Consider the following 60,948-nt stretch of genomic DNA (forward strand, 5'->3'; position numbering starts at 1 on the left):
CAAATAGGAAAAGGAGTACATCAAGGCTGTATATTGTCACCCTGCTTATTTAACTTATACGCAGAGTAAATCATGAGAAATGCTGGGCTGGAAGAAGCACAAGCTGGAATCAAATTGCCGGGAGAAATATCAATTACCTCAGATATGCAATTGACACCACCCTTATGACAGAAAGGGAAGAAGAACTGAAGAGCTTCTTGATGAAAGTGAAAGAGGAGAGGGAAAAAGTTGGCTTAAAGCTCAACATTCAGAAAACAAAGATCATGGCATCTGGTCCCATCACTTCATGGCAAATAGATGGGGAAACAGTGGAAACAGTGGCAGACTTTATTTGGGGGGCTCCCAAATCACTGCAGATGGTGACCGCGGCCATGAAATGAAAAGATGCTTACTCCTTGGAAGGAGAGTTATGACCAAACTAAACAGCATATTGAAAAGCAGAGACATTACTTTGTCAACAAAGGTCCAACTAGTCAAAGCTATGGTTTTTCCAGTAGTCATGTGTGGATGTGAGAGTTGGACTATAAAGAAAGCTGAGCACCAAAGAATTGATGCTTTTGAAGTGTGGTGTTGGAGAAGACTCTTGAGAGTCCCTTGGACTGCAAGGAGATCCAACCAATCCATCCTAAAGGAAATCAGTCCTGGGTGTTCATTGGAAGGACTGATGTTGAAGCTGAAACTCCTATACTTTGGCCTTCTGATACAAAGAGCTGACTCATTTAAAAAGACCCTGAAGCTTGGAAAGATTGAAAGCTTGAGGAGAAAGGGATGACAGAGGATGAGATGGTTGGATAGTATCACTGACTAAATGGATATGAGTTTGAGTAAACTCCGGGAGTTGGTGATGGACAGGGAAGCCTGTGTGCTGTAGTCCATGGGGTCGCAAAGAGTCGGACACGATTGCGTGACTGAACTGAGCTGAACTGAGACGAGAGGTGACTAGAGGAAATGCATGGGAGAAAAAATTTTTACTTCGAAAAATTTTATATTTCAGGAGACATTATCAAGAGCTCCGTGAATAGTTTATAACAATTTACACAGTTGAAGGCAAGCTTTTATTTTATCTAAACTGTCCTATACTTGGGAGGAAATTTTTTTAAATGACTTTAAGCTAGGAGGCAAAATCAGAAGTATCAGAAGTTGTAACATACATAATCCTCCTCTTTGAAACTCTCCATGCTCCCTCCAAGAGATACCCATGTGTCCAGCAAAGACAACTTTGCCCAATGGCAAAGCAGTGCTCCAATGAATTTCTAGATAAACAGTAGATGGACAGGGGAGAATGCTGAAATTCAGGCTTAAAGCAATGAGGGAGACCTTGGAGATAAACCAAGAACCATAACCATCTACTTTATACAAATATACGTGTGTACAAAAATATACAAATAAGAAATTTCACTAAAACAGTTTGCAACATCCCCAAAAGATTGCCTACATGCTTTTCACTATTGGCCCAGTTAAATATATTCTTGGTAATGCTCTGCAGCCATCAAAAGGATAGTAGTGTCATGGAAAGATGTCTTGATATAATTAAGAAAAGCAAGTGACAAGACAATTTGAAGAGTAAATTTGTTTCTAAATGTGACTGTGCAAGTGTATTCGTGTGTGCCCGTACATGGCTAGAAAGGAAAAGGTCTAGAGCGACACACACTTAATTATGATCAGTGGCAACCACTTAAAGAGGGTGGCAGGAATGGGATAGGAATGCAGCATGGAAGGGCTTTTGCATTTTCATTCTATATGCTTAGGAAACCTTTCTATATAATTACTTGTGTAAATATTTTAAGACGAGTGTGTACTACCACTGTAATTTTTCCATAAAGCGCCATTAGACGAATTGCTAAGCTGCTTCCTTTTCATGAAAAAAGAAGTTCTGGGTACCAAGGAGGCTCTCTCTTTCCCCAGGAACGTGAGCCAATGGTTTCCACAAGTGCCGTCAGGTCAGCACCACAGTGCTCAGTGATTAAAACGTGCCTCTGAGCTGCCATTGACCATATAATCTAGCTCTCAATGGGATTCAAATATATCACAGCTTGATTCAATTCCATTTTATAGGATATAATTTCACCCCAAGCCAGGAATCCAGGCCCCCTAGATAACAGATCTTTATTGGGCATCTGCCTCTGACAGCCTGTGCCATGAGGCAGATAGAATTAGTGCCTAAAATAAGTGAGGATGAGGAAGTATTTTTTTTAAGCATATATTGATTTTAAACGGTAAAACACCTTCTCCCTAGAAAGCAATCTAAACTGTAGCACTGTATATGGTGGAAATGATCTCTCTTTAAAATGTTCATTTAGAAAACTCCTTCAAGCTGAAAGCCTCACTAAGACTCGCCAAAGTCGATGCTTCACTGTGTCTACTGGAATGCGACAGCCACTCATAGCAATTGAAAATGCAGAGGCAGCAGTGATCAACTGAGACCAAGGAACTCGGCAACTGAGACTAAGGATCTCGGCAGCCCACAAGGAGCAGCTTGTAGTGTGCTCCTAAGAAAGGCAGTATGAATCCACTAGCCCTTACTCTCAGTTCAGGATCCAAAAATGCTCTAAATGGAAAGGTTTTACAACTCATTTGCCCCCAGAACTGAACTCAAATGGTAGAAAATCTGAACTGATTGACACTTCTTATGGGCTTTATTATTTCACATATTGTAAATATTCAGTATGTTTCAAAATATGAATATGTCCATATTAGGAAATACTAGTCATCTTGACTCTGGAAAAATTAGATTCATTCAGAATATTCATTGTAGTGTCTCTCTAAAGTTTAAAAACCTACACATTTGAAACCATTTTTGACTTTGAGTGTTTCAAATAAGGAATGAGGACCTGTATATGCTATGATCAATGAAGATTTGAAAGAAATGAGGTGTAAGTTCCCCCAATAATCAAGAGCAATGTAACCCTTGATTGTGCACATGTACACACAAACACACACACACACAAGTTCAAATAACTTTTCAATGTCTAATACATTACAGAACGTCTCATTATTAGAGAAATAAAATGAGTTACTAGGAATAAAGAGATGGAGGAAGGCATGGCAGCCCACCCCAGTATTCTTGCCTGGAGAATCCCATGGACAGAGGACCCTGGCGGGCTTCAGTGCATGGGGTCGCAAAGAGTCGGACACAATTGAGCAACTAAGCACAGCACAGGAATAAAGAGAAGCAAGTGAAACTAAGTCCATGTCAAAACCATTAGTAATAGGAAATGACTCTTTCCTGCTTTGGTTTTGAAAGATATTGGCCTATACTTGCTAAATGAAATAACACACCAAGAACATTTTAGTTATGGTATAGGAAATAAATATGACCTCCTCAAAGTAAAACCTTTCCAGATCCCTTTAAATGAGCATGATCTCATTTTCTCCTTGGGAAAAGATTTTGAGGGATCAGTAATAAGGAACACTTAGCTGCTTCTGTGGGTACACAATATAACCAACCTTTGAAAGCAGTCCTGAAAATGTAGGAAAGATCCCTATATAGACTTAACTCCATCGGCCCATTGATTTCACCCTAGGAAGGGCTTATAGAACATTAGCTTCACCTTATCTTTTAAATAACTTATAAAATCACCTTGTTTTTTTTTAACCAAACTTCTAGAAAAAAACAGAAGATAAAATCTATGTGAGTGGAAGTTAAGCAAAGATATCTTAGATATGACACCCAAAGCATAATCCATAATAGAAAAAGTTGACTAATTCAGACTTCATCAACATTAAATATTTTTGTTCTTCGAAAGTCACATCTAGAAAAAAAGTTACAACTAAAAACCATGAAAAGATAAGTCATAGTTGGGAGAAAATATTTGTAAATCATATTATATATAAATATATATATGGTTTATAGTCAGAATCTATAAAAGATTACAGTAATAAAAAGCAAACGGCCTGGCTTTTTAAAAAATGGACAAAAGATTTAATTAAACATTTTACCATGGAACATATAAGAATGGCTTTACTGTGCCCAACATCATTAGTTGTGCCCAGCATCATTAATTATTAGGAAAATGCAAGTTAAAATGACACTGTGCTACCATTGCACAACCATTAGATGAGCTATAATAAAGAAGATTGACAATACCAAGTGTTAATGAGGAAGTGGAGAAACAGGAACCCTCATATATTGCTGGTAGAAATGTAAAATGAAATAAGCACTTTGAGGAATAATTTGGCAGTTTTTTTTTTTAAGTTAAACATATACCTATCATAAGACCCTATGATTCCACTCATAGGTATTCACCCAAGAGAAATAAAAATGTATGTCCCTACAAAAACTTATATGCAAATATTCATAGTATCATTTTTTCGTGACAGGCAAATACTGAAAATAGCCTCCAGCTGAAACAGTTCAAATGAACAAACGAAATGAGTCCACCTATGGGTAATGGAACACTACGCAGTGTTAACTGATAGGTCCATCAGCACGCGCGAACCTCAGAAAAATAGTTTGCTACGTGAAAGACTCCGGATACAAAAGGCGACATACTGTGATTTTATTCATATGAAATTTCCAGATAAAGGCAAAATTTTAGAGCTAGAAATCAGATCAGTTCTAGAGCTGGAGCAGATGTGTATCTCAGGGACGTACAAAAGGAAACTTTGGGGGTAACATGAATGCTGTAAATCTTGGTTGTGGTGATAACTGCACAAGTGTATAAATTTATTTAGAAATCACCAAACCACCAGAAAAGATCACTTGCTTCATTAACATTTGACGCTATCTCTTTTGGGGCACATATAGATCAAGAAGAATATGTTTTAGGAAGTATGGGTTAAAACAATCTGAGACAATAAAAAATTACTGGGTGGCCACAACTGAATTGGTCCATAAACTTGTCATCTTGTACTCACTGCCCCATTGTTGGCCATAGAAAAACTAAAAATAACCGAATGTTCATCAACAAGGTAATGGTTAAACAAACAAACAAACAAAAAACTCATCTACATTATGAAAGGCCATGGATATGCAGCTGTAAAAAAGAATTAAAAGATCTCCAAAATATGCTAAGTGACACACACACAAAAAAGACATAGAACAATAATGACTAGTGTAATTTAAACCTAATGCACCCACACACAAAGTTACATCAGGCTGAACCCCAGGGAAGACTGAGACAATGAGGGTAGAAGGGGACTTTTATATTTAATAAGTTCTCTTCTGTGATATTGTAACTTTTTCATTTTTAATTTCAAAGTATGTACCACTGTTACAGTTTAAAAACACTAAATGTTTTTTACTGGCCCTTGACTAAATATCACTTCTCTTTTGGCAAGCAGGTGGATGTCCTGGTAGCTTACTAGAAATGATAACAATGACAGCAAGATTCTCTGTGCACAAGGTTTCTACTATGACACCACGACCATGCAATGCTACCATCCCTATCTTGAGGGGACTGTGAAGCTCAAGGAGTCAAGTCATCTGCCCAAGCCCACCCAGGTAGGCAGAGTGGGCGTGAGGCCTCTTAACTTTAAAACTGGCCTTTTAATTCAGCTGCCTGCCTCATCAAGGATGATGATCAGCATAATGGTGACCCTCAGGCACTACAGTATCCTAAACGCCTTCTGAATCATCAAAGAAAGGTTTAATTATATTTAGTGCAGTTGGGGTTTTACCCATATGTTATTGTGTTTTAATCTCTGGAAAAGTCTTCAGCCGCTACAACACATACCGTCACCCTTAGTTTGAAGACTGTGGCTGACAGGGCCCCTCTGGCCAGGCTGAAAAACAGAGAACTTACTGGGATTCTTTTTTAATTAATTAATTTATTTTAATTGGAGGATAATTACAATATTGTGATGGTTTTTGCCATACATCAGTTTGAATCAGCCATAGGTATACATGTGTCCCCTCCATCCTGAATCCCCTCCTCCCTCTCTCCCCACCCTATCCCTCCTAACACTGAAACATATACATTGCTGCTGCTGCTGCTGCTAAGTCGCTTCAGTTGTGTCCGACTCTGTGCGACACCATAGATGGCAGTCCATCAGGCTCCACCATCCCTGGGATTCTCCAGGCAAGAACTTGGAGTGGGTTGCCATTTCCTTCTCCAATGCATGAAAGTGAAAAGTGAAAGTGAAGTCGCTCAGTCGTGTCCGACTCTCAGCGACCCCATGGACTGCAGCCTACCAGGCTCCTCCATTGATGGGATTTTCCAGGCAAGAGTACTGGAGTTGGGTGCCATTGCCTTCTCCGACATATACATTACCATATGTGAAATAGAGAACTTACTCTCAGGTTGATCCCATTCATGATCTGAGACTATTTTACTTTCCTCTAAAAGAGAAGATATTTCTTCCCCCTCAAGTCTCTCTTCTCTCAAAGACCGGGTCAGTTCAGTCTTCCTACAGTCAGAGAACAGAAGGGGTCAGGAGGGGGTGGCCTGAGTCACCACCAGCAGAGGCCTCAGGGTGCTACAGCCTTAAGAAGCCTTAAGACTTCTCTCCCAGCTCCCTCCCTCCAGCTGGGGCACTGGTGACTATCTCCTGGTCACCACACCCTCACTCTGGCTGGTCACTGCCACCATCTGTGAATGGGAGCTCTCACAATGAAAGGGAACTGCGTGAGTAAAGGAAAGCAAGTCTGAGCTCAGGCTGAAGGCCTGAGGCCACACTGCTTTGAAGAATAGCAAACATGGGCCTTTAAACTACAGAGTGAGCTTCTTTGTGACCATACAGGCTACCGCAGCAAGGACAATGTCCTTTTGGGGGTTGATCTGCTCCACACAGGTTAAAACAGACCTTGCGTTTTCTATGTGGAGACAAGAGGTAAAGATCTAAGACTGGGAATCCGGTAGCTCATCCTACAAATAAAGAGACAGAACTGTGCCTAGTAAGAGCCCATTTTAGAACCAGACAAACTTGAGTTCAAAACCAGCCATGGCCTCTAACTGGATAATTTGGAGTAATCTATATGCCTCAGCTACTTTGTCTATAAATCAAGGTAGGGATAATGCTTACTTTGATGCTGTGATTAAAGAGTAATCTATGTAAAGTACTTAGTATCATTCCTGGTACATGATTACTAAAGCGTAGACATTATTACTATCAAACTCTCATCCTGGTTCTGCCACAAAAATGAAAAAAAAAAAAAAAACCCAAATAGCTGATTCCTCAAGATCCTCCTAGGTCTGAAACTTTATGATCCTGTTACTGAAATGAGCAAGAGGGCTAACTAACTTGATTACCATGACAAGCCCCTGGACTCCATAAGTTAGGGATTCATTTCCAGGTCTCCAAGATATCCTGATTTCTGCTGCCCCAGGAGCACTAGAGCAGGCTCCAGACTCCACACTGATAAATCACAACCCAGGTGCAAGACTAGATGTCCACTGTAGGATTCATTAACCACAAGGTGAAATGAAAGAAGCACAATTCCTACCTCTACATTATTTCTTCTTAAAGGCTTTTTCTTTAACCCTCTATTGATAAAAATTACCACGCTCTTTGTGGGTTGGCAAATGTTAAAAAACAAAGAAGAAAACTATCAACTATAATTTCACATGCAGCTGTGAATACTTCATTTTATTTCAGATCTTTTACCTACACATATTCCTCCTTTTGTAAGTGAACTCACTGCATGTTCAACTGCCTGTTTCACTTAATATTTTAACAACCAATTCCCCAGTCAATGGTTCTCTACAGAGCTTGTAGCTTGTGGCTGTAGTCTCTATGTCCTGGCAGACACAACCGCACATACTACTCAGTCCATCTCCTAAAAGTCCTGAAGGAAAAAGAGTGCCAGAGAAATCAGCAGTCACCCTCCTTAAAGTCCCTGATCCCCATGATTTTCATAAAGTCTGACGTTATTCCTAGGACACAGTTCTCCACTGGCTTTTTTGATGGTCTCCCTAAAGAAGAAGGACATTGGGGAGAAAAGGGTTTAATTCTTCTCTGACCCCTGAGGTTCCACATTTGACCATCAGACAATGGATGTAGAAGTCTGAAGGGCGGTAAAGTTGGGGGGGGAAGTGAAAAGTTAGGTCACAGAGCAACTAGAGTAAAAAAAGCAAAGATCCTTCTAACACCTACAGTTCATTTGATTGGTTTTGTTTAGTCACTAAATCATGTCCGATGCTTCTGTGACCCTATGGACTATAGCCTGCCAGGCTCCACTGTCCATGGGATTTCCCAGGCAAGAATACTATAGTAAGCTGTCATTTCCTACTCCAGGGGATCTTCCTGACCCAGGAATTGAACTCATGTCTCCTGCAAGTCTCCTGCAGACACAGATTCTTTATCACTGAGCCAGGGCCAGGAAATCCAGCTGACAGACCACACCTACCTCTAAAAGTCTTGATGTCATAGAGATGTACTCCCCTCTGGCTCGGTGATCACAGGAAAATGCCCAGGAGAATGCAGTTATGATGTTCCTGTGGACTGTTTAAAAAACAAAAGTAAAAATTAAAAAAAGAAAGGAAGAGGAAAGGAAGGAAAGAAGAATATGAAATAAGTGAACATAACTTGAATATTGGCAGTGTCATTGGTGTTAATAAAGTAACAGTATCAGCTTGGGACTGATCATTAATAGGGAATGGTAGAGTTGGAATGATAGTAGTGGTATTGTAAATAACAACACCAAAGAATTATTTTCTTTTCAAAAATGACATTTGAACCAAACATGAAGCCAAAATTCAAAACTATCCACCAGCAGCATCTCTGGTGTTTAGCTGCTAAAACTCCAGATTTAGAAGCATAGCCAAGAGGGGCGCACTGTTATGTCAGAGCTTGCAGTAGGGAGCAGGCTTCTGTCCATCTGCTCCTTCAAGGGAACCGAAAGATTGGCAAAGAACAGTGAGTTCATGTGGCACTGACAGCCACTGGGGATAATTCAGGAGACAGGACAACACGGCTACCCAGATGAGCTGAATGCGAACAGAGCATCTGTCAAGTGACGTACCTGGCCCCTCCTTCTTACCCAACTTCACTGGGTGCCAAAGGGAAATGATGGCATTGGGGGAAAGTTATTTTCATTGCATAGTAAACACTTCTCCTGGGTTGAATAGAACAGAGTTAGCCTGCCTACAGTATCCATTCTCCAGTGCACCCTGTATTGATCTTAATTGTCTAGTGGGGCTAGTGTTGGGGTGAGCACCTATCTGAAAATTCTCTTAACTTTATAATTATTTTGTATATTCCATTTTACAGGATTCTGTACCTATACTAAGAACCAAACATGAACCAAGTAAAGGTATTCATCTCAGATAGTAAAGTGCACTCTTGTGAATTATGAGTCTCTCCAGTTAGTCAGGACCCATAGTAATAACATTTAGAAAGATGGAGAAGACACTGAAAAATCCAAAGTAAGTAAATCCACTCTTATGGCAGAAAGCAAAGAACTAAAGAGCCTCTTGATGAAAGTGAAAGGGGAGAGTGAAAAAATTGTCTTAAAACTCAACATTCAGAAAACTAAGATCATAGCATCTGGCTCCATCACTTCATGGCAAATAGATGGGGAAACAATGGAAACAGTGACAGACTTTATTTTGTGGGGGGGGGGGCCTCCAAAATCACTGCAGATGGTGACTGTAGCCATGAAATTAAAAGATGCTTGCTTCTTGGAAGAAAAGCTATGACGAACCTAGACAGCATATTAGAAAGCAGAGACATTATTTTATCAACAAAGGTCCATCTACTCAAAACTATGGTTTTTCCAGTAGTCATCTATGAATGTGGGAGTTGGAGTATAAAGAAAGTTGAGAAGAATTGATGTTTTTGAACTGTGGTATTGGAGAAGACTCTTGAGAGTCCCTTGGACTGCAAGGAGATCCAACCAGTCCATCCTAAAGGAAATCAGTCCTGAATATTCATTGGAAGGATTGATGCTGAAACTCCAATACTTTGGCCACCTGATGCAAAGAGCCACTCACTGGAAAAGACCTTGATGCTGGGAAAGATTGAAGGTGGGAGGAGAAGGGGATGACAGAGAACAAGATTGTTGGATGGCATCACCAACGTGATGGACATTGAGCAAGCTCCGGGAGTTGGTGATGGACAGGGAAGCCTGCCATGCTGCAGTCCATGGGGTTGCAAAGAGTCAGACATGATGAACGACTGAACTGAAAGCACAATGTATAGTTATAATAGGTGGGAAACCAAAGTTATTCAAAGATGCTTAGACTCAATGTACATCTCAGCTCTTAGGAAGGTTTCTTGCTCCCAGTTATTTCTTCCTCCAACTTACCTAAGTGTTGTCTCTCTTTTGAAGCTTTTCTATTAAGGCTCCTCTAATCACCTTCCCAGAAATCCCTCCTTCCTCTGAACTCCTAGTGCTCTTATTGTTGCTACACTTTCAAAATGTCAACTGTATTGTTGGTATGTCCCATCTTTCATGTGGGTTATTCTCTCTTTAAAATTAAAAAGCTTCTTTTGATTCTGAAAAATCCCCACAACTCTCAGAGCAGGGTCTGCCAATGTGATGCTCAGAACCAACTCAGAGCCCCATGGGGGAGCACTGACCCACCTGTGACCTCTAATGACCCTGCTGGGTCAGTTCTCACCCCTGCCTCTACTTCATCACCTGCCTCTTAATCTCCAGCCCTAACACCTCTCTCTACGCAAACATTTCCTTTACTAGTTCCCAACTCCCTCAGGCAGCTGGAACCCCAAATGATATTTGATTTGTCATGTTTTTCAGTTTTATTTCATAATCCTCTCATTCACAAGGCACAGAACCCTCTTAGGGGATAGGGACCAGGTGGGTTCAAAGGCCTGTCCTTGGAAACACCATCTTTCTAGTGACAATTCTTGAAGTTCAGTCCAATCTATCATGCAAAGCTCCTTACTTTGGGTGATTTTTCTCTCAGGAGTGTGATATTCCTGAACAGTGCCCCAGTAATCCATCAGTTACAACCGTCAAGGTCTCAATTTCAACTGCCAAGAGCATTCAAATTCTCTCCCATGGTGCACCTGGGCACCAGGCCAATCAGATGGTGACAGGGTCATTGTGTAACCCTGAGTATTCCATGGCAATTAGGAAGAGGGCTTTTCCACCTACAGCACAGGGAGGTCCCTTTGAGGAGGGGAGGGTACCCCTCAGGCCAATGAATTAGAATCTTGGTGCTGACCTATTCCAAACCTTCCAACCAAGAAATAAGTTCCTGAGAAATTAGGGTAGACAGGTTTTCAGTGGGGGTTCCTAAAGTCACATTGTACTGAGCAATACTTGACAGAATGCTTTTTTAGTAAGCAGTTTGCTACTTTTAAAAAATTTGGCACAATGAAAACAATCATGTGACCCAATATATATCTGAAAGAAAACAACACTAATTCAAAAAGATACATGCATCCCAATGTTCAGTGAAGCTCTATTTACAGTAGCTAAGACATGGAAACAGCCTAAGTGTCCATCAACAGATAAATGGATAAAGAATATATAGAATGAATATAAATATATAATGGAAAACTACTCAGCCATAAAAAAAGAATGAAAGTTTGTCATTTGCAGCTACATGGATGGACTTGAAGAGCATTATGCTAAGTGAAATAAGTCAGACAAAAATAAACACTATAAATTATATCACTTATATGTAAAATCTAAAAAAATACAGCAAACTAAATTTAACATAAAAGAAGCAGACTCAAGATGGAAAGAACAGACTAGTGGTTATGAGTGGGGGTGGGCAATATAGTGCCGGGGAAGTAGGAGGTACAAACTATTGGGTGTAAAATAGGCTCAAGGATGTCTTCTACAACATGGGGAATATAGCCAACATATTTTATAATCACTGTAAATGGACATTAACCTTTAAAAATTACATAAAAATAAAAATAAATTAAAGTAGCTCAAAGAAGAAAGCCATAGTAAAGAAAAGTTTTTAAAAAGTTGTTTTAATACTAGACAGCTTTGTTGAAAAGGTGCATTGGCCAATTCTTATTAGCATTTCTGTTGTTTTTTAATGTCTGTCTTCACTTGGGAGACCGTGTTGACTCTAACAATTCGTGTGCATTTGTGGTCACCCACCCCTTACAGGTTGCCTTGAACAGCTTTGTTTCTCTCCCTGTGATGGGATATAAGCTCTAACAATAACCAGTCTCCCATTTATTATTGCTGAATAATTCCTTCTCTGTGGCTTTATAATAATAATAATATTTTAAAAAAGAATCCATATTGTTCTGTTTAGCTCCTTTGAGATTCTTAGTATCTCATTACATCAGGGGAGTCTTTGTTTCCTCAAGGTAAAAAAACAAAAAACAGAAACCCGCATATTACTGGCCTTTTTATTTAGCTGTCACAATACCAGCAGTGGGAGAGTCACTACGAGGAGGAAACAATAGTAACATGGATCACTTCTCATTAAAATGTGGTCCCTAATTATTGTTTTTAGGGGCAGTTAATAAGTGGTACTTGTAGGTGATTAAATACATTTGGCTTTGGAAGACCAATGGGGTGAGAAGAAAGCCACTCAGCTTAGTAACAGTGTGGAGCCAGAGTTTGAGTACCGCATCTGCCTACATAGTCCCATCCCACCCCACCCACAGTGCCTTCTCATGAGTTTGACAATGGGCTGAGAAGGCCTGGGAACCACCCAGCCAATAGAGCCCATTCACAAAGGACAACCTGAGTTTGCTATGTATCATCACAGATGCAGCTTAGCATCCGAGGAGAACAAAAAAAGATGTTAAATGTATTTACAGCTGGTGATGCTGAATAGAAGGTCCCTGAAGATGTCAAATATCAGGAGTCCCTACCCTACAGCATGTATTATACTAGATACTGAGGATGAAAAGGTAAATAATAAGCCTCCCCAGCCCCTGGGAAACTCCACCTTGCGGTGAAGATAGACTCATATACATTAGTATAGATTTAATGCTTGAGTCCCCCCAAAATTCATATATTGAATTCTAACCCTCAAGCTGATGGTGTTATGAAGTAGGGTATTTGAGAAGTAATTAGGTCATGATGGTGGAACCCTTATGAATGGGATTGGTGCCCTTAAAAAAAAGCCCCAGAGAGCTGCCTTCCTCCCTTCCACCATGTGAGGATACAATGAGAAGTCACCCGGGAGAAGGCCCTCACTCAACCATGGTGGCACCCTGATCTTGGACTTCCAGCCTCCAAAACTATGAGAAATGAATGTCCGTTGTTACAAGTGACCCAGTCTGTGGATTTTGTTATAGGAGCCCAGATGGTTTGACAGGCATTTCACTGAAAAAGCACAATGATGAGGAATGCTTTGGTGGTCCAATGGTTAGGACTCAGCCCTTTCACTGCCAGGGCCTGGGTTCAGTCCCTGGTCAGGGAACTAAAATCCAGCAAGCCATATGGTGTGGCCAAAATAACAAAAAACAAACCCACAAAGATGTATTAAAACAGAGGTATAAATAAAACATTGTGGGAGCACAAAGATGAGAATAACTAATCCTGGCCAGTTTGGAAATATTGAAGGGGAAAGAGGAAAAGGTTCTGCGGAGGAAAGGACATTTGAACTAGGCTTTCAAAAAGGAAGAAGAGTTCAGCAGGTAGAGGATTGGAGCCTTCCCCAGAGGAAGCAACATAGCAACGAAAGTTCTGGTTTATATATACAACAGAATATTACTCATTCATAAAAAGGAATGAAGCATGGAGTGTTTTTTAATTTATCAGCATTTTATCATTATTCTATTATGGATCTATATTGCTCTTGAGAAAATTATTTGTTTTAATGAAAAAACAAATGTGCATTGATTTCTTAAGAAGGCACTATAAACATATCCATCAAGAGTTTTTTTAATTAAAATTTTAGCCCAATAATTTTTCTCCCAAGAGTCAGTGTTACAGACAGAGGAACCAGGATTAAAACATGTTGAATGATCACCCACTATGTGCCAGGTACCCAGGCGTGGGACCCCAGTCATACACAAGGCCAGGCCTTGGGAAACTCAAAATTAGAGGTCCTTCATCTCCATCAGGATCACCTAGAGGGCCTTTTTAAAATTTCTTAGAAGCTACCTCCCTCCACTTAAACCTACTGCTCAGGGTCCCCAGGGTGGAAGACAGAAATCTTTGGCTTAAAAACTGCATGGATGACTGATATCAGCCTGGAACTAGCCTCAGGGCACTATTAGTGAGGTGGTTCATTGCCATGTCCTTTGAATTCTGAAAAACTGCAAGCTAACTATAAAGAAAGCTGAGCGCAGAAGAATTGATGCTTCTGAACTGTGGTATTGGAGAAGACTCTTGGACTTCCCTTGGAGAGTCCCTTTGAGTGCAAGGAGATCCAACCAGTCCATCCTAAAGGAGATTAGTCCTGGGTGTTCATTGGAAGGACTTATGTTGAAGCTGAAACTCCAATACTTTGGCCACCTGATGCGAAGAGCTGACTCATTTGAAAGGACTCTGATGCTGGGAAAGATTGAGGGCAGGAGGAGAAGAGGATGAGATGGTTGGATGGCATCACCGACTCAATGGACATGGGTTTGGGTGGACTCCGGGAGTTGGCGATGGACAGGGAGGCCTGGCGTGCTGCAGTCCATGGGGTCGCAAAGAGTCGGACACAACTGAGTGACTGAACTGAACTGAAGGGCTATGGAAGTTCATATAATTAAATGGGACTTGAAAAAAAACAGGTTAGCAAATTTTATATTTAATATGATCACAGTTTTATTACATAAAACAAACATGGAGAGAAAAAATAAATGACTAGAAGAAAACTGGTGAAAACAGGAATACCAATATCAACTATCTTATAAAATCTATTAATATTTTCTATTTTTAACTTCCCTGAATTTTTCCAAATTCTCTATAAATGAACACACATTGCTTTAATAGAAAAATAAATTACCTTTTGAAACAACAAACAAGGAATTATTATCCCTTCCCAGTGGCAAAACTCACAGGAAAGCAGGATACTATGGCAGCAAAAACACTGGCCTCTTTCTCCAGTGTAGGCCTTACGTGTTTGCAAGTCCTTGGTTTACAGGAGGCAGGACTTTATGAAATAGGTTTCATGATCCTCATTGTGTAGATGGAGAGGAAGCCTTAGAAAAATCCATTCACCTGTTATTCAAAAGATGCTTACAGCACCCATGAGTCAGTCAGTCATAGAGAGACCAGGTTTCTGCTCTCCCAGTCAGGATCCCACAGACTGGTCATTCAAGAGGCAGATTTGCTCAAAGCTGGAGAGTGGCAGAGCCAGGATGTGTACCCAGGTCCTTCTGCTTTCAGGACTCAGATTCTTTTCAACAGAGCCCTGGGGTTCCTAAGCATGGATTCAAGATACATTAGACTATTTTAGGGCCCCCAAAACAGGCATGGAAGGTGTATGGCTGCACAGTTCAGGCTTTCTTATCTTTAATTCATCCTTTGCAATTACCACCCACATCGTTGCACCCAGGGTTTCCATCTTTCATCAGAGGTGGGGAGAGTGAATGAATAAAAGTGAAAGAATTTTTCTATACATCCATTTTCATCATGTGACTCTAATACTCAAAATTTGTTCAAGGGTTGCCCATTGCCTACAGGCATGGTCATTCAAGGTCCTCCCCTGACTGTCCCTATACTCCTTCCCCACATCCCAACCGTGAGTCCCCCTCCCATCCAGTATGTCCCTGCATCAGTCCACTTACTAAGCTACACCTCTTTATCAGCTCCATGGCTTTGGACAGCTTACTTAATATCATTAAATTCCATTTCCCCATTACAAAATGCTTTTTTAATTAATTTGTTTTTAATTGGAGGATAATTGCTTTATAATATACTGTTGGTTCCTGCCATACATCAATATGAATCAGCCATATGTATATGTATGTCTCCTCCCTCTTGAACCTCCCTCCCACCTCCCACCCCATCCCACCCCTCTAGGAATTGTATCTCATCAGGATTTTTTAAATATTTATTTGGCTGTGTCGGGTCTGAGTTGTTGTACGCAGGATCTTCGTTATATCGCATGGGATCCTTTCCATGAAGCACACAGACTCTCTAGTTGTAGTCTCTGGACTCAGTAGTTGCTACTCCCAGGCTTAGTAGCTCCTTAGGCTCCATGACATATGGGATCTTAGTTCCCTGACCAGGAATGGAACCCCATCCCCTGCAAATTGAATTATTTTCTTTTTTAAGAAAGAGATTTATTTATAGATTTATTTATTTATCTGGTATTTATATTAGAGCTTAGGATCTGGCTGCACAATTTCTCTTTTCGCAAAGAAATTTCAGAAAAATCTGTCTCATTTTGAGTTTCTTCATATCCACAGAGTGCAGGATGAGTTCTTAACCACTGGACCACCAGGGAAGTCCCTATCTCATCAGACTTTATTAAGAATTAAATAAAATGTTTCCTATGGAGCACTTTGCAAGGTCCCAGCCCAGAGTAAATGATCTATAATGTTAATTTATTGCTATTATTATGGTTGTGACTGTTGTTTGTCTTTTGTTTTTTGCTTTTCCCTTCCCATATCTTTATTTATACCTTTTCCTTCCTCTTCTTCATAGCCCAAACCTAAATCATTTAATTCCCAGGTCCTACCTGAAAGCCCTTACAGGTAATCCTAGCCCATAGGAAACACTCCCTCCTCTGAATCCCTTTTGTACTGACAGCAATGTTGTAGTGAGAGTTGCAGGACAACCTAGTGACTAAAATCCTCAGGCTCAGGTGTCAAAGAACCTGAATTCAAGTCCCTGCTCTACTGCTCACCAGTTTCAAGCAAGTTTCATCACCCAGAGTTGGTGTCCTGTCACTTTGGGCTGACCTGGAGAGAAGCCAGCAGACATGCCTGCCACCCTCACCCTAAAGTCTGCTGGGCATTGTGGCAGGGCTGTCAGAGTCCTGTCCCCCAGCCCTGAGATGCAGCATTAGGCATTTTCAAGATGGGGCTGCCTAGGGTTTATCAGGGATACTTTAGAGGCTGGAAATCCCCAGGCAAAAACAACCACAGGTCCTTTGAAATCACGTCACCAAAAGTCAATCACAAACTTGTACTGCAATTGTAGCGCAAAGTCCTAAACTGAAAATTACTGTGTTATAATGAAGTAGCCTCCATCAGCTTTATGGCAAAGGCCCATGTCCTTTAATTACTTTAGAGAACACTTTGGTGACAAAGAAAGCAAGATTAGTTAAAAGTTTTGTCTGAAAAGGCCTAGGTTCCAAATGGGATTTACTCTATCTCTTACTAAGACTTGCGTAAAGTTTATGTCTTGCTAAAGCCTCATGCACACAGTAGGTATACAATCTCTGTGCACATGCTCAGTCGTGTCCAATCTCTGCAACCCCATGGACTGTAGCCCGCCAGGCTCCTCTGTCCATGGAATCTTCCAGGCAAGAACACTGGAGTGGGTTGCCATTTCCAATTCCAGGGGATCTTCCCAACCCAGGAATGAAGCATACATCTCTTGCACCCCCTGCATTGACAGGCAGATTCTTTACCACTGCACCACTTGGGAAGCCTATGATAAACAACATATGCTAGAAATTTATTTAAGCATTAAAAGTCATTTAGCATTAATTAATTAATTTGAAAAGGATAGCAAAATTGGCATCTTTGACTGAATAGAAATTTCAGCTAGAAAATACATTCCCCTTTTTGAAGTTTAACTGTGATAGGAAAAAAAAAGAGACAACCTCAATGTCCATCAATGGAGGAATGAGTAGGTGAGCTGGTATAACCCCACACTAAGAAATACTATGCAGACTCGAATATGCACTAACTTGGAACAATCTCCAAGAAACATTTTAAAATTAAAAAAAAAAAAAGTTTCAAAAAGAGGTATTTCTATTTATTTTTTAAAATCTCCAAAGAATTTATATTTGTATGTAAATCTGAAAGGAAATTCAAAAAATATGGGGAAAACTTCTGACAGTCAGTCGCCACTTAACTTTTAGGGAGGGGAAGACAGAGTGCATGATTTCGTGTAAAATGAAAGAGCTCAGAGGGGTGGGAATGAAAGTATTCATTTAACCTTTCACAATAATATAATAGTTGTATATTATCTATATAATAAAAAATATACTGTCAAAGGGGAATAAACAATTTAAATTTTGTTAGAAGTAATTTTAGACATAATTCAGGCAAAAACATATTTGCCAAAGTATGACCAACAGAGTAAAGAAATTATTTCAGATTCATTATTTTCCTCTGTGTGTATGTGTGTGTGTGTTTTAAAAGCTGATTTCCTTTAGCTCATTCTGTTTACACTGCCACTTCACTCTGCCTTATCTGAGAATAAATTCCATGGCTAATGTGTTTTTAAAAATTAGAAAGTTTCCTTACTTAAAAGCCACCAATCACCAGGATTGACGCTAGCAAGTATACTGAGCAAAATCTGATTTAGGTGGAATGGCAGGTCCAGGAAATGAAAATTCTGCATCACACGGCGTTTCAGAACATGACAGTAGTCACTTAACAACAGAGGTCCCTTTATCTTTCCTAAGGAGAGCATTTTAGGGTGGAAGTTGTCTAATTGTTCCAGGACATCCAGGTGAAGCCAGGCTCCATTCACCTGAGCCACCCCTTTCATTGTTCCCTTGAGGCTTACCTGCCAGCACCCTGGTGGTTCTACCTGCAGTGGCTTAGAGGGCCGGCCCTGGGGGCTGTTTCTCATAGTCTGCGTGCTGCATCTTGCCCTGAGACCCTGAGGAGGCTTTGTGGTATCACAACTTTCAGACAGACAAGCTGCTAAAGTAAACAGCAGGGGAGAACAGGCCAGGCCACACACCTAAAAGACACCTACATTTCAAACATTAGCACATGTCAAGATGGTTTAAGATCGATTAAGATAGTCTTAATGCCATCAGAAGCCTCACTCGCCATCCCCTGAATGAGTTTCTCTTTCTTTTCCCCACTTCCTCAAAACATGGGTAACCAGAGAGCAATTGTCTGAGAAATCCCAGAAATCCAGGGGCAATGGCAAAGTGTCCCAACTAGAATGCTGCAGGACAGCAAGGAGAAAACGTGCCACCAAACATAAAGCAATCAACTGCCTCACAGAATATCTAACATAGTCATAAAGATGGGGAAATGTGTTTTAGATAGCAAAAGATAGTAACATTATCAAAAGGAGATTTGAGCAGTTTTTTTGTACAGGCTAGTTTTAGAACGTGTTTTCATCTGTCAGATAAATTTTAAACATCAAAATATGATTTTGTTTGAGTCCAAAATTCAGGAAGAGGTTGGTTTTATACATGATGGTGGTATATGGCTCTGACTTCAATGGAAGGGAAGGTTGGCAATTATCCAGACAAATCAGATTTTTAAATCTGAAGAAGGGGGACTTCCCTGGTGGTCCAGTGGCTAAGACTCTGCACTTCTAATGCAGGGGGCCCAGGTTCAATCACTGGTCAGGGAACGAGATTCCACATGCTGCAACTGAGAGTTCACAGGCAAGTGATTTAAGATCTTGCATGCCACAACTAAGACCCAGTGCAGTCAGATATTTAAGTAAACATTTTTTAAAAAATAAAGTCAGTTTTTCTCACCCCTCAGGTGAAACAGGATCGCTAGATTAGATTGGAGTTGGGAACAGGCATATCTCAAAGAGACTGTAGGTTTTGTTTCAGACTACTACAGTAGAAAGAATATTCTAATTAAAAAGTCACATTAAAAAAGTTAGTTTAAAAAAATTTTGAGTAAGGTGTTATTAACAGATTTCTACTAACTTTAGATCTGTTTTTTACCAGTGTCTTTGATTCCATTTTGCTGTGAATGATTATTTGCTCAGTTGTATACTGTGAGAGTCCCTTGGACTGCAAGGAGATCCAACCAGTCCATTCTAAAGGAGATCAGTCCTGGGTGTTCTTTGGAAGGAATGATGCTAAAGCTGAAACTCCAGTACGTTGGCCACCTCATGCGAAGAGTTGACTCATTGGAAAAGACCCTGATGCTGGGAGGGATTGGGGGCAGGAGGAGAAGGGGACGACAGAGGATGAGATGGCTGGATGGCATCACCGACTCAATGGACTTGAGTTTGAGTGAACTCTGGGAGTTGGTGATGGACAGAGAGGTCTGGCGTGCTTCGATTCATGGTGTCTCAAAGAGTCGGACATGGTTGAGCGACTGAACTGAACTGCACTGAACTGATACTGTGGAAATACATAGGAACACAGATTAGAGTGAGTATATTTTGCTTTTCCTTTCTTTGAGATCTTTTTAGGGCCAAAATAAGTCAGATTGGGGAACAACTGACATGTAGCTCCTTCTGCCTGCCCCTTACCTCCATATAGAGGTCTCCAGACAGCACTTCTTGACTAAATTTGGGGCTGTCTCTCTCAGCATTCATTCTTCCTATGAGAAATGCTAAGAGAACACTCTAGTCTTTCCCTGTAACAATTCTTACACTAAACCTCACTTTCAAGTGTAAGATCTCCAATGAAACTCTAGGCATGGTTATGAGAACACTGGGTGATCAGATTTCCATTCTGGTCTGTTTCTGGCTTGATTTGATTAAAGTCCACTCAGACTCTGCATCCAGAGTCTTACTTTCACATTCTTCCACCGCCATTTAATCCTTAATTTCCTCTTCTGCTGGAATGCTTCATGCTGAATGATTGGATTAAACTCACAGCACTTCAGGATGTACCTCAATCAGCTTGGTGGTCCAAGACTCCTTTAATTGATAAGTGGTTTTTCCATATTTATCTATGTTAAATGTTGCCTCCTTCTTATTTTCCTTAGTTAATACAAGCTATTTGCAAAGAAGACAGAATTTTGTAGAAGAAGGAATGTCTCTTTTTCAGGGAAGGAGATGCTGGGAAAATACCCCTTACACTAACATTTTTTTCCCCAAAACAAGCATTGAATCTATTCTTTGTCCCCAGCTTTCATGAACTTTTTGTCTTTTCTCTCCTTTAGATCTGTGTATATTCTCAACACCTGTCTCTCTGGGAAGCACATATCCCATTTCTTCAGCTCACCAGAAGTAGACATATATATTATTTCCCTGAGGGTTAAAGAAAGCTATCAAAACTTGGCAACATATAAAGTAAATACCCACTAATTGCAATACATTCATTTAAATCAGGTCTTTATCCTCCTTAGGCATTGTAGTAGGTGGCTTCCTTTGAAGTCTTGTTGAATTGGTCCAAAATTACCTTGCCTGAGGCGGAAGGCTGTTTGGAACATTTGTTCTGAACCGATCCCCAAAGCAGTAAATCTTAGCCTTGGTAACGGCTCACATGCCACAAAGAGGAAATGTCCTGGGTAGGGCATGGATCCAGGCTTAGATCCCCCATTGTATGCAAAGAAAAGAAAGAGAAAGGGAGAGATAACTGCACAACTCTCAGGGATATAATGCTATTGTACAACTCTGATGATGTTATAAACCACAAACCCTATACGTTACTGAAATATATAACCAAAAGCCTGCCAGAGAACTGCTTTTCTCTTCTTCCTGCTGCATCCATGCATGTATGCATCTGTCACTTAACAACGATTTTGTTAGTGTTACTGTTTGTTTGCTTGCTTGCTATAATTGCAAGTAGCTTGTACCCCTCATTATCTTAAACTCATCCAGGGAATTTTATTTACCTATATGAGAGAATCATGCTCCATCAGCATCAAGATATCGATATCATAACTTTCATAGACTCCCATCTTCCCCACAAGTGCACTGATAACCTGATGCAAACAATCATGCTCTGAGGACACAGTCAAGCCTTTGTTTAGGCTGCATTTCATGCCTCTACTATGTACATAAAACAACTTGCAAGTTTTTCTAGTCTGTTGCAAGGCTTTGCTTCTGTTATATCAGAAACTACTGTGCAGTAGGCAATGTGAAAGTGAAAGTCGCCCAGTCGTGTCCGACTCTTTGCGACCCCATGGAACTATACAATCCGTGGACTTCTCCAGGCCAGAATACTGGAGTGGGTAGCCTTTCCCTTCTCCAGGGGATCTTCCCAACCCAGAGATCAAACCTAGATCTCCCACACTGCAATGGATTCTTTACCAGCTGAGCCACAAGGGAAGCCCAAGAATACTGGAGTGGGTAGCCATTCCCTTTTCCACGGGATCTTCCCAACCCAGGAATTGAACCAGGGAGGGTCTCCTGCATTGCAGGTGGATTCTTGACCAACTGGGATATCAGGGAAGCCCATAGTAGGCAAAGAGCTATCTGAACGTGGAGCAAATGATTCTCCAGTTGATTAAGTCATGAAGACAGCCTTCAGTCATGCCCTTTTTGACTAAGGGTGGAATCTAAATCAGGTTGTGGAGCATTTATATGTTACATGACTTAGAGCCATGTGAAAGCATATCATGGGACACACCAGGGAAGAACAAGTCATCCAAATGATGCTCCATTGAAATCTCATCTTTGGATGATGGTAGAGTGAATAAGGGAGAAGGCGATGGCACCCCACTCCAGTACTCTTGCCTGGAAAATCCCATGGACAGAGGAGCCTGGTAGGCTGCAGTCCATGGGGTCGCTAAGAGTCCGACACAACTGAGCGACTTCACTTTCACTTTTCACTTTCATGAATTGGAGAAGGCAATGGCAACCCACTCCAGTGTTCTTGCCTGGAGAATCCCAGGGACAGCAGGGCCTGGTGGGCTGCCATCTATGGGGTCACACAGAGTCGGACACGACTGAAGTGACTTAGCAGTAGCAGCAGCAGCAGTGAATAAGAATTATGAACCTCATCACAGTATGAGTTAATGGAGTTCAACTGTGAGTTAAAATGAGGGAGTAAAGCAAGAAAGAAGGTGACAGGAGACTTAGTAAGCAGGCAATTTTGCTCCATAAAAAGAGAAAATTCTCGGATGCTGAAGAAGGGAGATTATAGAGAATGGGATAGCATTGTGCAGCAGGACAGGGGAATCATTCATCCAGATTAGAGCAGGCAGCAGATTCCAGAAGAATGAATCCAAGAATATGAACTTGATTGAGTACCCAATGTGCTTAAATATACTGACAAAAGATTTAGACAACCAGGGAGCATGTGAAGATAAATTAGTGTCAAAAATCTAGAAAAGTAACCCAAACTTCAAAAAAAAAAAAAAAAAAAGCTAAATGAAAAGCAATTATTATCAGCTTCAGAGAAGACAAAAAGTTATGAAAGATGCTATGAAAAGAAATAAAGAATATCTTTACTCACTACTAGGATCTTACTACTTGTGATCTCCTTGATATATTAAGTTAAATGCTTCCATTGCTCTAAGAATATACATTTGATTATATTAAAAATCAAAAACGGGAAAGAAAAATCATAACATAAAAATTTTAAGATTACCTGTAGGGCAAGTGACATAATAGCTAGAGATTTTTGAATTTATGGGCTTCCCAGGTGGCGCTAGTGGTTAAGAACCCACCTGCCAATACAGAAGACATAAGAGATTCAGGTTCGATCCCTGGGTAAGGAAGATCCCCTGGAGGTGGGCATGGCAACCTACTTCAGTATCCTTGCCTGGAGAATCCTCATAGACAGAGGAGCCTGGCGGGCTACAGTCCATAGGGTCACAAAGAGTCAGATACAAGTGAAGCGACTGAGCACGCACGCAGGCATTGTTTTATAGACTTGACTTTGGATCCAAGTTAACATTTTACACAATCACCGAGCAAAATTAAAATTTAAAATACAATCTAAAAAACTCAAAATTTAAATGAAACAAATGAAGTTCAGTATGTAACCAATTGATGGCATAACCTTACAGATCTATTTCAAATGACTCTTACAACACAGTTGTTTGACTATATGTTCTTAGCAGGATAGACTCTAAGGACAGTAGTTTTCGCTAATTATAGTAAGCATATATTATAGTAGTAACAGTATAATAGCACTGTTGGTATTTTTGTTCCAAGACTATTATATAATCATGCTAGTGTTTTGAAAACTGAAATTTTCAGTATCAATGAAAAGAGATAAATACGTAAGATCAAAGAGGTTGAGAAAAACATCTGAATTGCAACACATGTACATTTTATCTTAAATATATTTATATATATATATATATATCCTGAAAAAGCCTAGAAAAAATGACCAACCCAGCAGCAATAAGCACTAGTGACCAGACCATGCTTTCTAAATACTGCTGCTGCTGCTAAGTCGTGTCAGTAGTGTCTGACTCTGTGCGACCCCATAGACGAAAGCCTGCCAGGCTCCTCTGTCCCTGGGATTCTCCAGGCAAGAACACTGGAGTGGGTTGCCATTTCCTCCTCCAATGCATGAAAGTGAAAAGTGAAAAGTGAAAAGTTAAAGTGAAGTCGCTCAGTCGTGTCCGACTCTTAGCAATGCCATGGACTGTAGCCTACGAGGCTCCTCCATCCATGGGATTTCCCAGGCAAGAGTACTGGAGTGGGGTGCCATTGTCTTCTCCATCTCTAAATACTATTTCCCACTAAAATGGACCAGTGCTCTCTAGAGATTCTCAGTTCTTGGTCTGGGGCAAAAAATATACAAGATGATCTTGTAATATCATGTCATACTAGAAAGCAAAGATGCTATCAAGGATTACTGAGGTTGTATCAGATGGACTCAGAAGCCAACTTCAGGAGGCTTCTACTGGCTGAAGACTGGATAAATTGATCTTCAGTAAGGACAGTGGGCTTCCCAGGTAGCTCAGGAGTAAAGAGTCCATCTGCAATGCAGGAGACACAGGTTTGATCCCTGGATTGGGAAAATGCCCTGGAGGAGGACATGGTAACCCACTCCAGGATTCTTGCCTAGAGATCCCATGGACAAAGGAGCCTGTCGGGCTATAGTCCATACGGTTGCAAAGAGCCAGACACAGCTGAAGCAACTTAGCATGAACTCATCCTATTCCTTGTAGGACATTTTTTAAAAGTATGCTTATCTAAGTTTACACATATATTTATAGATGTCCATTTCTTCTAAAAGAAATTATGAGTAAACTAATTATATATCTATTATTTTGCATTTTAAAAAATCTAAAGCTGTATTTTGAGGCTCTTTATATCCCAATATATCCAGATTCCCTAATTCTTCTGAATGGGTACACAGTATCCATAACAGGTTTATCTAGTTCTACACTGATGAATAGCTAAGCTTATTGAAGTTTTATATGATCTTTTCTATTTGGTGTTCCTGTTTCACTTTATACATTTATAACTTAATTGACTGAACTCTTCATTAAGGTGTAAAGCCTATTGCGTTTCTTTAATGACACACTGTACGAACTACTGCTTCCACAATGCATCTACTTGGTCCTCCATTTGAAAGGCTCCTTGAAAAATGCCCACAATGAGCTTCAGTACTCTAAATTTCCACAGCTTTACTTTTGAGGTCAGTGACCAGATACTTAATAATTCATCTTTGTTCCTAGAGGAAGCAAGAAACTCTTTACGGGACAGACCATTTAGTGCTTTATAAATCAGAGTTAATACTTGAAATTACACTCAGAGGTGAAGAAACAGTTGCCATAATGAAGAGGACATAAGCTACTTTACACCCCGAGGATTTGGGTCGATTTTGTCTCTGTAGATTTTGTTTCTCCTTAGAGCCATTAGATTTTGTTAGGAAGACAGCACTGTGATTGAACAGTACACCATGTAACAACAAACAAGGCAGCTGCAGTCTCCCATGTTTTCCTCTTCTATGTCATTGGAGATTGTCACTGCAGTTGGTTCAACAGCTTAGCAAACCCTCAACAACTACCAAATTCAGGGAGACCCTGAAGGTAGTATATATATATTAGAGGTGAATACTCCCTGGCACAGGCTTCCCTGGTAGTCCAGCTGGTAAAGAATTCTCCTGCAATGCAGGAGACCCCGGTTCAATTCCTCAGTCGGAAAGACCCTGATAGGCTACCCACTCCAGTATTTATGAGTTCCCTGGTGGCTCAGACGGTAAAGAATCCACCTGCAATGTCGGAGACCTGGGTTTGATCCCTAGGTTGGGAAGATCACCTAGAGGAGGGCATGGCAACCCATTCCAGTATTCTTGCCTGGAGAATCCCATGGACAGAGGAGACTGGCAGGCTATACAGTCCATGGGGTTGCAAAGAGTCGGACACAACTGAACAACTACACACAGCACACCCCCTGGCACACTAAAGGCTAATTGCCGGGACAGTAAGAAGTAAATAATACAAGAAACTAAATTTTAAAGATGAAGCTGTTTTGTCAGATAAAACAGATTCTGCTTTCCCCCATCCCCGTTATTTGAAGTAAAAATGAAAAGTATTAAAGATTTTTCAGAGGATTTGAAAATTATACTTTTAAATATCAAGAAATATTAGTACTTAATTCTGTGGTCATTTGTAAGGTTATTTCTTTGAAATTTAAGTGGGCTCCCTTTACACTCACTCACACTCACACACACACAAGCACACACACACAGGTGTGAGAAGCCCAATCACTCCAGGATTAGCTGTTCCTCAAAAAGCTCAGTAATGATCTGAAATCTGAAGCCCTACTTGAACTTTTCTACTAATTCAGTAATTACTGCTGTGCCTGAAATTGGCCCCTTTCCTGCAATTACTCAACATGCACTTTCAGTCAAAGAGGTTAACACCTGAATTTAGATTCTAATTAGCACCTAAGGTGGAATTTTTTGTTTAAAGCTTATTAAAATGGGGACTTTTCCCAGCATAAGATTTCACTAGTCTGCACAGGTAAACGCATGTTTTATAGACTAATCTCTTTCTGGTTATCTTGAAAGCAACAGAGGTTAGAGATAAAACCAAGATCAACATTTCCCCATTCAAGATACTAACTTCAGAATAAAGCAAACTCAATCAATATCTGGAGTTGTCAAATTGGACAGATTCTCAATACAGCCAAAGACCACTGTTTCCAAACCCCCTCTAAAGAAATGATTTCTCCCAAAGGAAGATGTAAACAAATGGAGATAAAAAGAAAAAAAGAAATTAATATTGACATAATTGGCTTTCAGGGTTATCTCTATTTCCTTCCATGAATCTTCCTAAGCACTGATAGTTACAGTAAAAACTCAGAATTATGTGGGGGCATGTGGTCTTCAATTCCTCAGGCAACCATTAGTGTGATTTTAACTTCAACCACTTGTGTATCTTCAAGTTAACTATGTGCCCTCTGCCACATAAGTGAAAACTGGTCACTGGGTCATTCCTTGGATACCTTCAGCAATGGGAGACTCACTACTTCATGAGGCAGCTCTTTATCTTGTCAGGAACCCCTGAAAATAAGGATCCCATAAATGATGGCTTATAAACACACTGAATTTGGGGGCATTCTCACCATTCAGTTGACTCATTATGAGCTTTCAATACACACCACTGTTTAACAACTTCTCGCCTCCCCTGTACTTGTGCAATTGACATTTTAAAGTCCAAGTTCAAGAACTTATAGTTAAATCTTTTGAATTTTCCTCTACTTCAGTTTAGCTCTTTGTTCAACTAATCAAGATGATTTGGATTGACTGTGCTCTCTGGTCTCTTGCTATCTAAATATAATAAGCATCCTTTCTTTTTTCCCACTCAAGGATAAACTTCAAGATATATGCAAGGTCTCTCAGCATCAAACCTGACTCAGCTCATACTGAAAGACAGAAATGAGGCTCTTGTGGCTTGTCAGTTATTCTGAGTCATGTCATTTGCAGAGCCAAATTGAGTACAAGAAGTTGAAACAACGCTCGTGTCTTCCAACACAAAGCAAGAGTGTCAAAGGGTATAATAGTAATAATTTGCTAGGGCTGCCATAGCAAAGTACCACAGACTGGTACTTAAAAACTGGTAGCTTAAAAACTAGACATTTGTTTCTCAGAATTCTGGAGGCTAGAAATCTGAGGTCAAGGGTTGATGTCTTCTGAGGCCTCTTTCCTTGGCTAATCGATGGCCTCCTCTCTTTGTCTTCCCATGCTCTCTCCTCTGTACATGTCTGTATTATAATCTCCTCTTCAGATGAGGACACTTGTCATACTGACAACAATCAGCCCACAATGCCAGTTGAGACATTTCTATCATATTCCGAATTATAGATTGTGTTCCTTTAATGTCAGTTTCTCTAAGTGCTCAGTTCTAATCTCACCAGATTTGCAATCTTATTTATTTAATGCACATGTGTTTTCACATTCTTTTTTTTTAAGGACTTCTATCTATACTTTAGAATCTGCCTTCAAATGGGTTGATGTGCAAATGTGAATCTTAAAGTGTTTAACCTCTTTAAATTCTGCAGTTATTTCACAAAAGTTACCTTTCGCTGTTGGACGAATATGTAGTATTCGTCATATGTAGTAAATATTATGTAAGTAATATGTAGTAAATATTACTACATAAATCATATTTTAATCTATGCTTAAATGAGTATCAATATGTAAATATACAAAATTTATAAGTTCACAGCATATTTACTTATATTTCTGCCACTCCACCCAATCTTTCCTTGAGAGCATACAATATGAATGCTACTGCTAAGTCACTTCAGTTGTGTCCGACTCTGTGCGACCCTATAGACGGCAGCCCACCAGGCTCCCCCGTCCCTGGGATTCTCCAGGCAAGAACACTGGAGTGGGTTGCCATTTCCTTCTCCAATGCATGAAAGTGAAAAGTGAAAGTGAAGTCTCTCAGTCGTGTCGGACTCTTAGCGACCCCATGGACTGCAGCCTACCAGACTCCTCCATCCATGGGATTTTCCAGGCAAGAGTACTGGAGTGGGGTGCCATTTATGTAGGTAAATAACCTCAGTTGCCTTGACCCAAGCGTTACTAAGGAAATTGGGTTATTTGACCTCCAGTGAGGTCAAACAAAGGCTATAGATAAATCGCTGGACCAAATATTTTTCTCCCTTAAGTGTGTCTTGGGCTTTCCTGGTGGCTCAGCAGTAAAGAATCCGCCTACCAATGTAGGAGACTTGGGTTTGATCCCTGGGTGGGGAAGATCCCCCTGGAGGACAGTCCATGGGGTCACAAAGAGTCAGACATGACTGAGTGACTAAAGAACAACAACAACAGATGTGTCTCATCACAGTGGAACGCTATACTTGTACCACAAAGCTCAAAGCCCACAGAAGTAAGGCTACAGGAACATCTTAACGGATGTAAGCCACATTCAATCAGTAATATACTCTCTTTATCCTAAAATTCTTAGACTCTAGATATTATTAGCAACTAGTCAATACTGTGTGTTTGTGAATAAAATGATCTTTTAAAAAACAATATAATTCCCTTTTGACCACCCTCTAAATTATCATATTCCTTTATAGTCACTGCCGGCAAGCACTTAGAAAAAACTGCTATCATGGTTTAAAATTGCTTCAGTTATACCATGATAATATATTATGAAATGATATATTAGAATCACTTTAAATATATATAAATAATATATTATAAAATGATAATATATTAAGTAGAAAAAGTTTGGATTGAAGACAGCCACTAGACTTTAGAACTATCTTGACTGCTAAACTAGCCAGCTCCTTTAATAAGTAACTAGAGGATGTTCGTTTGCCCCCCACCCCTCCCCAATATGCCCATTACACCACCCAACTGTCAAAAGGGCTGGACATCTGTGAGACCAGGCCACATGTGGTCCAAATACACACAACTGTTAATGTATCAGAGAAGCAGGGAGAAAAAGCTAAAGTAAAAAATAACATGCAGGATGGCATGGGTTTTTTTAATAGTACCTATTTATTCCATGGAACAAGAAAATGTGTTTTTTAGGGCATTCAAAACAAGAGAAATTCAAAAAAAATTTCAAAAAAATTCAACAAGAAATTCAAAAAAATTCTTGTTTAATTCAAAACAAGAGAATTAAAGATAAATTAAATAAATTCCTTTAAAATATTTTGTTATTTCTTTTTTACAATAAGAGAATAGAAATTTTATCCATATGTTCAATTAACCTCAGCCTTGAGAAGGTGGTATAGTGAGTGAGGGCATGAACCCTGGAGCCAGGCTGCCTGGATGAAATTCTAACCCTTCCGCTTACTCACTCTTAGCACGGGAAAGTTACTTAAGCCTCACCACCCTCACCTGTAACATGAATATATTAGTATCTACCTCTTAGGATTGTTGCAAAGATTAAATGAGGTCAGCCCTTAGGACAATGGCCAGCATGTAGCCAGCACTCAGTCTTAGACATTATTATTTTTTGTTAAAAACATTAATAATCACAAAAACCTATAAGGCATCTGCTATTATCTCTGTTTACGCATGAAAAAAATCAAGATTTGTCCAAGATCAACTGGCAAATGATGGAATTGAGATTTTTGCCCAACTCCTGCTTCTGCTGTAACGTCTGTTATAAAACGTAATCTTATGTGGAAATTGCTTGTCTCCCCAGGACCAAGGGCATGTAGCAGTGGGGGATTGGAATTCCTTTAGAGAACTCAGTCATTACACAGTTCTTTTCTCATGCTAATGAATGTGGCAAATTCAGGCCTAGTCTAGGCAAACACCTGAAGTGGCGGCAGACAGAGGACCAGGGGAGGAGCAGAGGCATCAGGCAGTTCCTGAAGTCAGGGCATCAGTGGCATTCTGATTCTGAGCCATCTGCCCAGGAACAGCAGGATGCCAGCAAGTGACAGGTTAGGTTAGGGCAGCCGTCTTTGAGGGCAGAGGCTTGTCTTCTCCAACTCCTGTGACATGCCCAATAGAGCATAATAAATACTCAATAATAACTGTTTGTTAAATTGAGTTGTCTTGAACTAAATTGAACTGGCCAGCCATCCTCACTGGTATTACTTGAGAAACATGAAAGCCTCCACCCCCAACCCCAAAACCACACATGCTGAAATAACCCATTTATTCACTGGTTCGTCAGTGCTTTCCATGGGAGTGCTCCATAATAAGCAAGATGGGCAGGGTCCTGCTATCATGGAGCTTAGAGTCTGATGATGGAGGAAATGGATAATTAAGGAAGTAATTACATACAGCAGGAAGAGTGCTCAGAGAGCAAAGTAGGAGGTAACCCCAGGAGCACATGTCAGGTAGACCTAAATAAAACAGTGGAGAGACAGTATCCCAGAGTACAGGGTCCTTCGAGATGAAATTGAGGGCCTTCAGGCCTGGGTAAAGAGTCTGGGTTCTGGTAAGTGATAATAGGAAGACCTTCAATGTTTTCAACTGGAAGTGACATGATTAGTTTGCATTTTAGAAAGTTCCATTGGGCTCTGTTATGGAGAACAGATTGGAGGAGTTCACACAGCTGCAATAGTCTAGGCAAGAAAGAATGGTGGCTGGGCTAGGGGAAGGAGAAAAGTGGAAAGACTGGACATCTATTTTGAAAGGGGAGGTCAGATGTGGAAGATGAGAGTGAGACAACAATCAGAGAGGAGCCATGGGTTTTGACAGGGAAACTGAGATGACTGTGGTTCCATTCATTGAAATGTAAAAGGATGAGCCCAGGTTTTAATACGTTTATTTTGTAATGCCCCGGGGACACCTGAGTTAGCAGCTGCATATTGAGTCTGAAGCCCAAAAGTAGAAGTAAAGACATTATGTACTGACCTGTGATAATGCAGTAAAGTTGTCAGCATATGCATGATCATTGATTGAGTGAGACTAGAAAGTGAATATAATGAAGGATATTGAGGAATACATTTATTTCAGGCAGCTGACTCCAAACTTAATAATGTATCTGAATCATGGAGGAAATTGTTAAAATATACAGGGCCCCATCCTGTGAGTTTCTCATTTAGAAAGTCTAACCTGAGGCCTTGCTTTTCATTATTATTTATTTTGGGCTGTGCTGGGTCTTCATTTCTACTCGGGCTTTTCTTTAGTTGCTGCGAACCGGGGCTACTCTCTAGATGTGGTACGCAGGCTTCTCGCTGCGGTGGCCCCTCTTGCCGAAGAGCACAGGCTCTAGAACGTTCAGGCTTCAGTAGTTGTGGCTCGCCGGCTCTAGAGCACAGGCTCGGTAGTTGTGGCTCACGGAATTGGTGGTTCCATGATAGGGAGATCTTCCCGGATGAGAGATGGAACCCATGTTTCCTGCTTTGGCAGGTGAATTCTTTACCACTGAGCCGCCAGGGAAGCCGGGGCCTTTTATTTCATTGGACGATTCTGAGGTGGATGGACTGGGAACAATACTTGAAAAACACTGATTTCAGAGAAGGGAAGGGGAAGAGAAATGCTCAGGGAAATCCAAGAAAGAGCAGCGGGAGTGGAAGGAGAGGGACTAGTTGTGGAGCAAAGAAGACAGCTCCAACAAGAGAGGGAGGGGCCTGTCCACCATCTCTCCATCAGCCTGCTTGCACCGGTCACCCTTAAGTGTAACACCCCAGAAGGTCCTGTCAAAATGGGAATGTGTCACCTAAAATGAGTCATACCTTTTTGGTACTTGCAGATCCACAGTCTTGGGTCCATATGTGTTTGCAAATCCAAAATTTGGGAGGTACTGGAATTCCCTGGCAGTCCAGTGTTTAGGACACTGCGCTACCACTGCAGAGGGCTCGAGTCTGACTTCCGGTCAGGAACTAAGATCCCGCAGGACGCAGGACATGCAGTCAAAAAACAAAAACAAACCAAAAAAAAAAAAGAATTTGGAGGATATTAGAAGCCTGCTTATTCCATATATTATTTAAGTCTCCATCGGGGTCTGAGATAATATCTAATTGCCAGATACAAAAATACTTCTGCAACAAAATGTATAAATATTTATACTGAGCAATACAAATAAAGAAAATAGTCTCGTATCAGTTTAAGCCAGGTGACAAATGAAGCTAAGTTAAATTAACTTTTACCCTAAGCTGAGTTACAAAAACAAGCAAAGCAACCAAAAAATAAAATAAAACAAAACTTCCCTTTAGTTCTCAGAGTTTTAAAGATTTCAAAACTGTAGATAAAAGTTCATGGATCTCTGCCACCTGATCATGCCTTCTATGGAATGTGTTTGTCAGACCACAGTTAATTTTGCTATAACATTTGTTTTGACAACACCAATTTATTTTAATACCATTGATATACTAGGGAACAGTCTGAGCATAACTCAAATTTCACATTTATTTTTGCACATTCTTCAGTTCAGTCGCTCAGTCGTGTCTGACTCTTTGCAACCCCATGAATTACAGCACGCCAGGCCACCCTGTCCATCACCAACTCCTGGAGTTCACCCAAACTCATGTCCATCGAGTCGGTAATGCCATCCAACCATCTCATCCTCTGTCGTCCCCTTCCCCTCCTGCCCCCAATCCCTCCCAGAATCAGAGTCTTTTCCAAGGAGTCAACTCTTCGCATAAGGTGGCCAAAGGACTGGAGTTTCAGCTTTAGCATCATTCCTTCCAAAGAAATCCCAGGGCTGATCTCCTTCAGAATGGACTGGTTGGATCTCCTTGCAGTCCAAGGGACTCTCAAGAGTCTTCTCCAACACCACAGTTCAAAAGCATCAATTCTTCAGTGTTCAGCTTAGGTGAACATAGAAAACTGCATCCAGCTGAACCAACAAGGTAGGAATACACAAAACACACATATCTCAAACTATCAACTACCTGAATTCATCACATGTGCTATTCTATGAGGTTGTGCTTTCTGTTCTTTCACACTTGTGAGCTTTTCTGTATAAATACTCATTCAACATCCCAAACCTAAGAATCCTGATTCAAAACACCAAGCAGTGCACACACAAAGGAAAGTGGCACATACACTTGAGGACCTCAAACGGAAGACCCCAGACCCTGCAAAATGGCTCCACTTTATGCTAGTAGTGGCTGCTTCAGTTGCTTCAAACATCAGTACAATTTTCCAAAGCTTTCAGCTGCCCAGTGAAACTGCAAGAAAATGAGAAAACTACAAAAGAATTTCTAACCATCATACAAATTTAATCGAAGAAAGTTGTACATTAGATCCAATTTTTTAATTTTGATGGAAGATTTTTTTGTAAACAAATGTTTGGAAAGATCTGCATGTCAAAGACAGAAAACCATGCTCCATAATTTAAAGCTGTGAATGATCACTTAACTGCAATCTTTGGATCAGAAACTGAGGACAATGAGTTGCAGCCATTCACATCCTACTATTACGACTTTTTGTGGATTTCAGAAAAACCTCCTTCTGGCACTTCACAATAACTCACAAGAGGCAACCCTCCCAATGCCCACTTCAAGTAAACATCAATTATTTTTCAAACTAAAGTGCCATATGTATTTTAATATTTATGAATGTCATAACCATTTGACATGGTACAACCCCAAGGCTATGGTTTTTCCAGTGGTCATGTATGGATGTGAGAATTGGACTATAAAGAAAGCTGAGTGCCGAAGAATTAATTTTTTTGAACTGTGGTGTTGGAGAAGACTCTTGAGAGTCCCTTGGACTGCAAGGATATCCAACCAGTCCATCCTAAAGGAGATAAGTCCTGGGTGTTCATTGGAAGGACTGATGTTGAGGCTGAAACGCCAATCCTTTGGCCACCTGATGCAAAGAACTGATTCATTTGAAAAGACGCTGATGCTGGGTAAGATTGAGGGCAGGAGGAGAAGGGAAAACAGAGAATGAGATGGTTGGATGGCATCACTGACTCGATGGACATGGGTTTGGGTGGACTCCGGGAGTTAGTGATGGACAGGAATGCCTGGCATGTTGCAGTTCATGTGGTCACAAAGAGTCGGACATGACTGAGCGGCTGAACTGAACTGAAGTTTTATTAAGTTCTTATCTTTGAAAGTTCTCATCTTTGTAAGTTCTCATCTTTACTGACAAAGCTTTTGAGTCCTGTCCCTTTAATCTCATTATCCCATAAGTTCTATGCTTTTTATTGTGCATTTATGCAGATCATGGATATTCTCAGGTGTGCATATAGATCACATTATAAAAGAACTGACTGTACCTCTGACATTCAACAAGATCTTCAAGGAATAAGATTAGAATGAATAAATCTTGATGGGTAGAAGGGTAGAAAATAATCTTAATGGTCAACTGTAATGCTCCCCTCCCCAACCCAAAATGTGTGTGACATATAATAGAAATACAGTAATCAAAAAAGCTAGTAAGTAATTTATCTCTGAGTGACATATGGAGAGTAATTCATTGTCTTTATTCTTTAATGAATATTCCAAGTTGTCTGCAATTCTACTATCTTTATAATAACAAGTAAGCACATAAATTGTTGAGTTTCATTGTTTTGCTATTTTCTTGTGTCTTTTGAAATCTGGATCTCAACCAAGTACTTCAGGCTCAGGTAGGAAATGACAGTTGTGGTTCCCCCACGTTCCTGGATGCCTGCGTTGGGAGTGATAGAGCACCTGAAAAGTCAAGCTTTCCCTTCTCACAATTTTGCCCTGGTCCAGCCCTGCCAAACCTTTTAACCCTCAAGCCTATCCAGGCTTCCCTTGGTACCAGGTTCAGGGCCTTCTCTCAAGGAGACGAGAGTTGGCCAGACTTCCTTTCCAGATCTACTGTCATCTACTGGACCAATTGCTAAAAGGGGATTGGGGATGTCAAAACCAAATACCAATCTCCAGGTCTTAGATCCTATCCTCTTTCTTAGAAAATCCAGCCTTAATCCGGTTTGCATTTTTCCGCAAAAGCAGCTTATTCGCTAATGGAACAGTCAGATTCCTCCACTTGTTCATTTGTTCACACAGAAAAAGCTGCCTGAGAGACCACCTGTATTGGTAGGGCAGCTGACTAAAGGGTTGTTTTTTCTGAAAACAGGTCTTCAGGGTAATTCTCGGGATTTTGTGCATGTCAGAGTCACTTTTCCAAGTAACAACGTGTAGCCCCGACAAGGTAGTTTCCTTGTGTTCTGTGCAAGTCCAACTGCCTGGCAGACAGAACTAAAATGGACGTTAGTTTCCAAAGCAATGAGGTTTCACCTCTCCTTTCCCCACCTGATACAGAGACAACGAAAGTATTCATCCAGTATCTAGAATTTGCCAATTCAGAAATCTATGTTGGGTCCAATTCTAAAGTAATTATTCAGACATAAGTCCCAGTGACTTAAAGGGAATTTGATCAAGGAAAAAAAACAAAACAAAAAAAACCCTACTAAATCATGCTGCAAATACAAGATATATTAGATTGTTAATTTACAAACTGGAGTGTTTTCTGTAAAGTAGCTAAAATCTCCCTTCTCAGAAAGACTGAACTTTTAAAATTGTTTAATAATATTTAAGAGGCATCATTTGCTTTTACTTGATAATGTTTTGTCTCCTTTCCTACACTGCCAATCTCTAACACTGAAGGTGTACATAAGAAGCTGTTTTATAATATAATGACAGGATATGAAAGGCTTCCTATAGGGAAAAAAAAAAAGTTTTAAAGGAAAAACTTCTTTCACCAGCTTTTCTTTACCTGAGACATCTCAAAGTTAATTAAGTGCTTGGCCTATTACCATCAGCTATGTCTACAGTGTGCTAAACCAACTTTTGGAGTTGAAATTAACTGCAGCACTTAGAAATAGTCCTGCTTTCTTTATAAGGGAAGAAAACTTGTCCAACAAAGTGCGTGGATTTTTTATTTTCATAGCACTGAATTCTTCTATGCCCCTAAGGATAAGTTGGAGGAGAACCCTTGTATAGTTAGATTTTAAGAACTCATAGTCAAGTAACACAGCCTTAATTGGGAGAGAAAGGAGATAGTGGTAGAGGAAGAAAAGTTAAGTGAATCATCATGTTGTAGATAAAGGCAAGGTGCACTTAGAAACTTTTCAACCTCTGTCTTTTGTATGCTCTTTTTTTTGTATGTTTTTATCAATTCAGTACATGTTATGACACATTTAAGAATATTAAGTTAATTTTTACTATCCTTGGTGTGGTCTATAGGGGTACTGGGTAATTGTTTGCTAATTGTTTTGACTAAATTAGCAATTCTTTCAAACAACTTGTGTAGCGAATCTAGTTTTTCACTGACTTAAGCAATTTTTTATTTTTCTTACACATTGGACGAGTAAGCCTCAGCACACTTAGCCTCTGAGCAGGTAACCCAGACTGCAGTTCAGTCCCCAAGACTATCTCTGGCTCACAGGGAGAATAGGAAAATAAATCAATCTAAAGGGCTTCCAGACTTCTGAGGTATGCTGGGATCAGCCCTGATGATCCCTTACTCATCTTTCTTCTAGTTCTGGTGAGATGACTCAGTAGTAATAAGATGATTCACCATTGTCTCACAAGCAATTATAAAAATATCCCTGTGTGTGTGGTTTAAAAAAAAAGTTCAGAGATCAAGCTAATGAAGTAAATTTCATGTAGACCTATATACCATATTCTATTAATATAAAGCAAAGTCAGCTTTTCAGCCTCTTCTTATTACTAAAAACTGTTTTAAAGTCCCTCTAGTACAACATCTTCTAAGAAAATCTAGAACAATGTGGATACTCACTGGAACAGAGCCACCCATACATGAAGACAGCAGGCAAGAGAAAATGAGAGCTCTGCCGCATTGAGTGACTACTGTGTGCTCTTTTTAAAGATGGGGAAACAAGGGCCCAAAGATACTCAAACTTGCCTGAGGTCACACAGTTATAAGTAAGATTCAAGGTGAGGTCATCTAACTCCAAAGTGTTTCCACTGCATTGTGGTAGAAAGCCTTACAGAAATGTACCTTCACAACTCTAAATAAAAAAGTTCTCTCCCATCCAAGCTTCTTCACCCTGTAGGAAGCAATTATCAAATTCCCCTGTGCTTTGGGGTCTGGGCTCTCGTGATAGATTATTTGCCATTTATTAATGTATGATCTGGAGCAAGTTGAATAAATTCTTTAAGCCTCATAAATTATATTTTTAAAATATAAATATTTTATATGATTATAAATATGTATGTCAAAGGATGGTTGTGGAAATTAGATGTGATAATGTTCTAAAGGTCTGAGTACATAGTAAGTATTTTATAAGGGACCGTTATTATTAATTATTATTATTTTTCACTGAAATAATGACTGCATAGATATGGTGTGTTTTTTTTTAATCATTGCAATGGGTTAATAACATTCTCTCCTCCTCTCTTTCTAATCTACTTTTAACTCTTTATTAATATTAGCCTCTTTTTTTCTTTGAAACTGTATATTTAACTTTTTATTATAGAAAATTTCAAACATAAATTAGAGATTAGAAACTCCAATATACATCATTCAGCTTCAACAATTATCAACTTGTAATTAACGGTCTAAAGGTTAACACCAGTAGGAAAATTCCTCTTCAATTTACTTGTTATATAGAATCACTTGAGTTTCTCTCATTAAAACGCCAAACATTCCAGAAATTGTTTTCAAATATATTGGGTTGGCCAAAAAGTTCATTTCCTTAAAAGTTCATTTTTCCTTTTGGAAAAATCTGAACAAACATTTTGGCCAATCCAATGTAAATACTGTTCACAGTTATTTCCCTCTTTGCTCATTTAAAAAAAAAAAAAAAGGAGCCCAGTCTTTTTAGAATCACAGTATACAGTATAACAAGCTGAGAAAACTTTACAAATGATATATGATCCAACAAATTCTCAAATCCAGCATGGAATCAAGAAAAGAATATGAACTCGACAAGGGTCTAAGATCTGTGAAAAGCTTACAAATCCTCTAGCAAAGTTTTTTCCTGAATCTGATCCAAGTGTTGGATTCTAAACAAAATACAAAGAAAATGAGTTAAACCAAGCTTTGTCCCCTAGTTAGAGGAATTCCCCATAGCTCTATCATTGAAAATTGGGCCTTTGTCTTCCAATGTGGGCCTCCAAAGTTTAGGTTGTTGATGCAGAACCACTTAAGTTATTGTAAACCATATCTCATGGACTCCAAAAATGGTTTCTTAGTAATGGGGAACCAATTATGTGATTACTAGACTCCCTTCATGTACCATTAGTCATATGAAGCTGGAAAATATGCCTGTTTTCAAGGCAAATTGCTCATTTTGAATTATGCCTCAAAATGGAGCCTCTCCTCTGTAGGCCTAAACTAAAAACCCCCAAGCCAAATTTTCAATTATAACTTCTAAACAGCCATCTTTAGCCAGGCCTGTGAATGGTCTGGACTGAGTTGGGGAATCTTCTAAATGGGAGACAGAAATGAAAAGACTGGAGTCTTCTGCAGATTTTCTTCCTTTCCTACAAGTGCTTGAGGGGAATTCAAATCACAGCCATCTTTTTTCCCATAACTCAGAAAAACCCAGCATAACAGTTATTTCCCCTGACAAATCTATGGTTCACCAAGATACTGGCTCCGCTTCTCTGATAATGACAACTGACCTCATTTTCCAGTCCAGATGCACAGGCTCATCCTTCTGAGGTGGTTATAGCCCTCGAACTAGGAAGACGATAGCAGAGTTAGGAACAGAAGGAAAACCTAGCGGCACGTGGTATAAAGAGAAACAGAACCATCACCCCTTCCCCAAAAAAGCGAGAAGGAGTGGGTGGTGGGGGAGGGAATAGAATATGGCTGCAAGAAAGCCAGGGAGAATGAGAGACTCCAAAACTTGCTAGGTCCAGAACTCCTTCAGGCACAAACCACATCCCATTCATTTCTGTAACCACAGTGCTTGGCACACAGTAGGAATGCAATGAATGTTTGCTAAATTCGATTTAATTGAAATGAGAAGAAACAGATTGACCCAATGTAGCTGGCAGTGTCTCTAAACATAATTAATTCTGGAGATTCTCAAAGTCATCTGAGAGTTGCTTGCAGGCTCAGTAATAATTTTCATCTAATGACAGCTCCTTAGACCCGATATGAATTTCATTAAACGAGTCAGCATGCCAGCAGCTAGAATATGAGCAAAATGTTAAAGAAGATCTGTATATCGCCAGGGACAGGGGACAGAACAGGATATGGGTTAATTATGCTCTCTCAAGCTTTTGCTGTATGGAATTTGTTTCCTAGAACAGGAGCAATCTGTTTCAGATGGGAATCAGGGTGATAACAATTAGGATTCTGCCAAAGCGTGTGTGGCCGGGACCAAAGCTGCTGACTTCCAGGATGCTCAGCTGTGGCCAGTCCCAGCTCTGCAGGCACACCCTGGAGGGTGCAGCACAAAAACTGCGCATTCTAGGCCGGCAAGTGATGTCAGCCAAGCCAAAATTAATTGCTCAGATTGGGCTTTGGTCCCCTTTAAAACAACTCTACGAGTCAGTCTGATTTCTACTGTGACATTCGCTGTTTTAAGTTCCAAATGACACTCAAGTTCAATCTTGTTTCAGCACCAAACTTTTCATTCAGGTGTGGCCTCAGCAAAGCTGATAACAATTCCGCACTTTCCCTGACCTTGTCCCAACTTTCCTGTAAACAGGTAGAAGATGGGGAAAGAAATGCAGAATGGTAACCTAATACCAATGCCAGCTCTGGGGTGGCTGGTAACTTGCTCCGTTGTGTGTCTTTCTGCTTTCTGCTACCACTTTAATGTAGTCAAAGGAAAGGATGTGATACTGGAGGTCTAAGAGACAGCACTGTAAATTGTGTCTTCTTTTCATAAGCTGAAGATGAGCCTTATACCAATAAACATCTGGGCCTCCCATTGTTCTGTGTCTGAGTATCAGGAAGTTTTGGTAGCAGAGACAATGCAAAATGCTAGAGACAAAAATAATTACTTTAATCAGTACAAGTTATGCTGGTGTGTTGATTTAAGATGCTCTGTTAGCTACTGTACCAAGTTAGGGCTTGATTTCTTTTTTGTTGTGTTTGCTTTCTTCCTAAGTGAACGAATAAAAGAAGTACAAGACCGGAAACTGAAGAGTACATAAGACAGGTAGGTGGGATTTAACGAGTTAAACCTTTAAGCTTTAGAGAAAGCTAGACTTCTAGGGGACAAAAAGTTGCTGACTAGAGGCTTAAACTGCATGCTTTCATCTTTGGGATGACAGCTAATTAAATATGTCTTTACAGTATCTTAAATTTGATACTCTGCATGACAAAGCATGACCTGACATTGTGTAAATAGAATTTTCTATGTTTCCAAATGCTGTTTAGTAAAGATATATTTCTTTTATAATAAGAAAAAATTAATGTATTAACTATTTGAAAAGTGATCCCTCAGGAAAACAAGAGAACGGATGAAAGATTTGATTCCAATTGAAAGGGTCTGGGTTCAAGTTCTAGCTCTGTTACCTCCTAGCTCCATGAAATTGGAAAATTTCTTTACTTCTGTGTGAATTGCCGTTTTCTCACCTGTGAATAGTGAGTGATGACATCAACCTCTTCACAGAGCTGTAATGGGGATTGAAACAGTAAAAAGTGCCTCAGACTTACTAGTCACTCAGCATATGACAGCTATGGATGGCCATGACTAAAGAACTCCCTTCAGCCCACAGCTGTTGTGAGGAAAAAGCCAATGCCATTTTGCAAAAAAAAAGCATTTTTAAAAAAACAAGTCAATTCTATATAACCATAAGTTTTTCAAATGCTAATTGAAAAGCACAGAACTGATATGAAAGGGTATTTTTTAACCTTTTTTTTTTGGTTGTACTGCTAGTGGGATTTCAGTTCCCTGACCAGGAACAGAACTCAAACAGGCCTTCTGCAACAAGAGCCCAAGAGCCTAGAATCCTAACCACTGGACCACCAGGAAATTCCCATAAGAGAGTATTTTTAAAGACTGTACAATTCAGTGGAAATAGCCAGGAGGCCTTGGCAGTCCCAGAAAGAAAGCAATCTTAGGTAAGTTTCCTTGTACCTCAGTCTCCTCATCATACCTAGCCCAGGCAATGCTGTGAGGGTCATAAGAAAAGCATGTGAAAGAGCTTTGAAAGCTAAAAGATCTATAGGCACAGAAGATAGATGTTACTATAATTCCATAATTTGAAAGTATACATGCATATTAGTATCTACTCAGAGTTTGGTCATTCTTTTGAAACATAATCTACCTAACTAGCAGCCCTAAAACAAAACCAAAAAAAAAAAAGATTTTGCTTGGTATAAAAAAGAAATCTCCTGATGATCTCATCCTGAGGATGAGAAAAAAATCTTATTTCTATATATACTTTTACAAAAGATTCAGATAATGTAGTATGTATTGATTCTCTGTATGTTCCAGAAAATTTGGAAAAATATCAACAAATCTATAAAACCAAACAGGCAAATGAGCATTACATGCAACAACAACCTACTTTTTTTTCTAGAATCTGAACTATTAGAACTCTTGTTTATTCATCATACACAGTCTCTTTGTTTTATTTACTTATTTCTTATGAATGAATGAGTCAGAAATGGAAGGTCCTGGCAGACAAGGATCCTGGGACATGCCTTCACACATGGCTGGTGAATAATTGATTTAAAATAATCACTTTAAATGACACACATTCATTGCTGGTGTCAGGTTCATTGTTACTAGCCTTTGGAAAGCAATATGGCAAAATCTATTAAGAGCCATAAAAATGCCCATATAGTTTCACCCAGTCATCACATCCCTGGGGGTTTATTCTAAGGAAATAAATCATGCACAAATATGTTTGTGGCAGTTTCATATGTAAAAGTGAAATCACTTAAATGTTCAACCATGGTTTTAACAAACAATACTTATAAAGATAATACAGCAACCCAGAACCATATTAATTAAAAATTATTAAGCTACAAATAATAAGTATAAAATGGTATCCTAACATGATTTCAAATCTATAAAAATTTGATATGTGAATAATAACCAGAAAAAATATGCAAAAATAAAAAATAAGGTGTTAAGAAGATATGATACATAATTTAAATTTTTTTCTTAACTATGGTATTTTTCACAATTAAAAAAATAAATATCAGTTGAAATGTTTTTCATTTGAATAAAGCTGTAAGGGGATCAGCTGGCATGGTCTTATTTGATTTTCAACACAATCCTGGAGAGATGGCAAAAGCGTATCCATTATCATTTGACAAATGGAGTATCTGAGACTTCAGTTCAGTTTAGTCGCTCAGTCGGGTCCAACTCTTTGCGACCCCACGAATCACAGCATGCCAGACCTCCCCGTTCATCACCAACTCCCAGAGTTTACCCAAACTTGTGTCCATCGAGTCAGTGATGCCATCCAGCCATCTCATCCTCTGTTGTCCCCTTCTCCTCCTGTCCCCAATCCCTCCCAGCATCAGGGTCTTTTCCAATGAGTCAATTCTTCCCATGAGGTGGCCAAAGTATTGGAGTTTCAGCTTCAGCATCATTCCTTCCAATGAACACCCAGGACTTATCTCCTTTAGGATGGACTGGTTGGATCTCCTTGCAGTCCAAGGGACTCTCAAGAGTCTTCTCCAACACCACAGTTCAAAAGCATCAATTCTTCCACGCTCAGCCTTCTTCACAGTCCAACTCTCACATCCATACATGACTACTGGAAAAACCATAGCCTTGACTAGACAGACCTTTCTTGACAAAGTAATGTCTCTGCTTTTGAATATGCTATCTAGGTTGGACATAACTTTCCTTCCAAGGAGTAAGCGTCTTTTAATTTCATGGCTGCAGTCACCATCTGCAGTGATTTTAGAGCCCAAAAAAATAAAGTCTGACACTGTTTCCACTGTTTCCCCATCTATTTGCCATGAAGTGATGGGACCAGATGCCATGATCTTTGTTTTCTGAATGTTGAGCTTTAAGCCAACTTTTTTACTCTCCTCTTTCACTTTCATCAAGAGGCTTTTTAGTTCCTCTTCACTTTCTGCCATAAGGGTGGTGTCATCTGCATATCTGAGGTTATTGATATTTCTCCCGGCAATCTTGATTCCAGCTTGTGCTTCTAGAGAGATCCAATTTTGTCTAGAGTCCTTGGAAATAACTGAGCCAGGGCTTGAACCAAAAGTGTCTCCTGACCCTTAGTCCAGTGCCCTGTCCCCAAAGTGCCTGAATCTGACCAAGCCTCTAGATCCACATACCAATTTATAAGAAACACAGATGGAAAGTAGAGGAATATGTTAGGTACACTGCAGGGATACAGTCTACAAAATCCAGAAATGAACAGTTCTACAGGCAAACAGTCTCATTTCTTCAGCAAATAAATAACATCACATGAAGAGAGAGAGGGGGGAAAGGAGAGAAACATATAGATTAAAGATTCAAAAAACATCAACAAATCATGTGTGAACTGCATATGACCGCTGATTTCAATAAACTTATAAAAAAGGAAATTTGTGAGACAATTGCAAATTAAAATAGTGACTAGGTATTTGATGATATTAAAGAATTATTGTTAACTTTTTGAGATATGATAATAGTACTCTGTGTTTTTATTTAGAGGCTTTATTTTCTGAGATATGTGCTTCATTACCTATGGATGAAACAGTATGATATCTGGGGTTTGTTTCAAAATAATATGGGACGTGGGAATGGAGGATTTAGGTGAAATAAGAATGTTCCTGAGTTGAAGCTGAGTGTGATGGGTTCATGGGGTTTCATTATACTATTTTTCTATTTATATTTGTTTAAAAATCTTCCTTAATAAAGAGGGGTTTTTGAAAATAAATGGTATCTATATTTGTTAATTTTTATCTTACCCTTCTCCCATCAGTAAAGTAAAAGTTTAATACAATAACCTGGGTTGAAAATGAGAAGCCACAGCTGCATAACTTTTACTTTGTTAAATATTTATCTATTTGGCTGCATCAGGTCCCAGTTGAGGCACACAGTCTGTGTTGTGGTGCACAGGGTCTCTTACGGCTCTCGGGTTTAGCTGCTCCAAGGCATGTGGGAGCTTAACTCCCTGACCAAGGATTGAACCCACATGCCCCACATTGCAAGGTTGGTTCTTAATTACTGGACCACAGAGGAAGTCCCTTACCTTTTTAAATGGAGCAAATGATATCTTTGGTAGGCTACAGAGTAGAGCACAATGAATGAAATTGCCTGATACATTTTCTTCAATTTAAATGTTTTTCTTTGTTTAAAAGATTAAAAAAGAGAGAGAAATAAAACAGAATGGATAAAAGTAAGGAGGAAAGAAAGTGAAAGGGCCAACATAACAGTATAAACTGATAAGGATTTAAATAGGCCACTTGAAAATAATCAAGGCTGGGGGGTTGTGAATACAGTGAAATCATGGTATTAGTGATTGTACTGGCATCAGGTTTTCAGCCAGACAGATTTGGATTCCAAGCACTGGAAGTTTCAAGACTAATGACTTAAGTTCTCTGAGCCTCAGTTCTCCTTGTCTGTAAGGGGAAGGATAATCACGTCCACCTTGCAGAGTTTGTGTAGAGATGAGATAAAGCATGTGGAATGCCTCCACAGAGGACCGTGAGTACATAATAGTCTGCCTCCTAGTCTAGTGAAGCCAAAGGCTTTGTTGACCAAAAATGTCAGATGAGAGCTCACTTAGCCAATGGGGCATGAGGGGACGCTGAATTCACGGTTCCATGGCTCACCTAAAACGCTGCCACTCAGCAATGAGGCCAACTGTCCATTCACCCACTGCATATCTCTAAGACAAAGAGTTGGCAAAGTCTCTACTCAGTATTTCTGAACACTAAAATAGACTACCGTGTTGACTGGGAATAAATGAACTATTTAACCTCAAACATTTGGACAAGAATTTTTTCATCCTCAGAATATTCATCAGCAACAAATACTTGGATAAAATATTTCCTTTCTGTGACAAAGTCAGTGTCACCCTGGCTTATGAAACCTCAAACCCCCACATATAAACCAGGACCCAGCCAATGTCTTTATCTACCATCACATGGACTTGGAACTGGGAATGAGCATGAATGGCAACATAGTAAAGGCTATGGCTTTTTAAGAGAATTTCTGGGTACTTTCTGCCATTTGATCTTTCCATAATTATGCCACAAGATGCCAACTGCCAAACACAAAAGTGAGAAGCTCTGAGTTCAGTTCAGTCACTCAGTCGTGTCCAACTCTTTGCAACCGCATGAATCGCAGCACGCCAGGCCTCCCTGTCCATCACCATCTCCCAGAGTTCACTCAGACTCACGTCCATCGAGTCAGTGATGCCATCCAGCCATCTCATCCTCTGTCGTCCCCTTCTCCTCCCGCTCCCAATCCCTCCCAGCATCAGAGTCTTTTCCAATGAGTCAACTCTTTGCATGAGGTGGCCAAAGTACTGGAGTTTCAGCTTTAGCATCATTTCTTCCAAAGAACACCCAGGGCTGATGCTAAAGCTGAGAAGCTCTAAGAGTACCATATAATGTTTCTTTTCTTAAATTATAGTATTATCATTATTATTACTACCAAAGTAACACATATTCTCTGTATCTTCAAATTCAGATAAACAAAAAGAAAAAATTAAATTCCATGCTGTCCCACAGAGCATAGACAACTAATGCCAGGCTAGCACTTTAACATTTTGGAATTCATCTTCCAATCTTTCTATATGGATTTACCTTTTTCCCTTCTTTATCTTTCCATTTTCCCCCAAACTGGGATAATATTGTATCACAGATTTATAATTTTTTTTGGTTGTATAACAACATATCATGAAACTTTTACATTATCTTCTATTGCTCCACTTTTAATAGCTATGTACTATCCCATTATATGGACATATTATAATTTATTTAATAATTCCCTATACTGGGGATTTCCCTGGCAGTTCAGAGATTAAGACTCCACACTTCCACTGCAGGAAGTACGGGTTCCATCCCTGGTAGGAGAACTAATATCCCACATGCCTCAGGATGAGGCCGGAAAAAAAAAAAAAATTTGTATTGGGTACTTTCTCTACTAACATAATCTAGTTTATTAGTGAGAGAGTTGGGAAATTCTGCTTTAGTAGATCCAGACTTAATTAAACCTGATATCCAAATGGGCTAAATGCAAGCAAGAAAGCCTGAATCTAAAGTTCAAAACCTCTTTGAACTTCGGCGCTTCCATTCAGGTGCCTCAGAAGACCTGCACCTGTGAGGCCACCGCCCCAGCTCGGCTGGAATTCCCAAAGGGACCATGCCATGCGACGGAGCAGGCAGCTTTGTTTCTCCAGAATCCCATGGGAGCATTCATCTCAGGGTTCAAGCAATGTCATGTTTGCAAAAACTGAGTCAGAACCTCCACCACCCACCAAATGAAAAGCATTTTTACTGTAGCTTTGTTTCAAGTTTTGCCACAGAAATAAAAGGAATGTGGGGGAGGGTAGGAGAAACTACCAAACTTAAAGCATGTTTTCATTTCCAGTTGGGTGGCTGATGCTCCATCTCCTTCCGCTTCTTGGGTTCTCCGCACCAACTCCCATCAGTCACTGGAGCTGCTTTGACTCTCATGCGATCCTAGACATCCAACTTTATACTCTGGGTGGTTTTGCCCAAAAGAAAATGCATGACTCTTGAATAGAAGAAGCAAACCCAGAAGCAACTGTGAAAGGAAGTCAGATGTGGTTGGGGTAGAAAGTCCTTCTCAGAACGTGGCTTTTTCCAGTGTTAATTTTTCTGTACAAACAATATAAAACCAAAAAGCTGGCAACAGGATTCATCCTAAAGAAGAAGAAAAAAATATGTGTGTGTAAATATATACACATTTCTTTACAAATATTTTGGAAACATGAGGCCCAAAAGAATGGTTAGTGTTTTATGGAGGAGAGAGAGACCGAGAGGACAGAGAGGGAGCCAGGACAGGGCACACAAGGACAATTATTAAGGTGCCCCCTCCCAGAAAAAAGAGGTAGAGAATTTTCTGCTAAACCTGGATTATCTCACTGCTTTCGAGTGTTTGCAACGAATACTTTTTTCCTCCAAGCAAATTAGTTACCAGAAAAATATACTGCCTCCCAGCCCCTTGCTCTGCCTGACAGTACCTGTCAAAAAGATAAGATCTTTCAATGAATTAAAGAAGGTGAAAGGCCAATCCCTCCCAGGCATCTGGCTGTGATTTACATCAGTATAATTATATCTTCTATTGCTGTGGGAAATTGACTATACCTACAGGGAAAAGTTACTTGTATATAGGAAGTTTCCTTTTTAATTACTACAGAATGCAAATCTGCAACTTTATTTTTGGACCAATCTCATGTTGTGCTTGGGTGGGGGGAGTATGGTCCACAAACATGGAGACATTTTTTTCTTCATGAGTAAAAAATCTCAAGATAGAATTGGCTTAGTACTAAAGAGAAAAGGAAAGCAAAGGATTGATATTAATTGCAGTAATTCTTTAATTGTGAATATGCATGCACATGCATGTTCTGGGAGGGGTTTGTGTCTTAAGTTCTTCTATATGTTTTATTTCCATACACAAGATAGCTTATTAAACAGATCATACCCTTGTAGTTGTTCCTTGAGTTGCATTTAATCTGAGACTTTGATAAGTATCTTCATACATTTGATGTTTTACTCGTTTGCATCATGCTCTACTTTCTACCTCATGTACCCTAGAATGTTATCACACACAGTGTGTACATAAAAAAGACATGTCAATGTGTACACCCACAAGTATATGTACACATATAAAATATTTTTATTTAGAGAGAGTCTTATCTACAGTCTTCATTTTTCATTGAAGGAGTGAAGCAACTTTAATTATTAATGGGTTCTTCTCAATTTCAACATTAGTCTCAGGGGATGTATTACTTTAAAAACATTAGTCTATGTTGTTTATTTAAAAGTAAGCAAAATTTAAACTTAAATTGAAGAAAGTAGGGAAAACCACTAGACCATTCAGGTATGACCTAAATCAAATCCCTTACAGTGAAAGTGATAAATATATTCAAGGGATTAGATTGATAGCGTGTCTGAGGAACTATGACATTGTACAGGAGGTGGTGATCAAGACCATCCCCAAGAAAAGAAATGCAAAAAGGCAAAATGCAAACAGATCTGAGGAGGCCTTGAAAATAGCTGAGAAAAGAAGAGAAACTAAATGTAAAGGAGAAAAGGAAAGATAAATCCATCTGAATGCAGAGTTACAAAGAATACCAAGGAGAGATAAGAAAGCCTTCCTCAGTGATCAATGTAAAGAAATAGAGGAAAACAATAGAATGGGAAAGACTAGAGATCTCTTCAAGAAAATTAGAGATACCAAGGGAACATTTCATGCAAAGATGGGCTCAATAAAGGACAGAAATGGTATGGACCTAACAGAAGCAGTAGATATTAAGAAGTGGCAAGAATACACAGAAGAACTGTACAAAAAAGGTCTTCATGACCCAGATAATCATGATAGTGTGATCACTCACCTAGAGCCAGACATCCTGGAATGTGAAGTCAAGTGGGCTTTAGGAAGCATCACTATGAACAAAGCTAGTGGAGGTGATGGAATTTCAGCCAAACTATTTTAAATCCTAAAAGATGAGGCTGTGAAAGTGCTGCACCTAATGTAACAGCAAATTGGGAAAACTCAGCAGTTGCCACAGGACTGGAAAAGGTCAGTTTTCATTCCAATCCCAAAGAAAGGCAACGCCAAGGAATGTTCAAACTACCGCGCAATTGCACTCATTTCACACCCTAGCAAAGTGATGCTCAAAATTCTCCAAGTGAGGCTTCAATTTTATGTCAACTGTGAATTTCCAGATGTTCCAGCTGGATTTAGAAAGAGCAGAGAACCAGAGATCAAATTGCCAACATCCATTGGATCATAGAAAAAGCAAGAAAGTTCCAGAAAAACATCCACTTCTGCTTCATTGACTACGCCAAAATCTTTGGGTAGATCACAACAAACTGTGGAAAATTCTTAAAGAAATGGAACTACTAGGCCACCTTACCTGCCTCCTGAGAAATCTGTATGCAGGTCAAGAAGCAACAGTTAGAACTGGACATGAAATAACAGACTGGTTCCAAATTGGGAAAGGAGTACGTCAAGGCTAAATATTGTCACCCTGCTTATTTAACTTACATGCAGAATATATCATGCAAAATACCAGGCTGGATGAAGCACAAGCTGGAATCAAGATTGCAGAGAAAAATATCAATAACCTCAGATATGCAGATGACACCACCCTTATGGCAGAAAGTGAAGAAGAACTAAAGAGCCTCTTGATGAAGGTAAAAGAGGAGACTGAAAAAGCTGGCTTAAAACTCAGCATTCAAAAAAATGAAGATCATGACATTGGTCACATCACTTCATGGCAAATAAATGGGGAAATAATGGAAACAGTGACAGACTTTATTTTCTTGGGCTCCAAAATCACTGCAGACATAGACGGTGACTGCAGCCATGAAATTAAAAGACACTTGCTCCTTGGAACAAAAGCTATGACAAACCTAGACAGCATATTAAAAAACAGAGACATCACATTGCCAACAAAAGTCTGTATAGTCAAAGCTATGGTTTTTCCAGTAGTCATGTATGAATGTGACACTTAGACCATACATAAGGCTGAGAACCAAAGAACTGATGCTTCTGAACTGTGGTGTTGGAGAAGACTCTTGAGAGTTCCTTGGATTGCAAGGAGATCCAACCAATCAATCCTAAAGGAGATCAGTCCTGAATATTCTTTGGAAAGACTGATGCTGAAACTGAAACTCCAATAGTTTGGCCACCTGATGCGAAGAACTGACTCACTGGAAAAGACCCCGATGCTGGGCACGATTGAAGGAAGGAGATGAAAGGGATGACAGAGGATGAGATGGTTGGATGACATCCCTGACTTGATTGACATCATCACTGACTTGATTGACATGAGTTTGAGCAAGCTTTGGGAGTTGGTGATGAACAGAGAAGCCTGGTGTGCTACAGTCCATGAGGTCACAAAGAGTCAGATACAACAGAGTGACTAAAACGAACCAGTATTGTTTCCTGCCTGGGATTAACCGAGTACTTAAGAAAGAAGAAACTTTGTAAGTGCCATTAAGGCTAATTCAGTTGCCCGCCCCTCTTCTCTCTTAAATGGTCTGATTTTATCATATAGGAATGATCCTTAAAATCTAGTACATAGTCTCGCTAATTGAGTTAGTTTAAAAACTGATCTGATATTATTTGTAACTAGGGGAATTATTTTAAACTATCAGTTTAGACTCTGGTCTAATATTTAATCCAGAATATCTCCATGGCAACATTTGATGGATTTTTAATGGACTTTTCAAAAAATTCATTAAATCTGAGCCTTCAACTTGTAAACTTTCTCAAAGGAAATTCCAACTCTATCTCAGTTACAAATATATCATTGTGATGCTGGATGTTCTCAAATCTCTTGCTATCAAGCACCATCTGATCTATGTGTTGTTTAGAAAAGAGATCACAAGCTCTCTCAGGTTGATGCAGAAAGCTAGCAAGCCATCCGAAATATATGGGCTAATTGTGATCCGCTTTATCTATGTTTAGAAGTAGAAGTCATCACCTTCTTAGTTACAGGTGAGAAAACTGAAGCCTGAAGATGTTACATAATGGTCCCAATTTTAAAGGATAACATAATGGTAAAACTAAGACCATAACTCAAGCCTCCTCAATATCAAATCAATTATCACATTATCTTCTACGATGGAATGTTTCATACATCAAGCTCCCTGTGGAAGATTATCACTCTTTTCAGCAATGGGTTTCTCATAAGGATTTCAGTGTCTCTTTAAGGGAAATATATTCTGGGAGATGGACTCCCCCAGTGGCTCAGTGGCAAAGAGTCCACTTGCAATGCAGGAGACGAGGGTTCAGTTCCTGGGTCAAAGAGATCCCCTGGAGAAGGAAATGGCAACCCACTCCGGTATGCTTACCTAGAGAATTCCACTGGACAGAGGAGCCTGAATTGGACATGATTTAGTGACTAAACAGCAACCACAAAATTCTGAGGGATGATATTTTTCCAAAAATGGCTGCAACGCTATCCGCCATCCGATATGCTCTTACTATAATGTACTGAAGCTTCTCCCACCAAAATGAGGGGTTTATGGAATTTCCCTGGTGGTCCAGTGGCTAAGACTCCACATTCCCAATGCAGAGGGGCTTGGTTCAATTTTTGGTCAGGGAACTAGATCTCACATGCAGCAACAAAGAAAAAAGATTCCAAGTGCCTCAGCCAAGACCTGGCACAACCAAATAAATAAATAAATATAAAAGATGTGGGGTTTATGTTCCATTCCCTCAAATCTGGGCTTTTGTTTGTTGCAGAAGTGATGCTATGTGACTTCTGACACTAATCTTACAAGATGATATAGCTTCTCCCTGGTTCTTCTGGAATATTCACTCCTAGGACCTAACTACCATGCTGTAAAGACATCAAAAACAGCCAGACAAAGAAGCCCTAAGAAGATGCTCTGGCCAATAGACCCAGCTGGGTTCCCAGGCTACAGCCAACATCACCCACCAGATATGTAACTGAATGAGCCCTCAACAGTTTATTTCTCCCCAGTGACCAAGTCACCCCCATCTCTGGATCCATTGACTCCTGGCTGCAAGCACAGCCTTTGTTGTTCACAGTGTATTGGGAAAGGTATGGCAAACAAGCCAGACTCCAAGGCAAGGACAGTCCAGCTTTCTCCCTACTTCTTCCTCACCCTGTTCTCAGCTGCTGAGGAAAGCTCAGCAGGAGTCACTTGGGTCCCCTCTTTTCCTGTCTCCAGTGATTTACTTTTTCTTTCACATGCTATCTCTTCTTTCCTTAAAGACTCAGTTCAAATGACCTCTTTTTCCAAAAGGCCTCCCTTGAACCCTTCACCTGGAATAGCACCCATATGCACCAGTTAAGATTATATCAGCTACAAATGACCAATAAAAAATATAAACCTTCTTGGTTCCATCCATATTCAAAAGTTAACATATCTGGTATTATTCAGTCTTGAGGCTGTGGGAAAGCAAATATTCTTATATGTTACTAGTGAGACCATAAAGCTGCTCATGCACTTTCAAAGGCAAGTCAGCAGAATCTACTGGGGTGGCCAAAAAGTTCATTCTGGTTTTTCTGCAACACCGTACATTTAAAATATTTAAAGTGTTACACTTTTAAACATGCCTACCATAGACTCTATTTCTCCATTATATTTCTAGAGAAATATTGTTGTATGTTAGCAAAGAATTGGAAACAACATATGCGTCATCAATACAGAAATAGTTAAATAAGTTACGATACAGCCATGGCATGCTGTGCAGCAGTGAAGGAAGGATGAAATACACCTATAATTCAAAGATACAAGATTCTCCAAGACATTGTACAGTTTAGAAAAAAATAAGCAAGTTGTCAAATAATGGATACAGCACAAAAAATACTTACATAAACACTTTTTTAACTTAAAAATTATGTATTTCTCTAGGTTTATATATTTGTAAACACATGTAAAGTAAAAGGTCTAAAAGAATACACACCAAACCAACAATGGGGATATATGTCGCTTGTAGGTTTTGGTCCAAGAGTCTTTATCTTTATCTGTATTTTTTTAATATTTTAAAGAGAATCTCTTCATATATTACTGGTGTTATTTTAAATGAATGCAATTTAAGAGGTTTGAAAACATGGCAATGCAAAATAAGTGCCCCCGAAAAGTGCCAAAACAGAGATATGAACAAGGTATTATGCAACCCAATAGAAGGTGAAAATAATCTATTTTGTGAATTTTCCAATCCACTAAACATACCTTTATTCATTTTAAAAAATAAATTATATATCTCAAGTGTTCATACACACCCAGAGACTTAGACTAAGCAAAACTACTTTGGCAGTCTGTGACAGCTTTAGAATGCTCATTAATTTACAAAAGTTAGAACCAAAATTATAAAGCACTCAGGCTTATTTGTTATTTCTGCCAGCGACTCTCTGCAGTGTCAGTATCCCCAACCTTAGCTAACAGGTGGGAAAATAGGAAAAGGAAAAGGAGTGTCCTGCCCAGAATCATCCAGTAGTCAGTGGCAAGAGCAGAATTTCGAATCCAAAGGACCTGCTGAAATTGATTGTGTTGAAACTGTCAGATGACAATAGGTGATGGTTTAGAGACATCTCCTCTTCTCGAAAAAGAAGAAAGTGTGTCTGGCCTCACCTATTAGATGTCTTTACAGGGCCATGTGGCTCATGTCCATAGGACAACTGAGACATTTCAGTCCTTCTTCCAGAGAAAAGCCACAGCAAGAGGCAGGTCTCCAGGAACATTCTGAGCCTGCTTCTCCAAGCTCACTCCTCTGCTGCACATCAAATATAAACTCGGCCTCCACACAGTGTGAATTACTGCCTTAGAGAGGTCCTTCTATGTAGTAACAATTTGTCCTTATCTCAAGCTAGAAGAAAACCTAGTGACTTGAATAAATCTCCTAGCATTTTTTCCATGATAAAGTAAAAAGTTCAATTTATCCCTGACTTAGCTTCACAAGTAAAAGTGTTCCTGCATGCCACATGTAATTCACAAATAAAGCCAGCACTCCTGTCAGCCCTCATTTATTCCCAACAGGTGAATCAGAAGCACACGCTGACAAGATGTGATGCTGGGTAACTTGGCTTTTTTTTCTCCCTGATTTAACTGAGACCTGTAATGTTATTTGATGCAGTTTTCTGTATTTAATTAATCTAACATTCCAGATTTTTAATTTGCATTTAATTTAACATTTCAGGTTTTTAATTTACCAGATATTGTTTATCAAATATTCATTTCAGAGACTTTCACTGTATATACAGTGCATACCCCTCTTTAATTAGTGTGTGGCAAATTAATTCTTCTCTCCTTGCTCCTTCATCAGATATTGGATTAAGGAAGTTGCACTGTTTCAACACAGCACGTAAACGCGTTTATTAAACCAAGATGGTAAATTTCCCCATGTATGGCCTTGCTAGTCTGCTTTCATGTTTAACCTGATAAAAGCTGTTTTGGTTAAAACCAGAAATCTATTATTTAAAGCCCATTGCTTGGTTTGACAATGAGAGTATTACATTTAGTTCAGTTCAGTTCAGTCGCTCAGTCGTGTCTGACTCTTTGCGACCTCGTGAATCACAGCACGCCAGGCCTCCCTGTCCATCACCAACTCCTGGAGTTCATTCAAACCCATGTCCATAGAGTCGGTGATGCCATCCAGCCATCTCATCCTCTGTCGTCCCCTTCTCCTCCTGCCCCCAATCCCTCCCAGCATCAGGGTCTTTTCCAATGAGTCAACTCTTCGCATGAGGTGGCCAAAGTACTGGAGTTTCAGCTTCAACATCATTCCTTCCAATGAACACCCAGGACTCACCTCCTTTAGGATGGACTGGTTGGATCTCCTTGCAGTCCAAGGGACTCTCAAGAGTCTTCTCCAGCACCACAGTTCAAAAGCATCAATTCTTTGGCGCTCAGCTTTCTTCACAGTCCAACTGTCACATCCATATATGACCACTGAAAAAAACCATACCCTTGACTAAATGGACCTTTGTTAGCAAAGTAATATCTCTGCTTTTCAATATACTATCTAGGTTGGTCATAACTTTCCTTCCAAGGAGTAAGCGTCTTTTAATTTCATGGCTGCAATCACCTTCTGTAGTGATTTGGGAGCCCCCAAAAATAAAGTCTGACACTGTTTCCACTGTTTCCCCATCTATTTCCCATGAAGTGATGGGACCAAATGCCATGATCTTAGTTTTCTGAATGTTGAGCTTTAAGCCAACATTTTGTAGTCGAGCCCATTATTGGGTCCAGTTTTGCTCTTTTCTTTCTCCTCAATCTGTGACTTGGTCACCTCCCTTCCTGGCCTTCTTCCTCTCTCTCCCTTCAACCACATTACCAATGTTCTCCCTCCCTAGTATATTGGCTAAAATAAGATTACACTCGTCAACTTTTCTCCAAGACACAGGCTCTCCGAAATTAAAAATTTACCTTCTCATCCTTAAGTTTTACACTTCACTTTTCTCTTACCTCCTCCCTACCTCCCTGCAAATAATAACCAGTTTCCAAAGTGATTACTATGTCTAAATTATATTGGAAGGGACCATTGTGGCCCGAGGGGGTCTTATCTCTCCCATTATGTTGTCAACTTTTTGAGAACACATTTTTCTCAATTCTGCATCCCAAACAGGGTCTACCTAGCATAATATTTTACATAAACTGACAAACAGTCTGGATAAGTGAATTAATAGATGGATGGAGTCATAGATAGCAAGATCTCATCAGTGTGCCTGGTACCATGCTCATTCTTTAAACTATGTTTTCTCACATAAATGTTTCTCATAAGGAGGAAATAGTCCCATTTAACTGATGAAGACACTGAGGCCCAGAAGTTCAGGTAAGGTTTTACTCATGATCTCATGGCTAACAAGTAGCTGAGCCCAAATTTGAATCCAAATTTGTCTGATTGTACTTAGCCAGGACTGGCTGCATAAATGTGGGACTGCTATGATGTGAATGTGTCTCCCTCAAATTCACATGTTGAAACCCTAATGCCCTAAGTATCAGGACCGTATCAGGGGTTGGAAACTCTAGTAGGTGGTTAGGTCATGAGAGCAGAGCTACTCTTGTGAGTGAGAAAGACACTGGGAGACCCCCTCACCCCTTCCCCCACATGAGAAAACACCACCAAGTCTGCAGCCCCCAAAGAGGGCCCACACCTGACCATGCTGGCTTCCTGATCTCTGACTTCCAACCTCCAGGACTGTGAGAAATAAGTTTCTGTTGTTTCTAAGCTACCCAGTCAATTGCATTTTGTTATGGAAGCCTCAACAGACTAAGGTGGGGGCCCTGTGAAAAATTAAAATGTATAAACATTCAAAAATTATTAATAATTTCAAGACAGTGACAGAAGAGCCTTAAACTTCAGCTGGAGCCCTTTTAGGCATGGAATTTGTGGGGCTTCATAGCCAGACACCCATGAAGCCAGCCCAGTTTCTGGGGCCCCTCACTCCCAGGCTGCCATCCAGCCCACCTGTCTAAGGCAGAAGTACACCAGCTGCACCCCAGCTACACACAGGAAACTTGAACCTGGTTCAGACACCTGTGGTTAAAAGTTAGATATACATCCTAAAATAGATTGGGGATGGCCATGGGCAAGGATCACCTCAAAATATGTTTCTATCACATTCTCCATGTCTGTCACCACCAACACCATCAATTGCCCTGATCAGGGACGGCAATGGGAACTAGGAAAATATTACACTTTGCTCTGCAATTTCTCACTGACCAACCAAATAAAGTCCCTAAGAATAGGTGTCCTGCCCTTGCTACTCTGCTGAAACAGATTTAATACATCAGCAGGTAAGGAAGAGCCAGATGGGAGATGAGAACCATGAAAAGTAAAGGGTAACAGTCCAGTACTTGAGCTCATGAGAGCTGAAACTGACTGTGATATCCAGAAAGGATCCTTTCTTTGAAATTCCATGAACCAATATCAGGGCCAGTGAGAGCTAAGTCTAAGGAGACCTAGAGTGAAACTCAACTTCATACAGCCACAAGCTAAATGACTGCCCCTCCTACCCCTAAGGCCATCTCCCCATGGCTACTATTCTTTTCAAAGGAAAGATAATGACACACTGATGGCTATTTAAAGAAATCCTTCAGTTCAGTTCAGTCACTCAGTCATGTCCGACTCTTTGTGACCCCATAAATCAAGCATGCCAGGCCTCCCTGTCCATCACCAACTCCCAGAGTTCACTCAGACTCACGTCCATCGAGTCAGTGATGCCATCTAGCCATCTCATCCTCTGTCGTCCCCTTCTCCTCCTGCCCCCAGTCCCTCCCAGCATCAGAGTCTTTTCCAATGAGTCAATTCTTCGCATGAGGTGGCCAAAGTACTGGAGTTTCAGCTTTAGCATCATTCCTTCCAAAGAAATCCCAGGGCTGATCTCCTTCAGAATGGACTGGTTGGATCTCCTTGCAGTCCAAGGGATTCTCAAGAGTCTTCTCCAACACCACAGTTCAAAAGCATCAATTCTTTGGCGCTCAGCCTTCTTCACAGTCTAACTCTACATGACCACTGGAAAAACCATAGCCTTGACTAGATGGACCTTTGTTGGCAAAGTAATGTCTCTGCTTTTGAATATGCTATCTAGGTTGGTCATAACTTTCCTTTCAAGGAGTAAGTGTCTTTTAATTTCATGGCTGCAATCACCATCTGCAGTGATTTTGGAGCCCCCAAAAATAAAGTCTGACACTGTTTCCACTGTTTCCCCATCTATTTGCCATGAAGTGATGGGACCAGATGCCATGATCTTAGTTTTCTGAATGTTGAGCTTTAAGCCAACTTTTTCACTCTCCTCTTTCACTTTCATCAAGAGGCTTTTTAGTTCCTCTTCACTTTCTGCCATAAGGGTGGTGTCATCTGCATATCTGAGGTTATTGATATTTCTCCCAGCAATGTTGATTCCAGCTTGTGCTTCTTCCAGTCCAGCGTTTCTCATGATGTACTCTGCATAGAAGTTAAATAAACAGGGTGACAAAATACAGCCTTGACGTACTCCTTTTCCTATTTGGAACCAGTCTGTTGTTCCATGTCCAGTTCTAACTGTTGCTTCCTGACCTGCATACAGATTTCTCAAGAGGCAGGTCAGGTGGTCTGGTATTCCCATCTCTTTCAGAATTTTCCACAGTTGATTGTGATCCACACAGTCAAAGGCTTTGGCATAGTCAATAAAGCAGAAATAGATGTTTTTCTGGAACTCTCTTGCTTTTTCCATGATCCAGCGAATGTTGGCAACTTGATCTCTGGTTCCTCTGCCTTTTAAAACCAGCTTAAACATCTGGAAGTTCACGGTTCACGTATTGCTGAAGCCTGGCTTGGAGAATTTTGAGCATTACTTTAGTAGCGTGTGAGATGAGTGCAATTGTGCGGCAGTTTGAGCATTCTTTGGCATTGCCTTTCTTTGGGATTGGAATGAAAACTGACCTTTTCCAGTCCCGTGGCCACTGCTGAGTTTTCCAAATTTGCTGGCATATAGAGTACTGCACTTTCACAGCATCATCTTTCAGGACTTGAAATAGCTCAAGTGGAATTCCATCACCTCCACTAGCTTTGTTCGTAGTGATGCTTTCTAAGGCCCACTTGACTTCACATTCCAGGATGTCTGGCTCTAGGTCAGTGATCACACCATTGTGATTATCTGGGTCGTGAAGATCTTTTTTGTACAGTTCTTCTGTGTATTCTTGCCACCTCTTCTTAATATCTTCTGCTTCTGTTAGGTCCATACCATTTCTGTCCTTTATCGAGCCCATCTTTGCATGAAATGTTCCCTTGGTATCTCTAATTTTCTTGAAGAGATCTCTAGTCTTTCCCATTCTGTTGTTTTCCTCTATTTTTTGCATTGATCACTGAGGAAGGCTTTCTTATCTCTCCTTGCTATTCTTTGGAACTCTGCATTCAGATGCTTATATCTTTCCTTTTCTCCTTTGCTTTTTGCTTGTCTTCTTTTCACAGCTATTTGTAAGGCCTCCCCAGACAGCCATTTTGCCTTTTTGCATTTCTTTTCCATGGGGATGGTCTTGATCCCTGTCTCCTGTACAGTGTCACAAACCTCCATCCATAGTTCATCAGGAACTCTATCTATCAGATCTAGGCCCTTAAATCTATTTCTCACTTCCACTGTATAATCATAAGGGATTTGATTTAGGTCATACCTGAATGGCCTAGTGGTTTTCCCTACTTTCTTCAATTTCAGTCTGAATTTGGTGATAAGGAGTTCATGATCTGAGCCACAGTCAGCCCCTGGTCTTGTTTTTGTTGACTGTATAGAGCTTCTCCATCTTTGGCTGCAAAGAATATAATCAATCTGATTTCGGTGTTGACCATCTGGTGATGTCCATGAGTCTTCTCTTGTGTTGTTGGAAGGGGGTGTTTGCTATGACCAGTGCATTTTCTTGGCAAAACTCTATTAGTCTTTGCCCTGCTTCATTCCGTGTTCCAAGGCCAAATTTGCCTGTTACTCCAGGTGTTTCTTGACTTCCTACTTTTTTGCATTCCAGTCCCCTATAATGAAAAGGACATATTTTTTGGGTGTTAGTTCTAAATGGAATGGGTGAATTTAACTCAGATGACCATTATATCTACTACTGCGGGCAGGAATCCCTCAGAAGAAATGGAGTGGCCATTATGGTCAACAAAAGAGTCCGAAATGCAGTAGTTGGATGCAATGTCAAAAACAACAGAATGATCTCTGTTCGTTTCCAAGGCAAACCATTCAATATCACAGTAATCCAAGTCTATGCCCCAACCAGTAACGCTGAAGAAGCTGAAGTTGAACGGTTCTATGAAGACCTACAAGAAATCCTTAAGATACCAATTTCAGAGGTGGTAGCCATTGATAAAATACCACAAAGCAGGGATGAGAAAGTCTGAAAACTTGTGAAACAGCACAAGGTGGTAATGGCAACTCTGCTTGGGACCTAGGAGAGTGCTAAAGACCAACAAATAATAAACAAAACACTGAGGTCATTCAGAGTGAGATGAGCCTCAAATTAGGGGAAAACCTTACTCCTTGACTGTTGAAGGCCACGTTTTTGTGTCCTTGAAGGCAGGGTTCACATCTGCCCTGTCCTTTGAGGAATCCCCCAGGATCTAATGCAGTCACTCAATAAATGTGGGTGGATAGAAGTAAAGGAAAATGTTCCAAGAGGAAAGATGAGACAAGTTTAAAAGGTCCAACTTCCTTTGTCCTTCCTTTGTCACTTTATTTCCAAAATAGTTTATGGCATTTGTGTAAATTCTTTGTTAAGATGTACCTGAGTGCTTTAAAACACATAAAGCGGTTAATTTCATCTCTTAGGTGTCATTGCTGTCACCTGAAGTCCAGAACTGAAGTGTCAGCATTTAACTTTCCCTTGATCATCTGCTTTCCCTTCTCCTGTTCACCTGAGTCCTGGCAGCCCCACTGAAACACAGCCCTACTAGATGGCAGCCAGGAGGCTCTGTTATTTGCTGTAAGGCATTTTTTTTAAAAACATGTTTTTCTTTTTGGATTAATTTTAGATTTCCAGAAAAGTAACAGACATAGTATAGAGTTCTCATATATTACTTACTTTGTTTCCCATAAGGTTAACTTGCATAACTATGGTAACTTTATTAAAACTAATGTATTAACATTAGTACATTACTATTAGCTAAAATCCAGAATGTATTCAGATTTCACAAGCTTTTCCATTAATGTTCTATTTTTAAAAGATTAATAGAATTTATTTTTTTGATTGAATTTTAGAATTACAGAAAATTTGAGCGGGTAGTATAAGTCCTACATACCCATTCTATTCCAGCCTCTCCACACCTTGCCCACAGTTTCTCTTGTTATTAACACCTTGTGTTAGTGTAGTACATCTGTTAAAGTAAAGGGCTAATATTGATACACTATTATCAACTAAAGTTCGTAGTTTGCGTGAAGGTTCACTCTGTGTGTTGCACAGTTCTATGGGTTTTGACAGATGATGAATGACATTTATCTATCGTTATGGTATCATGCAGAATAATTTCACTGCTCTAAAGATACCCTGTGTTTCACTATTCATCCTTCCCCTCTCTCTCCTGAAACTCCTGACAGCCACTGATCTT

At 40.0% G+C, this 60,948-nt stretch overlaps 1 long non-coding RNA gene and 1 other non-coding gene across 2 annotated transcripts; one reads left to right on the forward strand and one right to left on the reverse strand.

Moving 5' to 3' along the window:
• The first annotated feature begins 19,188 nt into the window (after nucleotides 1–19,188).
• On the forward strand, nucleotides 19,189–19,261 carry TRNAR-UCU (transfer RNA arginine (anticodon UCU)). The gene has a single exon. It is a non-coding gene; the product is annotated as a tRNA-Arg (tRNA).
• A 15,534-nt stretch (nucleotides 19,262–34,795) lies between these two features.
• LOC104970937 (uncharacterized) lies at nucleotides 34,796–59,836 on the reverse strand. Its single transcript, XR_804353.3, has 3 exons — nucleotides 59,028–59,836; nucleotides 54,685–54,824; nucleotides 34,796–47,090 (listed from the first exon to the last, which is right to left on the reverse strand). It is a non-coding gene; the product is annotated as an uncharacterized lncRNA (long non-coding RNA).
• Nucleotides 59,837–60,948: the final 1,112 nt, after the last annotated feature.

Source organism: Bos taurus, chromosome 1 (genome assembly GCF_002263795.3).
Source record: "Bos taurus isolate L1 Dominette 01449 registration number 42190680 breed Hereford chromosome 1, ARS-UCD2.0, whole genome shotgun sequence".
NCBI lineage: Eukaryota > Metazoa > Chordata > Mammalia > Artiodactyla > Bovidae > Bos > Bos taurus.